This window comes from Pseudophryne corroboree, unplaced genomic scaffold (assembly GCF_028390025.1).
Source record: "Pseudophryne corroboree isolate aPseCor3 unplaced genomic scaffold, aPseCor3.hap2 scaffold_1655, whole genome shotgun sequence".
NCBI classification, from domain to species: Eukaryota; Metazoa; Chordata; class Amphibia; order Anura; family Myobatrachidae; genus Pseudophryne; species Pseudophryne corroboree.
Genome location: NW_026968291.1, coordinates 29,117 through 95,351, shown reverse-complemented (window position 1 = coordinate 95,351; position 66,235 = coordinate 29,117). Strand labels below are relative to the sequence as shown.

The following is a 66,235-nucleotide window of genomic DNA, read 5'->3' as shown; positions in this document are numbered from 1 at the left end:
ATCAGAGTTAGATTTGATTCAGTGATTTTATAAAAACAGCTAGGAAGCACAATTTAGCAGTGGGTTGCAGAGAAAAAGAAATATGCTGGCAGAAAAATCCAATTGAGTGATTAAACAGCTCTTCATTTTCTGGCTTTATTTTTATGCTAACTAATTTGTTCTCTGAAAAGTGTCCACAAAGCCAAGTATCTGATTAACATATTTGTAGGGATGGTTTTTCACCTATTACTAAATTAAACTTGCTTCATTGGAAAGGCAGCAAGATGCATCCTCATTTCAATATCTACTGAAATAATACAGGTTGACACCAGGAAACATTAACGCCACTGCATCCTTGCTGCTTTCTCATGTGGAAGTCTGTTTAATGTGAAAACAAGGTGATATCTAATTAGCACACAGGTAAGGAATTAAGAAAATCTTTATTTAAGGGTGAAGATGTTTCTCACAAAATCGTTGCCCCAATGCATCATTGAAATTCAAGCTGGAAAGATGATTTTAATATATCACTTGTACATTTTGTATTGCTCTTCTGGTGACAATGTAGTTTGTTTTTGTCAATTACCATTTTAATAATAGGGTAAAGAAAATTAAGTGGATTTTTGAAAGAAAACAATACTGTCAATATACTATTAAAACAAATTAAAATGGTAAAAGTTATTGTACTTTAAGTAAAAATAAAAGCTAAAATATCAATCCCAGTTTTGGATTACTTTAATGAACAAAAAAAAAATGCATATAGCAAAGGATAGTTTCAATCTGCCTACCTCTGGGTTATGGGCCCAGCATGCTTCCATTGCAGTACTCTGCTGCACATGTAAGTGCAAGAGATCCTGAAGCACTCACTCATCATGCGAAAGTACCAATGTGTTTCTTCATTGGTTGCTGGAAGAAACATCTTACAAAAACTCTCCAGATTATTGACTTTTTAAAGTTTTTCTAGGAAACGTTCTAGATGAATGCTTATTAGTCTTTGTCAGTATGGACTTTTTGCAAAGTGTCTCTGTGGCGCAATCGGTTAGTGTGTTCAGCTATTAGTCAAAAGGTTGGTGGTTCAATCCCACCCAGGGACGTAATTGACCTTGTGATCAGATTTTGGTGATATTTAAGTAGACAAGTCAAAATTGCAAACCCCCTCTTATGGTGTAGGGTACCTGGCCTTCTCTGATGTAATCAGAGTTAGATTTGATTAAGTGATTTTATAAAAAATCAGCTAGGAAGCACAATTTAGCAGTGGGTTGCAGAGAAAAAGAAAAATGCTGGCAGAAAAATCCAATTGAGTGATTAAACAGCTCTTCATTTTCTGGCTTTATTTTTATGATAACAAATTTGTTCTCTGAAAAGTGTCCACAAAGCCAAGTATCTGATTAACATCTTTGTAGGGATGGTTTTTCACCTATTACTAAATTAAACTTGCTTCATTGGAAAGGCAGCAAGATGCATCCTCATTTCAATATCTACGGAAATAATACAGGTTGACACCAGGAAACATTAACGCCGCTGCATCTTTGCTGTTTTCTCATGTGGAAGTCTGTTTAATGTGAAAACAAGGTGATATCTAATTAGCACACAGGTAAGGAATTAAGAAAATCTTTATTTAAGGGTGAAGATGTTTCTCACAAAATCGTTGCCCCAATGCATCATTGAAATTCAAGCTGGAAAGATGATTTTAATATATCACTTGTACATTTTGTATTGCTCTTCTGGTGACAATGTAGTTTGTTTTTGTCAATTACCATTTTAATAATCGGGTAAAGAAAATTAATTGGATTTTTGAAAGAAAACAATACTGTCAATATACTATTAAAACAAATTAAAATGGTAAAAGTTATTGTACTTTAAGTAAAAATAAAAGAGCAAAAATATCAATCCCAGTTTTGGATTACTTTAATTAACAAAAAAAATGCATATAGCAGAGGATAGTTTCAATCTGCCTACCTCTGGGTTATGGACCCAGCATGCTTCCATTACAGTACTCTGCTGCACATGTAAGTGCAAGAGATCCTGAAGCACTCACTCATCATGGGAAAGTACCAATGTGTTTCTTCATTGGTTGATGGAAGAAACATCTTACAAAAACTCTCCACATTATTGACTTTTTAAAATGTTTCTAGGAATCGTTCTAGATGAATGCTTATTAGCCTTTGTCAGTATATAGTTTTGCAAAGTGTCGCTGTGGCGCAATCAGTTAGTGTGTAAGGCTATTAACCAAAAGGTTGGTGGTTCAATCCCACCCAGGGACTTAATTGACCTTGTGATCAGATTTTGGTGATCTTTAAGTAGACAAGTCAAAATTTCAAACCCCCTGTTATGGTGTAGGGTACCTGGCCTTCTCTGATGTAATCAGAGTTAGATTTGATTCAGTGATTTTATAAAAACAGCTAGGAAGCACAATTTAGCAGTGGGTTGCAGAGAAAAAGAAATATGCTGGCAGAAAAATCCAATTGAGTGATTAAACAGCTCTTCATTTTCTGGCTTTATTTTTATGCTAACTAATTTGTTCTCTGAAAAGTGTCCACAAAGCCAAGTATCTGATTAACATATTTGTAGTGATGGTTTTTCACCTATTACTAAATTAAACTTGCTTCATTGGAAAGGCAGCAAGATGCATCCTCATTTCAATATCTACTGAAATAATACAGGTTGACACCAGGAAACATTAACGCCACTGCATCCTTGCTGCTTTCTCATGTGGAAGTCTGTTTAATGTGAAAACAAGGTGATATCTAATTAGCACACAGGTAAGGAATTAAGAAAATCTTTATTTAAGGGTGAAGATGTTTCTCACAAAATCGTTGCCCCAATGCATCATTGAAATTCAAGCTGGAAAGATGATTTTAATATATCACTTGTACATTTTGTATTGCTCTTCTGGTGACAATGTAGTTTGTTTTTGTCAATTACCATTTTAATAATCGGGTAAAGAAAATTAATTGGATTTTTGAAAGAAAACAATACTGTCAATATACTATTAAAACAAATTAAAATGGTAAAAGTTATTGTACTTTAAGTAAAAATAAAAGCTAAAATATCAATCCCAGTTTTGGATTACTTTAATGAACAAAAAAAAATGCATATAGCAAAGGATAGTTTCAATCTGCCTACCTCTGGGTTATGGGCCCAGCATGCTTCCAGTGCAGTACTCTGCTGCACATGTAAGTGCAAGAGATCCTGAAGCACTCACTCATCATGGGAAAGTACCAATGTGTTTCTTCATTGGTTGCTGGAAGAAACATCTTACAAAAACTCTCCAGATTATTGACTTTTTAAAGTTTTTCTAGGAAACGTTCTAGATGAATGCTTATTAGTCTTTGTCAGTATGTACTTTTTGCAAAGTGTCTCTGTGGCGCAATCGGTTAGTGTGTTCAGCTATTAATCAAAAGGTTGGTGGTTCAATCCCACCCAGGGACGTAATTGACCTTGTGATCAGATTTTGGTGATATTTAAGTAGACAAGTCAAAATTTCGAAAACCCCTGTTATGGTGTAGGGTACCTGGCCTTCTCTGATGTAATCAGAGTTAGATTTGATTCAGTGATTTTATAAAAACAGCTAGGAAGCACAATTTAGCAGTGGGTTGCAGAGAAAAAGAAATATGCTGGCAAAAAAATCCAATTGACTGATTAAACAGCTCTTCATTTTCTGGCTTTATTTTTACGCTAACAAATTTGTTCTCTGAAAAGTCTCCACAAAGCCAAGTATCTGATTAACATCTTTGTAGGGATGGTTTTTCACCTATTACTAAATTAAACTTGCTTCATTGGAAAGGCAGCAAGATGCATCCTCATTTCAATATCTACTGAAATAATACAGGTTGACACCAGGAAACATTAACGCCACTGCATCCTTGCTGCTTTCTCATGTGGAAGTCTGTTTAATGTGAAAACAAGGTGATATCTAATTAGCACACAGGTAAGGAATTAAGAAAATCTTTATTTAAGGGTGAAGATGTTTCTCACAAAATCGTTGCCCCAATGCATCATTGAAATTCAAGCTGGAAAGATGATTTTAATATATCACTTGTACATTTTGTATTGCTCTTCTGGTGACAATGTAGTTTGCTTTTGTCAATTACCATTTTAATAATCGGGTAAAGAAAATTAATTGGATTTTTGAAAGAAAACAATACTGTCAATATACTATTAAAACAAATTAAAATGGTAAAAGTTATTGTACTTTAAGTAAAAATAAAAGAGCAAAAATATCAATCCCAGTTTTGGATTACTTTAATTAACAAAAAAAAAATGCATATAGCAGAGGATAGTTTCAATCTGCCTACCTCTGGGTTATGGACCCAGCATGCTTCCATTACAGTACTCTGCTGCACATGTAAGTGCAAGAGATCCTGAAGCACTCACTCATCATGGGAAAGTACCAATGTGTTTCTTCATTGGTTGATGGAAGAAACATCATACAAAAACTCTCCACATTATTGACTTTTTAAAATGTTTCTAGGAATCGTTCTAGATGAATGCTTATTAGCCTTTGTCAGTATGTACTTTTGCAAAGTGTCGCGGTGGCGCAATCAGTTAGTGTGTAAGGCTATTAACCAAAAGGTTGGTGGTTCAATCCCACCCAGGGACTTAATTGACCTTGTTATCAGATTTTGGTGATCTTTAAGTAGACAAGTCAAAATTTCAAACCCCCTGTTATGGTGTAGGGTACCTGGCCTTCTCTGATGTAATCAGAGTTAGATTTGATTCAGTGATTTTATAAAAACAGCTAGGAAGCACAATTTAGCAGTGGGTTGCAGAGAAAAAGAAAAATGCTGGCAGAAAAATCCAATTGAGTGATTAAACAGCTCTTCATTTTCTGGCTTTATTTTTATGCTAACTAATTTGTTCTCTGAAAAGTGTCCACAAAGCCAAGTATCTGATTAACATATTTGTAGGGATGGTTTTTCACCTATTACTAAATTAAACTTGCTTCATTGGAAAGGCAGCAAGATGCATCCTCATTTCAATATCTACTGAAATAATACAGGTTGACACCAGGAAACATTAACGCCACTGCATCCTTGCTGCTTTCTCATGTGGAAGTCTGTTTAATGTGAAAACAAGGTGATATCTAATTAGCACACAGGTAAGGAATTAAGAAAATCTTTATTTAAGGGTGAAGATGTTTCTCACAAAATCGTTGCCCCAATGCATCATTGAAATTCAAGCTGGAAAGATGATTTTAATATATCACTTGTACATTTTGTATTGCTCTTCTGGTGACAATGTAGTTTGTTTTTGTCAATTACCATTTTAATAATAGGGTAAAGAAAATTAAGTGGATTTTTGAAAGAAAACAATACTGTCAATATACTATTAAAACAAATTAAAATGGTAAAAGTTATTGTACTTTAAGTAAAAATAAAAGCTAAAATATCAATCCCAGTTTTGGATTACTTTAATGAACAAAAAAAAATGCATATAGCAAAGGATAGTTTCAATCTGCCTACCTCTGGGTTATGGACCCAGCATGCTTCCATTGCAGTACTCTGCTGCACATGTAAGTGCAAGAGATCCTGAAGCACTCACTCATCATGCGAAAGTACCAATGTGTTTCTTCATTGGTTGCTGGAAGAAACATCTTACAAACACTCTCCAGATTATTGACTTTTTAAAGTTTTTCTAGGAAACGTTCTAGATGAATGCTTATTAGTCTTTGTCAGTATACACTTTTTGCAAAGTGTCTCTGTGGCGCAATCGGTTAGTGTGTTCAGCTATTAATCAAAAGGTTGGTGGTTCAATCCCACCCAGGGACGTAATTGACCTTGTGATCAGATTTTGGTGATATTTAAGTAGACAAGTCAAAATTGCAAACCCCCTCTTATGGTGTAGGGTACCTGGCCTTCTCTGATGTAATCAGAGTTAGATTTGATTCAGTGATTTTATAAAAACAGCTAGGAAGCACAATTTAGCAGTGGGTTGCAGAGAAAAAGAAATATGCTGGCAGAAAAATCCAATTGAGTGATTAAACAGCTCTTCATTTTCTGGCTTTATTTTTATGCTAACTAATTTGTTCTCTGAAAAGTGTCCACAAAGCCAAGTATCTGATTAACATATTTGTAGTGATGGTTTTTCACCTATTACTAAATTAAACTTGCTTCATTGGAAAGGCAGCAAGATGCATCCTCATTTCAATATCTACTGAAATAATACAGGTTGACACCAGGAAACATTAACGCCACTGCATCCTTGCTGCTTTCTCATGTGGAAGTCTGTTTAATGTGAAAACAAGGTGATATCTAATTAGCACACAGGTAAGGAATTAAGAAAATCTTTATTTAAGGGTGAAGATGTTTCTCACAAAATCGTTGCCCCAATGCATCATTGAAATTCAAGCTGGAAAGATGATTTTAATATATCACTTGTACATTTTGTATTGCTCTTCTGGTGACAATGTAGTTTGTTTTTGTCAATTACCATTTTAATAATCGGGTAAAGAAAATTAATTGGATTTTTGAAAGAAAACAATACTGTCAATATACTATTAAAAAAAATTAAAATGGTAAAAGTTATTGTACTTTAAGTAAAAATAAAAGCTAAAATATCAATCCCAGTTTTGGATTACTTTAATGAACAAAAAAAAATGCATATAGCAAAGGATAGTTTCAATCTGCCTACCTCTGGGTTATGGGCCCAGCATGCTTCCAGTGCAGTACTCTGCTGCACATGTAAGTGCAAGAGATCCTGAAGCACTCACTCATCATGCGAAAGTACCAATGTGTTTCTTCATTGGTTGCTGGAAGAAACATCTTACAAAAACTCTCCAGATTATTGACTTTTTAAAGTTTTTCTAGGAAACGTTCTAGATGAATGCTTATTAGTCTTTGTCAGTATGTACTTTTTGCAAAGTGTCTCTGTGGCGCAATCGGTTAGTGTGTTCAGCTATTAATCAAAAGGTTGGTGGTTCAATCCCACCCAGGGACGTAATTGACCTTGTGATCAGATTTTGGTGATATTTAAGTAGACAAGTCAAAATTTCGAAAACCCCTGTTATGGTGTAGGGTACCTGGCCTTCTCTGATGTAATCAGAGTTAGATTTGATTCAGTGATTTTATAAAAACAGCTAGGAAGCACAATTTAGCAGTGGGTTGCAGAGAAAAAGAAATATGCTGGCAAAAAAATCCAATTGACTGATTAAACAGCTCTTCATTTTCTGGCTTTATTTTTATGCTAACAAATTTGTTCTCTGAAAAGTGTCCACAAAGCCAAGTATCTGATTAACATCTTTGTAGGGATGGTTTTTCACCTATTACTAAATTAAACTTGCTTCATTGGAAAGGCAGCAAGATGCATCCTCATTTCAATATCTACTGAAATAATACAGGTTGACACCAGGAAACATTAACGCCACTGCATCCTTGCTGCTTTCTCATGTGGAAGTCTGTTTAATGTGAAAACAAGGTGATATCTAATTAGCACACAGGTAAGGAATTAAGAAAATCTTTATTTAAGGGTGAAGATGTTTCTCACAAAATCGTTGCCCCAATGCATCATTGAAATTCAAGCTGGAAAGATGATTTTAATATATCACTTGTACATTTTGTATTGCTCTTCTGGTGACAATGTAGTTTGCTTTTGTCAATTACCATTTTAATAATCGGGTAAAGAAAATTAATTGGATTTTTGAAAGAAAACAATACTGTCAATATACTATTAAAACAAATTAAAATGGTAAAAGTTATTGTACTTTAAGTAAAAATAAAAGAGCAAAAATATCAATCCCAGTTTTGGATTACTTTAATTAACAAAAAAAAAATGCATATAGCAGAGGATAGTTTCAATCTGCCTACCTCTGGGTTATGGACCCAGCATGCTTCCATTACAGTACTCTGCTGCACATGTAAGTGCAAGAGATCCTGGAAGCACTCACTCATCATGGGAAAGTACCAATGTGTTTCTTCATTGGTTGCTGGAAGAAACATCTTACAAAAACTCTCCAGATTATTGACTTTTTAAAGTTTTTCTAGGAAACGTTCTAGATGAATGCTTATTAGTCTTTGTCAGTATGGACTTTTTGCAAATGTCTCTGTGGCGCAATCGGTTAGTGTGTTCAGCTATTAGTCAAAAGGTTGGTGGTTCAATCCCACCCAGTGACGTAATTGACCTTGTGATCAGATTTTGGTGATATTTAAGTAGACAAGTCAAAATTTCGAAAACCCCTGTTATGGTGTAGGGTACCTGGCCTTCTCTGATGTAATCAGAGTTAGATTTGATTAAGTGATTTTATAAAAAATCAGCTAGGAAGCACAATTTAGCAGTGGGTTGCAGAGAAAAAGAAAAATGCTGGCAGAAAAATCCAATTGAGTGATTAAACAGCTCTTCATTTTCTGGCTTTATTTTTATGATAACAAATTTGTTCTCTGAAAAGTGTCCACAAAGCCAAGTATCTGATTAACATCTTTGTAGGGATGGTTTTTCACCTATTACTAAATTAAACTTGCTTCATTGGAAAGGCAGCAAGATGCATCCTCATTTCAATATGTACGGAAATAATACAGGTTGACACCAGGAAACATTAACGCCACTGCATCTTTGCTGTTTTCTCATGTGGAAGTCTGTTTAATGTGAAAACAAGGTGATATCTAATTAGCACACAGGTAAGGAATTAAGAAAATCTTTATTTAAGGGTGAAGATGTTTCTCACAAAATCGTTGCCCCAATGCATCATTGAAATTCAAGCTGGAAAGATGATTTTAATATATCACTTGTACATTTTGTATTGCTCTTCTGGTGACAATGTAGTTTGTTTTTGTCAATTACCATTTTAATAATCGGGTAAAGAAAATTAATTGGATTTTTGAAAGAAAACAATACTGTCAATATACTATTAAAACAAATTAAAATGGTAAAAGTTATTGTACTTTAAGTAAAAATAAAAGAGCAAAAATATCAATCCCAGTTTTGGATTACTTTAATTAACAAAAAAAATGCATATAGCAGAGGATAGTTTCAATCTGCCTACCTCTGGGTTATGGACCCAGCATGCTTCCATTACAGTACTCTGCTGCACATGTAAGTGCAAGAGATCCTGAAGCACTCACTCATCATGGGAAAGTACCAATGTGTTTCTTCATTGGTTGATGGAAGAAACATCTTACAAAAACTCTCCACATTATTGACTTTTTAAAATGTTTCTAGGAATCGTTCTAGATGAATGCTTATTAGCCTTTGTCAGTATATAGTTTTGCAAAGTGTCGCTGTGGCGCAATCAGTTAGTGTGTAAGGCTATTAACCAAAAGGTTGGTGGTTCAATCCCACCCAGGGACTTAATTGACCTTGTTATCAGATTTTGGTGATCTTTAAGTAGACAAGTCAAAATTTCAAACCCCCTGTTATGGTGTAGGGTACCTGGCCTTCTCTGATGTAATCAGAGTTAGATTTGATTCAGTGATTTTATAAAAACAGCTAGGAAGCACAATTTAGCAGTGGGTTGCAGAGAAAAAGAAATATGCTGGCAGAGAAATCCAATTGAGTGATTAAACAGCTCTTCATTTTCTGGCTTTATTTTTATGCTAACTAATTTGTTCTCTGAAAAGTGTCCACAAAGCCAAGTATCTGATTAACATATTTGTAGTGATGGTTTTTCACCTATTACTAAATTAAACTTGCTTCATTGGAAAGGCAGCAAGATGCATCCTCATTTCAATATCTACTGAAATAATACAGGTTGACACCAGGAAACATTAACGCCACTGCATCCTTGCTGCTTTCTCATGTGGAAGTCTGTTTAATGTGAAAACAAGGTGATATCTAATTAGCACACAGGTAAGGAATTAAGAAAATCTTTATTTAAGGGTGAAGATGTTTCTCACAAAATCGTTGCCCCAATGCATCATTGAAATTCAAGCTGGAAAGATGATTTTAATATATCACTTGTACATTTTGTATTGCTCTTCTGGTGACAATGTAGTTTGTTTTTGTCAATTACCATTTTAATAATCGGGTAAAGAAAATTAATTGGATTTTTGAAAGAAAACAATACTGTCAATATACTATTAAAACAAATTAAAATGGTAAAAGTTATTGTACTTTAAGTAAAAATAAAAGCTAAAATATCAATCCCAGTTTTGGATTACTTTAATGAACAAAAAAAAAATGCATATAGCAAAGGATAGTTTCAATCTGCCTACCTCTGGGTTATGGGCCCAGCATGCTTCCAGTGCAGTACTCTGCTGCACATGTAAGTGCAAGAGATCCTGAAGCACTCACTCATCATGCGAAAGTACCAATGTGTTTCTTCATTGGTTGCTGGAAGAAACATCTTACAAAAACTCTCCAGATTATTGACTTTTTAAAGTTTTTCTAGGAAACGTTCTAGATGAATGCTTATTAGTCTTTGTCAGTATGTACTTTTTGCAAAGTGTCTCTGTGGCGCAATCGGTTAGTGTGTTCAGCTATTAATCAAAAGGTTGGTGGTTCAATCCCACCCAGGGACGTAATTGACCTTGTGATCAGATTTTGGTGATATTTAAGTAGACAAGTCAAAATTTCGAAAACCCCTGTTATGGTGTAGGGTACCTGGCCTTCTCTGATGTAATCCGAGTTAGATTTGATTCAGTGATTTTATAAAAACAGCTAGGAAGCACAATTTAGCAGTGGGTTGCAGAGAAAAAGAAATATGCTGGCAAAAAAATCCAATTGACTGATTAAACAGCTCTTCATTTTCTGGCTTTATTTTTATGCTTTTATTTTATGCTAACAAATTTGGGGAGCAGCCACACAGGGAAGAAATTTCCAAGGTCTTTGGTCAAGTCAGGAGACTTGTCTTCACATCAACATCCTGGAGCTAAGGGCCATATACAACGCCCTATGTCAAGCGGAGACCTTACTTCGCGACCAACCAGTTCTGATCCAGTCAGACAACGTCACCGCAGTAGTTCATGTAAACCGCCAAGGCGGCACAAGGAGCAGAGTGGCGATGGCGGAAGCCACCAGAATTCTTCGCTGGACGGAGAATCATGTAAGCGCACTGTCAGCAGTGTTCATTCCGGGAGTGGACAACTGGGAAGCAGACTTCCTCAGCAGACACAACCTACATCCAGGAGAGTGGGGACTCCATCAGGAAGTCTTCGCACAGATTGCAAGTCGGTGGGGACTGTTCCAGATAGACATGATGGCGTCCCGCCTCAACAAAAAGCTACAGAGGTATTGCACCAGGTCAAGAGACCCTCAGGCAGTAGCTGTAGACGCCCTAGTGACACCGTGGGTGTTCCGGTCGGTCTATGTATTTCCTCCTCTACCTCTCATACCCAAGGTGTTGATAATAGTAAGAAAAAGAGGAGTAAGAACAATTCTCATTGTTTCAGATTGGCCGCGAAGGACCTGGTATCCAGATCTGCAGGAAATGCTCACAGAAGATCCGTGGCCACTTCCTCTAAGACAGGACCTGTTGCAACAGGGGCCCTGTCTGTTCCAAGACTTACCGCGGCTGCGTTTGACGGCATGGCGGTTGAACGCCGGATCCTAGCGGAAAAGGGTATTCCAGATGAGGTCATTCCTACGCTAATAAAGGCTAGGAAGGACGTGACATCTAAACATTATCACTGTATATGGCGAAAATATGTTTCTTGGTGTGAGGCCAGGAATGCTCATACGGAAGAAATCCACCTGGGCCACTTCCTTCACTTCCTACAAACTGGAGTGAATTTGGGCCTAAAATTAGGCTCTATTAAGGTTCAGATTTTGGCCTTATCCATTTTCTTTCAAAAGGAATTGGCCTCTCTTCCTGAAGTAAGTACAAACTTTTGTGAAGGGAGTACTGCATATTCAGCCTCCTTTTGTACCTCCGGTGGTCCCTTGGGACCTTAACGTGGTGTTAAGGTTATGGTTTGAACCACTTAAAATGGTGGAGTTTAAATATCTCACTTGGAAGGTGGTCATGTTATTAGCCTTGGCTTCCGCTAGGCGAGTGTCGGAATTAGCAGCTTTATCACATAAAATCCCCTATCTGGTTTTCCATATGGATAGAGCGGAATTGCAGACCCGTCCTCAATTCCTGCTAAAAGTGGACTCATCCTTTCATATGAACCAACCTATCGTGATGCCTGTGGCTACGCGTGACTTGGAGGATTCCGAGTCCCTTGATGTGGTCAGGGCTTTGAAAATTTACGTGGCCAGAACGGCTAGAGTCAGAAAAACAGAAGCACTGTTTGTCCTGTATGCAGCCAACAAGATTGGCACCCCTGCTTCAAAGCAGACTATTGCTCTCTGGATCTGTAACACGATTCAGCAGGCGCATTCTATGGCGGGATTGCCGTTGCCTAATTCAGTCAAGGCCCATTCCACTAGGAAGGTGGGCTCTTCTTGGGCAGCTGCCCGAGGGGTCTCGGCACTACAGCTGTGCCGAGCTGCTACTTGGTCGGGTTCAAACACCTTTGCAAAGTTCTATAAGTTTGATACCCTGGCTGAGGAGGACCTCCTGTTTGCTCAATCGGTGCTGCAGAGTCATCCGCAGGAGCCCGTTTGGGAGCTTTGGTATAATCCCCATGGTCCTTACGGAGTCCCCAGCATCCTCTAGGACGTAAGAGAAAATAAGATTTTAAACCTACCGGTAAATCTTTTTCTCGTAGTCCGTAGAGGATGCTGGGTGCCCGTCCCAAGTGCGGACTACTTCTGCAAGACTTGTATATAGTTATTGCTTACATAAGGGTTATATGTTAGTTTTCATCGGTCTTGGACTGATGCTATGTTGTTTTCATACTGTTAACTGGGTAGTATATCACAAGTTATACGGTGTGATTGGTGTGGCTGGTATGAATCTTGACCTTGGATTAACAAAAATCCTTTCCTCGTACTGTCCGTCTCCTCTGGGCACAGTTTCTCTAACTGAGGTATGGAGGAGGGGCATAGAGGGAGGAGCCAGTGCACACCCAGATCTAAAGTCTTTCTTAAAGTGCCCATGTCTGCTGCGGAGCCCGTCTATCCCCCATGGTCCTTACGGAGTCCCCATCATCCTCTACGGACTACGAGAAAAAAATTTTACCGGTAGGTTTAAAATGTTATTTTTTTCTCTGCAACCCACTGCTAAATTGTGCTTCCTAGCTGTTTTTTATAAAATCACTTAATTAAATCTAACTCTGATTATGTCAGAGAAGGCCAGGTACCCTACACCATAAGAGGGGGTTTGAAATTTTGACTTGTCTACTTAAAGATCACCAAAATCTGATCACAAGGTCAATTACATCCCTGGGTGGGATTGAACCACCAACCTTTTGGTTAATAGCCCATGTAAGTGAAAGAGATCCTGAAGCACTCACTCATCATGGGAAAGTACCAATGTGTTTCTTACAAAAATTCTCCAGATTATTGACTTTTTAAAGTTTTTCTAGGAAACGTTCTAGATGAATGCTTATTAGCCTTTGTCAGTATCTACTTTTGCAAGGTGTCTATGTGGCGCAATCGGTTAGCATGTTTGGCTTTTAACCAAAAGGTTGGTGGTTCAATCCCACCCAGGGATGTATTTGACCTTGTAATCAGATTTTGGTGATCTTTAAGTAGACAAGTCAAAATTTCAAACCCCCTCTTATGGTGTAGGGTACCTGGCCTTCTCTGATGTAATCAGAGTTAGATTTGATTAAGTGATTTTATAAAAAAACAGCTAGGAAGCACAATTTAGCAGTGGGTTGCAGAGAAAAAAAATTATGCTGGCAGAAAAGTCCAATTGAGTGACGAAACAGCTCTTCATTTTCTGATTTTATGTTTATGCTAACAAATTTGCTCTATGAAAAGTGTCCACAAAGCCAAGTCTCTGATTAACACCTTTGTAGGAATGGTTTTTCACCTATTACTGAATTAAACTTGCTTCATTGGAAAGGCAGCAAGATGCATCCTCATTTCAATGTCTACTGAAATAATACAGGTTGACACCAGGAAACATAAACGTCACTGCATCCTTGCTGCTTCCTCATGGGGAAGTCTGTTTAATGTGAAAACAAGGTGATATCTAATCAGCACACAGGTAAGGAATTAAGAAAATCTTTCTTTATGGGTGAAGATGTTTCTCACAAAATTGTTGTACCAAAGCATCATTGAATTTCAAGCTGGAAAGATGATTTTAATATATCACTTGTACATTTTGTACTGCTCTTCTGGTGACAATGTAGTTTGTTTTTGTCAATTACCATTTTAATAATAGGGTAAAGAAAATTAAGTGGATTTTTGAAAGAAAACAATACTGTCAATATACTATTAAAACAAATTAAAATGGTAAAAGTTATTGTACTTTAAGTAAAAATAAAAGAGCCAAAATATCAATCCCAGTTTTGGATTACTTTAATTAACAAAAAACAATGCATATAGCAGAGGATAGTTTCAATCTGCCTATCTCTGGGTTATGGGCCCAGCATGCTTCCGTTGCAGTACTTTGCTGCTCATGTAAGTGCAAGAGATCCTGAAGCACTCACTCATCATGGGAAAGTACCAATGTGTTTCTTACAAAAACTCTCCAGATTATTGACTTTTTAAAGTTTTTCTGGGAAACGTTCTAGATGAATGCTTATTAGCCTTTGTCAGTATATACTTTTACGAGGTGTCTCTGTGGTGCAATCGGTTAGCATGTTTGGCTATTAACCAAAAGGTTGGTGGTTCAATCCCACCCATGGATGTAATTGACCTTGTGATTAGATTTTGGTAATCTTTAAGTAGACAAGTCAAAATGTCAAACTCCCTCTTATGGTGTAGGGTACCTGGCCTTCTCTGATGTAATCAGAGTTAGATTTGATTAAGTGATTTTATAAAAAACAGCTAGGAAGCACAATTTAGCAGTGGGTTGCAGAGAAAAAAAATTATGCTGGCAGAAAAGTCCAATTGAGTGATTAAACAGCTCTTCATTTTCTGATTTTATGTTTATGCTAACAAATTTGCTCTCTGAAAAGTGTCCACAAAGCCAAGTCTCTGATTAACACCTTTGTAGGAATGGTTTTTCACCTATTACTGAATTAAACTTGCTTCATTGGAAAGGCAGCAAGATGCATCCTCATTTCAATGTCTACTGAAATAATACAGGTTGACACCAGGAAACATAAACGTCACTGCATCCTTGCTGCTTCCTCATGGGGAAGTCTGTTTAATGTGAAAACAAGGTGATATCTAATCAGCACACAGGTAAGGAATTAAGAAAATCTTTCTTTATGGGTGAAGATGTTTCTCAAAAAATTGTTGCACCAAAGCATCATTGAAATTCAAGTGGAAAGATGATTTTAATATATCACTTGTACATTTTGTACTGCTCTTCTGGTGACAATGTAGTTTGTTTTTGTCAATTACCATTTTAATAATAGGGTAAAGAAAATTAAGTGGATTTTTGAAAGAAAACAATACTGTCAATATACTATTAAAACAAATTAAAATGGTAAAAGTTATTGTACTTTAAGTAAAAATAAAAGAGCCAAAATATCAATCCCAGTTTTGGATTACTTTAATTAACAAAAAACAATGCATATAGCAGAAGATAGTTTCAATCTGCCTACCTCTGGGTTATGGGCCCAGCATGCTTCCGTTGCAGTACTCTGCTGCTTATGTAAGTGCAAGAGATCCTGAAGCACTCACTCATCATGGGAAAGTAGCAATGTGTTTCTTACAAAAACTCTCCAGATTATTGACTTTTTAAAGTTTTTCTAGGAAACGTTCTAGATTGATGCTTATTAGCCTTTGTCAGAATAAACTTTTACGAGGTGTCTCTGTGGTGCAATCGGTTAGCATGTTTGGCTATTAACCAAAAGGTTGGTGGTTCAATCCCACCCAGGGATGTAATTGACCTTGTGATCAGATTTTGGTGATCTTTAAGTAGACAAGTCAAAATTTCAAACCCCCTCTTATGATGTAGGGTACCTGGCCTTCTCTGATGTAATCAGAGTTAGATTTGATTAAGTGATTTTATAAAAAACAGCTAGGAAGCACAATTTAGCAGTGGGTTGCAGAGAAAAAAAAATTATGCTGGCAGAAAAGTCCAATTGAGTGATTAAACAGCTCTTCATTTTCTGACTTTATTTTTATGCTAACAAATTTGCTCTCTGAAAAGTGTCCACAAAGCCAAGTCTCTGATTAACACCTTTGTAGGAATGTTTTTTCACCTATTACTGAATTAAACTTGCTACATTGGAAAGGCAGCAAGATGCATCCTCATTTCAATGTCTACTGAAATAATACAGGTTGACACCAGGAAACATAAACGTTACTGCATCCTTGCTGCTTTCTCATGTGGAAGTCTGTTTAATGTGAAAACAAGGTAATATCTAATCAGCACACAGGTAAGGAATTAAGAAAATCTTTCTTTATGGGTGAAGATGTTTCTCACAAAATTGTTGTCCCAATGCATCATTGAAATTCAAGATGGAAGATGATTTTAATATATCACTTGTACATTTTGCATTGCTCTTCTGGTGACAATGTAGTTTGTTTTTGTCAATTACCATTTCAGTAATAGGGTAAAGAAAATTAAGTGCATTTTTTAAAGAAAACAATGCTGTCAATATACTATTAAAACAAATTAAAATGATAAAAGTTATTGTACTTTAAGTAAAAATAAAAGAGCCAAAATATCAATCCCAGTTTTTGATTACTTTAATTATAAAAAAAAAATGCACATAGCAGAGGATAGTTTCGATCAATCGACCTCTGGGTTATGGGCCTAGCATCCTTCCATTGCACTACTCTGCTGCTCATGGAAGTCCGAGAGATCCTGAAGACTAAATTGATTAAAGGCCTAAAAGTACTGGACTATAAGGAAAGACTTACTAGGCTGAATATGTATACACTAGAAAAGAGGTGCCTAAGAGGAGATATTATTAATATCTTCAAATATGTAAAGATACATAACAAAGAGTTATCAGAGGAATTATTTATTAAAAGAACACGTGGTCACTCGCTGCGACTGGAGGAAAGTTCAGAACGCAATGGAGGAAAGGGTTCTTAACTGTTAGGGCAATCAGGATGTGGAATTCCCTGCCAGGGAAGGTGGTAATGGCGGACTCTGTAATTGGATTTAAAAAAGGAATGGATACATTTCTGAATGAAAAAGCTATCCAAGGTTATAATACTTAAAATATCAACAAGGTTAATCCGGGGGTAACATGAGTTATAGTAGCTAACTAGTCATAAAACATTATTCAGCAAGTATGTAGAATCATCACAACTTAAAACAGGTTGAACACGATGGGCAATTTGCCTCTATTCAACCTCAAAAACTATGTTACTATATTACTGTAGTATACAGAACACCACAATGCAATGAGCAGTGATAGTGAGCACTGATGAGGATACTAGAACTGACACTGAGCAGCAAGATGCAGCACTGGACTATTAGTAATGTACTGTAGTATGCTGAGCACCACAATGCAGCACAAGACAATGAGCAGTGATACTGAGCACTGATGAGGATACTACTGAGAACTGACACTGAGCAGGAGAGACACACTACTAGTATTACTGAGCAGCAATAAGTAACCACTGATACTGAGCACTGATATTGAGATTTCCACTGAGAGAACATAGCCACGTCCTCTCCGCTCTCTCTTCAATGCACGAGTAAAAATGGCGGCAACGCGCAGCTCTATATATAATATCCGAATCTCGCGAGAATCCGACAGCGGGATGATGACATTTTCCCTTGTTCAGGTTTTCCGAGTCAGGCGGGAACAACCGAGCCTGCCTCAGACCAGTGTAAACAACGTGGAGTTCGTGGGGAATTCGGTTCTCGGAGAACCGAACCCGCTCCTCTCTACCTTATACCCATCAATTTTTTTTATTTTCAATCTAAGCCCCTGCAGTTTTCTGTAAGCATCTGCTTCGCTATCATGATCAACAAGTCACAAGGGCAAACACTCAGGGCTTGAGGCATAGATCTTTGGACCAGCTGCTACAAGCATGGCAGAGGTGTCACTATCACTGGTGACACCCAGAGAGGTGGCGAGGGAGATTGTAATGCAGTGCGTGCAAATAAGCAGCGCAATGGTAAAAAGGAGGCATGATTTCATAGGTAGGGGCGTGGCCTGGTGGCCTGAATCTACATTTTGTTGCTCCGGGTGTCCCGGGGGTTGGGGGCTGCACCCGGGGACTAGTGTGTAAGCGGTGCTGGCTCCTGCACAGTGACAGGGCATGGCCACCCAGTATGACACCTCCCTTCTTGACCATGCTGTAATTGCAGTCGCACTGCAGTTCAGCGTGATCATAAACAATGGTGTAGCCTCCTGCTGGTGCAGACTGTATGTGCGCGCAGGAAGCCGCCACCATTTTTGTGATCACAGCGGCTGAATGTGATGTCATACAGCCGCTGTGACCACACCCCCTGTGTCTCCTCCATTGCAGACCCCATTTTGAAGCCTTGCCCCCGCACTGCTCCATCCCTGACTTGGAAATGGAGTGTTGCTGACCCCACTCTCCCCCCCTGCCCCGATTGACAGGCAGAGGCGATCGCATGCAGGCACATGCATATGCTCTTAGCAATTTTTGCAGTTGGATCGCTTATTGTGATTGCAATCCAACCTGAATCAGGCCCTATTACCTATCACAATGCGCTGCGGGCAGTACAAAATTGGGTTAATATAGGAGAAAAACCCCCAGACCTGTGCTCCTTAACTGTACCTGGTGGCTAGTGGAGCGGCTGCCCAGTAATCAGTGTCCACCCCAGTGCGCACACGGCCCACCCCCTACGGCCACGCTCCCCTTTATCAGCGGCCTCGTGATCCGGAAGGGCGGTGTGTGTGTGTGACTGACCTTAGGAAGAAACCGGAGCCTCCGCTGCAGTGACCCAGCAACCAGGGCACGGGAGTATACAGCGCCGCTGGGAGTGATGAAGCTGCAGTAAAGATGTCTATTAGACCTAGCCTGCTGCAGCCCTTGTAGATTATCATAAAACAAGTTCTTCTTTTCTTGTCAAAATTAATAGCTAAGAATAGGCTGCCTGAGGCAGGCCCCTGTTAAGTGGCCTGCTACTGAAGGCACCAACTACAAACTGAGCTCCCTGTTCATGGAAGCGGGGTTATAGAGGAGGATGCGCTGAGCATCTTGGGAACAGTCAAAAGCTTTGAGCCGGTTGGTGCCTCAGATCAAGATCCTACTCTACACCCCAATGTGAATCCTTGTGGAGTCCAGTGTACCCCACAGAAGAAATTAATGTGTCACACCCATTGGCAGCAACCTAAGAATAGCTGCTGACGGGCACAATTGAGAAAGGAAGGGGGGGGGGGGGCATTTGAATCCAGCACATAGATGCAATTCAAATATGTAATTTGTACCTTCCTATTTTAAAATATAATGGATGAACCTCACCCTGTGAGAACAATCTTCATGATCAAGAGATCTAATATGTAAAATAAGTATGAGTTGGGATAGGGCTGGGGAGGGTGGCAGCTCGGGCAGCCCCTCCCCCGTCAAGTTAAGGAGATTCAACTGAGGAAGCACAAGGGAACTCTCGTCTGGGGACAACAACTGCAGGGAGACCACATCTTTTCAGATGAACATGGGAGGGCGGAAGGCTGCCTAATACTTAAGCACCATCAAATATCAAACCATATCCAACAACTAGTACAAGCATTCCTGGGGGAAGGTCTGCAGCAGACGGATTTGCATACGGTGATGTCATCCAAGCAGTGGGCCAAAGTTGGCTGGAACCCTCATCTGCATATAAAAAGAGAAAAGGGGCATGCAGGGCATGGCGGCCTTTTGCAGTGCTTGGATGACCCCTAGTTCGCATTAAACACCCCCACCCTCCTTTGGTGTGGGGCTCATGTTGGCCATGCCCCATCCCCTGAAGCATTCATGCTGATTTCTTGCAACAGCTGGGCACTGTAACAGCTCCAGAGCTGCTCTGTAAGGCAAGTAAAAGGGTGTGGGCCCTGCAGCACCACCTGTAGTTCGCATTGTGCGTTGGAAGGCACAAAGTAAGCAGACGGGAGGAGAAGTCAGGATAGTACACAAGGGCATCCTTTTTTCTTAGTCCATAGAGGATGCTGGGGTCACATTAAGAACCATGGGGTATAGACGGGATCCGCAAGAGACATGGGCACTTTAAGACTTTCAAAGGGTGTGAACTGGCTCCTCCCTCTTTGCCCCTCCTCCAGAATCCAGTTATAGGAACTGTGCCCAGGGAGACGGACATTTCGAGGAAAGGATTTATTGTTAAACTAAGGTGAGCATCTTACCAGCTCACACCTTAAGCATGCCGCAGAACGTGGCATTCAACAGAACACAAGCCAACGGCATGAACAATTGCAGCAAAAAGCTGACCAGAACCGTAACACAACATGTGTATAACCACAAGTAATAACTGCAGACACAGTATGGACTGGGACGGGTGCCCAGCATCCTCTACGTACTAAGAGAAAAGGATTTACCGGTAGGTATTAAAATCCTATTTTCTCATACGACCTAGAGGATGCTGGGGTCACATTAAGAACCATGGGGTTATACCAAAGCTCTTGAACGGGTGGGAGAGTGCGTACGACTCTGCAGCACCGAATGACCCAACTTGAGGTTATCATCAGCCAAGGTATCAAACTTGTAAAACTTAGCAAAAGTGTTTACTAAATAGCTGCTCTGCAAAGTTGCAATGCCGAGACTCCCCGACCAGCTGCCCAGGATGAACCCACCTTTCTAGTAGAATGGGTCTTCACCTAATTCAGTAACGGCAATCCTGCCGTGGAATGAGCATGCTGAATCTTACCACAGATCCAGCGCATAATGGTCTGCATGGAAGCAGGACACCCAATCCTGTTGGGAGCATACAGGACAAACATAGCCTCTGTTTTCCTAATCTGAACCGTTCTGGTGACATAAATTTTCAAAGTTCTGACCACAGCCAGAGACTTTGACTCAACGAAGGTGTCAGTGGCCAAAGACACCATGTGGAAAGATGAACCACCTTTGGCAGAAATTGTTGACGTGTCCTCAATTCTGCTCTATCTTCATGAAAGATCAAATAAAGGCTCTTGTGATACTGCATGGTTTGTACTGTTTTCCATGTGCTCCCAGATCTTTCAAGCAAGTAGCATGGTCATGAAAGTTCTGTTTGAAAAGAAACAAACATTTACTGTCATTGTTATGCAAATAAACTTACATTAAAGCTAACAAGAAAGCACACTCGTTCTGTCTTTAAACTGATAAAAGAAACCCCAATAATATGGGGCATGCAAAAATTGAGATAAAACTCAGTTTTGCTCCTCTCCACGGAAATCTTTAATAAAAGGCGAAATATTTGTTAGTTCTGAAGAGAAACCAGAGCATGACCAAGATTCCACCTGTCGCCTGAGTGCCATGCCAGCAGTTCTCATTCAGCTCAAAGTGAGCACCCAATTTGAATGAAAGAAAGCAGATTTCTCACCAGGCTTCCCCTTGCTATAAACATGGTTTGTACTCTTTTCCATGTGCTCCCAGATCTTTCAAACAATTAGTGTGGTCAAGAAAGTTCTGTTTGAAAAGAAACAAACATTTACTGTCATTTCTATGCAAATGAGCTTACATTAAAGCACACTCGTTCTATCTTTAAACCGATAAAATAAAACCCCAATAAGATGGGGCATGCAAAAATTGAGATAAAACTCAGTTTTGCTCCTCTCCACGGAAATCTTTAGTAAAAGGCGAAAGATTTGTTCGTTCTGAAGAGAAACCAGAGCATGACCGAGATTCTACCTGTCGCCTGAGTGCCATGCCAGCAGTCCTCATTCAGCTCAAAGTGAGCACCCAATTTGAAAGAAAGAAAGCAGATTTCTCACCAGGCTTCCCCTTGCTATAAACATGGTTTGTACTCTTTTCCATGTGCTCCCAGATCTTTCAAGCAATTAGTATAGTCAAGAAAGTTCTGTTTGAAAAGAAACAAACATTTACTGTCATTTCTATGCAAATGAGCTTACATTAAAGCACACTCGTTCTATCTTTAAACTGATAAAAGAAACCCCAATAAGACGGGGCATGCAAAAATTGAGATAAAACTCAGTTTTGCTCCTCTCCACGGAAATCTTTAATAAAAGGCGAAAGATTTGTTCGTTCTGAAGAGAAACCAGAGCATGACTAAGATTCCACCTGTCGCCTGAGTGCCATGCCAGCAGTCCTCATTCAGCTCAAAATGAGCACCCAATTTGAAAGAAAGAAAGCAGATTTCTCACCAGACTTCCCCTTGCTATAAGCATGGTTTGTACTCTTTTCCATGTGCTCCCAGATCTTTCAAGCAATTAGTATGGTCAAGAAAGTTCTGCTTGAAAAGAAACAGACATTTATTGTCATTGTTATGCAAATAAACTTACATTAAAGCTAACAAGAAAGCACACTCGTTCTGTCTTTAATCTGATAAAAGAAACCCCAATAATATGGGGCATGCAAAAATTGAGATAAAGCTCAGTTTTGCTCCTCTCCACAGAAATCTTTAGTAAAAGGCGAAAGATTTGTTCGTTCTGAAGAGAAACCAGAGCATGGTTTGTACTGTATTCCATGTGCTCCCAGATCTTTCAATCAAGTAGCATGGTCAAGAAAGTTCTGTTTGAAAAGAAACAAACATTTACTGTCATTTCTATGCAAATGAGCTTACATTAAAGCACACTCATTCTATCTTTAAACCGATAAAAGAAACCCCAAAAAGATGGGGCATGCAAAAATTGAGATAAAACTCGGTTTTGCTCCTCTCCACGGAAATCTTTAGTAAAAGGCGAAAGATTTGTTCGTTCTGAAGAGAAACCAGAGCATGACCAAGATTTTTATCTGAAAATATGTGTTCTCCCCAGATGAGAGTTCCTTTGTGCTGACTCAGTTGAATCTCCTTTACTTGACAGGGGGATGCTCGAGCAGCGACCCTCCCCAGCTCTAGCCCAACTCCTACTTACCTGCCAGGTGAGATACTATGATCATGAAGGTGCTTCTCCCAAGGCAACCCATTGCACTCTGGGTGTGCTGCTTCTGCGATTTCCCCAAATGTGGGAAACTTGACTGCATAATTTGTGTTTCCCCTGGTCGGCTCTCGTATAATTCAGATCTCTTTGTCTCAGGTCTCTCTCCAGCCTAGTTTGCTGTCTGTTTCCACTTCTCTTTTCTTGAGCCGCTCCCTTCTATGCCCTTGCGCACTATCCTGACTTCTCCCGTCTGCTTACTTCGTGCCTTCCAACGCACAATGCAAACTACAGGTAGTGCTGCAGGGCCCACACCCTTTTACTTGCCTTACAGAGCGTCTCTGGAGCAGTTACAGTGCCCAGCTGCTGCAAGAAATCAGCTTGAATGCTTCAGGGGCTGGGGCATAGCCAACATGAGCCCCACACCGAAGGAGGGTGGAGGTGTGTAATGCGAACTAGGGGTCATCCAAGCGCCGCAAAAGGCCGCCATGCCCTGCACGCCCCTTGTCTCTTTTCATATGCAGACGAGGGTTGAAGCCAACTTTGACCCACTGTTTGGATGACATCACCATATGCAAATCCATCTGCTGCAGGCCTTCCCCCAGGAATGCTTGCACTAGTTGTTGCATTTGGTTTGTTGTTTGGGGGTGCTTCAGTATTAGGCAGCCTTCTGCCCTCCCATGTTCATCTGAAAATATGTGTTCTCCCTGCAGTTGTTGTCCCCAGATGAGAGTTCCCTTGTGCTGCCTCAGTTGAATCTCCTTTACTTGACAGAGATGTGCCTGAGCAGCGGCCCTCCCCAGCCCTATCCCAAATCATACTTATTTTGCATAGGCGATACCATGGTCATGAAGATTGTTCTCCCAGTGTGAGGTTCATTCATTGCATTCTGGGTATGCTGACCCCTGTGATTTCCCCAAATGTGGGAAACTCGACTGCATTATTTGTGGTAGTGGGGGACTGTGTTTGTGCTTTCCTCTGGTCAGCTCTGGTAAAAATCAGATTTCTTTATCTCAGATCTTCCTCTAGCCTTGTTCTTCTTTCGAGAGTTCCCTTGTGCTGCCTCAGTTGGATCTCTTTCACTTGACAGGGGGGTACCCGAGCAGCGACCCTCCCCAGCTCTAGCCCAACTCCTACTTACCTGCCAGGTGAGATACTATGATCATGAAGGTGCTTCTCCCAGGGCAAGGCTCACCCATTGCACTCTGGTTGTGCTGCCCCTGCGATTTCCCCAAATGTGGGAAACTTGACTGCATAATTTGTGTTTCCCTTGGTCGGCTCTCGTATAATTCAGATCTCTTTGTCTCAGGTCTCTCTCCAGCCTAGTTTGCTGTCTGTTTCCACTTCTCTTTTCTTGAGCCGCTCCCTTCTATGCCCTTGCGCACTATCCTGACTTCTCCCGTCTGCTTACTTCGTGCCTTCCAACGCACAATGCAAACTACAGGTAGTGCTGCAGGGCCCACACCCTTTTACTTGCCGTACAGAGCAGCTCTGGAGCAGTTACAGTGCCCAGCTGCTGCAAGAAATCAGCTTGAATGCTTCAGGGGCTGGGGCATAGCCAACATGAGCCCCACACCGAAGGAGGGTGGAGGTGTGTAATGCAAACTAGGGGTCAGCCAAGCGCCGCAAAAGGCCGCCATGCCCTGCACGCCCCTTTTCTCTTTTCATATGCAGACGAGGGTTGAAGCCAACTTTGACCCACTGCTTGGATGGCATCACCATATGCAAATCCATCTGCTGCAGGCCTTCCCCCAGGAATGCTTGCACTAGTTGTTGCATTTGGTTTGTTGTTTGGGGGTGCTTCAGTATTAGGCAGCCTTCTGCCCTCCCATGTTCATCTGAAAATATGTGTTCTCCCTGCAGTTGTTGTCCCCAGATGAGAGTTCCCTTGTGCTGCCTCAGTTGAATCTCCTTTACTTGACAGAGATGCGCCTGAGCAGCGGCCCTCCCCAGCCCTATCCCAAATCATACTTATTTTGCATAGGAGAGACCATGGTCTTGAAGATTGTTCTCCCAGGGTAAGGTTCATTCATTGCATTCTGGGTATGCTGACCCCTGTGATTTCCCCAAATGTGGGAAACTCAACTGCATTATTTGTGGTAGTGGGGGACTGTGTTTGTGCTTTCCTCTGGTCAGCTCTGGTAAAAGTCAGATTTATTTGTTTCAGATCTTCCTCTAGCCTTGTTCTTCTTTCGAGAGTTCCCTTGTGCTGCCTCAGTTGGATCTCCTTCACTTGACAGGGGTGTGCCCGAGCAGCGACCCTCCCCAGCTCTAGCCCAACTTCTACTTACCTGCCAGGTGAGATACTATAATCATGAAGGTGCTTCTCCCAGGGCAAGGCTCACCCATTGCACTCTGGATGTGCTGCCCCTGCGATTTCCCCAAATGTGGGAAACTTGACTGCATAATTTGTGTTTCCCCTGGTCGGCTCTCGTATAATTCAGATCTCTTTGTCTCAGGTCTCTCTCCAGCCTAGTTTGCTGTCTGTTTCCACTTCTCTTTTCTTAAGCCGCTCCATTCTATGGCCTTGCGCACTATCCTTACTTCTCCCGTCTGCTTACTTTGTGCCTTCCAATACACAATGCAAACTACAGGTAGTGCTGCAGGGCCCACACCCTTTTACTTGCCGTACAGAGCAGCTCTGGAGCTGTTACAGTGCCCAGCTACTGCAAGAAACCAGCTTGAATGCTTCAGGGGCTGGGGCATAGCCAACATGAGCCCCACACCGAAGGAGAATGGAGGTGTTTAATGCGAACTAGGGGTCATCCAAGCGCCGCAAAAGGCCGCCATGCCCTGCACGCCCCTTTTCTCTTTTCATATGCAGACGAGGGTTGAAGCCAACTTTGACCCACTGCTTGGATGACATCACCATATGCAAATCCATCTGCTGCAGGCCTTCCCCCAGGAATGCTTGCACTAGTTGTTGCATTTGGTTTGTTGTTTGGGGGTGCTTCAGTATTAGGCAGCCTTCTGCCCTCCCATGTTCATCTGAAAATATGTGTTCTCCCTGCAGTTGTTGTCCCCAGATGAGAGTTCCCTTATGCTGCCTCAGTTGAATCTCCTTTACTTGACAGAGATGTGCCTGAGCAGCGGCCCTCCCCAGCCCTATCCCAAATCATACTTATTTTGCATAGGAGATACCATGGTCATGAAGATTATTCTCCCAGTGTGAGGTTCATTCATTGCATTCTGGGTATGCTGACCCCTGTGATTTCCCCAAATGTGGGAAACTCGACAGCATTATTTGTGGTAGTGGGGGACTGTGTTTGTGTTTTCCTCTGGTCAGCTCTGGTAAAAGTCAGATTTCTTTGTCTCAGATCTTCCTCTAGCCTTGTTCTCCTTTCGAGAATTCCCTTGTGCTGCCTCAGTTGGATCTCCTTCACTTGACAGGGGGGTACCCGAGCAGCGACCCTCCCCAGCTCTAGCCCAACTCCTACTTACCTGCCAGGTGAGATACTATGATCACGTAGGTGCTTCTCCCAGGGCAAGGCTCAGCCATTGAACTCTGGGTGTGCTGCTCCTGCGATTTCCCCAAATGTGGGAAACTTGACTGCATAATTTGTGTTTCCCCTGGTCGGCTCTCGTATAATTCAGATCTCTTTGTCTCAGGTCTCTCTCCAGCCTAGTTTGCTGTCTGTTTCCACTTCTCTTTTCTTAAGCCGCTCCATTCTATGGCCTTGCGCACTATCCTTACTTCTCCCGTCTGCTTACTTTGTGCCTTCCAATGCACAATGCAAACTACAGGTAGTGCTGCAGGGCCCACACCCTTTTACTTGCCGTACAGAGCAGCTCTGGAGCTGTTACAGTGCCCAGCTACTGCAAGAAATCAGCTTGAATGCTTCAGGGGCTGGGGCATAGCCAACATGAGCCCCACACCGAAGGAGGGTGGAGGTGTTTAATGCGAACTAGGGGTCATCCAAGCGCCGCAAAAGGCCGCCATGCCCTGCACGCCCCTTTTCTCTTTTCATATGCAGACAAGGGTTGAAGCCAACTTTGACCCACTGCTTGGATGACATCACCATATGCAAATCCATCTGCTGCAGGCCTTCCCCCAGGAATGCTTGCACTAGTTGTTGCATTTGGTTTGTTGTTTGGGGGTGCTTCAGTATTAGGCAGCCTTCTGCCCTCCCATGTTCATCTGAAAATATGTGTTCTCCCTGCAGTTGTTGTCCCCAGTGAGAGTTCCCTTATGCTGCCTCAGTTGAATCTCCTTTAATTGACAGAGATGTGCCTGAGCAGCGGCCCTCCCCAGCCCTATCCCAAATCATACTTATTTTGCATAGGAGATACCATGGTCATGAAGATTATTCTCCCAGTGTGAGGTTCATTCATTGCATTCTGGGTATGCTGACCCCTGTGATTTCCCCAAATGTGGGAAACTCGACAGCATTATTTGTGGTAGTGGGGGACTGTGTTTGTGTTTTCCTCTGGTCAGCTCTGGTAAAAGTCAGATTTCTTTGTCTCAGATCTTCCTCTAGCCTTGTTCTTCTTTCGAGAATTCCCTTGTGCTGCCTCAGTTGGATCTCCTTCACTTGACAGGGGGGTACCCGAGCAGCGACCCTCCCCAGTTCTAGCCCAACTCCTACTTACCTGCCAGGTGAGATACTATGATCACGTAGGTGCTTCTCCCAGGGCAAGGCTCACCCATTGCACTCTGGGTGTGCTGCTCCTGCGATTTCCCCAAATGTGGGAAACTTGACTGCATAATTTGTGTTTCCCCTGGTCGGCTCTCGTATACTTCAGATCTCTTTGTCTCAGGTCTCTCTCCAGCCTAGTTTGCTGTCTGTTTCCACTTCTCTTTTCTTAAGTGCCTTCCAATGCACAATGCAAACTACAGGTAGTGCTGCAGGGCCCACACCCTTTTACTTGCCGTACAGAGCAGCTCTGGAGCTGTTACAGTGCAAAGCTGCTGCAAGAAATCAGCTTGAATGCTTCAGGGGCTGGGGCATAGCCAACATGAGCCCCACACCGAAGGAGGGTGGGGGTGTTTAATGCGAACTAAGGGTCATCCAACGCCGCAAAAGGCCGCCATGCCCTGCATACCCCTTTTCTCTTTTCATATGCAGATGAGGGTTCCAGCCAACTTTGGCCCACTGCTTGGATGACATCACCGTATGCAAATCCGTCTTCTGCAGAACTTCCCTCAGGAATGCTTGTACTAGTTGTTGCATTTGGTTTGTTGTTTGGGGGTGCTTCAGTATTAGGCAGCCTTCTGCCCTCCCATGTTCATCTGAAAATATGTGTTCTCCCTGCAGTTGTTGTCCCCAGATGGGAGTTCCCTTGTGCTGCCTCAGTTGAATCTCCTTTACTTGACAGAGATGTGCCTGAGCAGCGGCCCTCCCCAGCCCTATCCCAAATCATACTTATTTTGCATAGGAGATACCATGGTCATGAAGATTGTTCTCCGAGGGTGAGGTTCATTCATTGCATTTTGGGTATGCTGACCCCTGTGATTTCCCCAAATGTGGGAAACTCGACTGCATTATTTGTGGAGGTGGGGGACTGTGTTTGTGCTTTCCTCTGGTCAGCTCTGGTAAAAGTCAGATTTCTTTGTCTCAGATTTTCCTCTAGCCTTGTTCTTCTTTCGAGAGTTCCCTTGTGCTGCCTCAGTTGGATCTCCTTCACTTGACAGGGGGGTACCCGAGCAGCAACCCTCCCCAGCTCTAGCCCAACTCCTACTTACCTGCCAGGTGAGATACTATGATCATGAAGGTGCTTCTCCCAGGGCAAGGCTCACCCATTGCACTCTGGGTGTGCTGCTCCTGCGATTTCCCCAAATGTGGGACACTTGACTGCATAATTTGTGTTTCCCCTGGTCGGCTCTCATATAATTTATATCTCTTTGTCTCAGGTCCCTCTCCAGCCTAGTTTGCTGCCTGTTTCCACTTCTCTTTTCTTGAGCCGCTCCCTTCTATGCCCTTGTGCACTATCCTGACTTCCCCGTCTGCTTACTTTGTGCCTTCCAACGCACAATGCAAAATACAGGTAGTGCTGCAGGGCCCACACCCTTTTACTTGCTTTACAGAGCAGCTCTGGAGCTGTTACAGTGCCCAGCTGCTGCAAGAAATCAGCTTGAATGCTTCAGGGGCTTGGGCATAGCCAACATGAGCCCCACACCGAAGGAGGGTGGAGGTGTTTAATGCGAACTAGGGGTCATCCAAGCGCCGCAAAAGGCCGCCATGCCCTGCACACCCCTTTTTTATTTTCATATGCAGACGAGGGTTGAAGCCAACTTTGACCCACTGCTTGGATGACATCACCATATGCAAATCCATCTGCTGCAGGCCTTCCCCAAGGAATGCTTGCACTAGTAGTTGCATTTGGTTTGTTTTTTGGGGGTGCTTCAGTATTAGGCAGCCTTCTGCCCTCCCATGTTCATCTGAAAATATGTGTTCTCCCTGCAGTTGTTGTCCCCAGATGAGAGTTCCCTTGTGCTGCCTCAGTTGAATCTCCTTTACTTGACAGAGATGTGCCTGAGCAGCGGCCCTCCCCAGCCCTATCCCAAATCATACTTATTTTGCATAGGAGATACCATGGTCATGAAGATTGTTCTCCCAGGGTGAGGTTCATTCATTGCATTCTGGGTATGCTGACCCCTGCGATTTCCCCAAATGTGGGAAACTCGACTGCATTATTTGTGGTAGTGGGGGACTGTGTTTGTGCTTTCCTCTGGTCAGCTCTGGTAAAAGTCAGATTTCTTTGTCTCAGATCTTCCTCTAGCCTTGTTCTTCTTTCGAGAGTTCCCTTGTGCTGCCTCAGTTGGATCTCCTTCACTTGACAGGGGGTGCCCGAGCAGCAATCCTCCACAGCTCTAGCCCAACTCCTACTTACCTGCCAGGTGAGATACTATGATCTTCACTGTTAGGGCAATCAGGATGTGGAATTCCCTGCCAGGGAAGGTGGTAATGGCGGACTCTGTAATTGGATTTAAAAAAGGAATGGATACATTTCTGAATGAAAAAGCTATCCAAGGTTATAATACTTAAAATATCAACATGGTTAATCCGGGGGTAACATGAGTTATAGTAGCTAACTAGTCATAAAACATTATTCAGCAAGTATGTAGAATCATCACAACTTAAAACAGGTTGAACACGATGGGCAATTTGCCTCTATTCAACCTCAAAAACTATGTTACTATATGTTACTATATTACTATGTTACTGTAGTATACAGAACACCACAATGTAATGAGCAGTGATAGTGAGCACTGATGAGGATACTAAAACTGACACTGAGCAGCAAGATGCAGCACTGGACTATTAGTAATGTACTGTAGTATGCTGAGCACCACAATGCAGCACAAGACAATGAGCAGTGATACTGAGCACTGATGAGGATACTACTGAGAACTGACACTGAGCAGGAGAGACACACTACTAGTATTACTGAGCAGCAATAAGTAACCACTGATACTGAGCACTGATATGGAGATTTCCACTGAGAGAACATAGCCACGTCCTCTCCGCTCTCTCTTCAAAGCACGAGTAAAAATGGCGGCAACGCGCAGCTCTTTATATGGAATCCGAATCTCGCGAGAATCCGACAGCGGGATGATGACATTTTCCCTTGTTCAGGTTTTCCGAGTCAGGCGGGAACAACCGAGCCTGCCTCGGACCAGTGTAAACCACGTGGAGTTCGTCGGGAATTCGGTTCTCGGAGAACCGAACCCGCTCCTCTATATATACTATATTACTATGTTACTGTAGTATACAGAACACCACAATGCAATGAGCAGTGATAGTGAGCACTGATGAGGATACTAGAACTGACACTGAGCAGCAAGATGCAGCACTGGACTATTAGTAATGTACTGTAGTATGCTGAGCACCACAATGCAGCACAAGACAATGAGCAGTGATACTGAGCACTGATGAGGATACTACTGAGAACTGACACTGAGCAGGAGAGACACACTACTAGTATTACTGAGCAGCAATAAGTAACCACTGATACTGAGCACTGATATTGAGATTTCCACTGAGAGAACATAGCCACGTCCTCTCCGCTCTCTCTTCAATGCACGAGTAAAAATGGCAGCAACGCGCAGCTCTTTATATGGAATCCGAATCTCGCGAGAATCCGACAGCGGGATGATGACATTTTCCCTTGTTCAGGTTTTCCGAGTCAGGCGGGAACAACCGAGCCTGCCTCGGACCAGTGTTAACCACGTGGAGTTCGTGGGGAATTCGGTTCTCGGAGAACCGAACCCGCTCCTCTCTACCTTATACCCATCAATTTTTTTATTTTCAGTCTAAGCCCCTGCAGTTTTCTGTAAGCATCTGCTTCGCTATGATGATCAACAAGTCACAAGGGCAAACACTCAGGGCTTGAGGCGTAGATCTTAGGACCAGCTGCTACAAGCATGGCAGAGGTGTCACTATCACTGGTGAGACCCAGAGAGGTGGCGAGGGAGATTGTAATGCAGTGCGCGCAGATAAACAGCGCAATGGTAAAAAGGAGGCATGGTTTCATAGGTAGGGGCGTGGCCTGGTGGCCTGAATCTACATTTTGTTGCTCCGGGAGTCCCGGGGGTTGGGGGCTGCACCCGGGGACTAGTGTGTGAGCGGTGCTGGCTCCTGCACAGTGACAGGGCATGGCCACCCAGCATGACGCCTCCCTTCTTGACCATGCTGTAATTGCAGTCGCACTGCAGTTCAGCGTGATCATAAAAAATGGTGTAGGCTCCTGCTGGTGCAGACTGTAGAGAAAAGCTGCTGTGACCACGCCCCCTGTGTCTCCTCCGTTGCAGACCCCATTTTGAAGCCTTGCCCCCTGACTAAGAGAAAAGAATGCCCTTGCGCACTATCCTGACTTCTCCTCCCGTCTGCTTAATTTGTGCCTTCCAACGCACAATGCGAACAACAGGTGGTGCTGCAGGGCCCACACTCTTTTACTTGCCTTACAGAACAGCTCTGGAGCTGTTACAGTGCCCAGCTGCTGCAAGAAATCAGCTTGAATGCTTCAGGGGATGGGGCATGGCCAACATGAGCCCCACACCAAAGGAGGGTGGGGGTGTTTAATGCGAACTAGGGGTCATCCAAGCACTGCAAAAGGCCGCCATGCCCTGCATGCCCCTTTTCTCTTTTCATATGCAGATGAGGGTTCCAGTCAACTTTGGCCCACTGCTTGGATAACATCACCATATGCAAATCCGTCTGCTGCAGACCTTCCCCCAAGAGTGCTTGTACTAGTTGTTGCATATGGTTTGATATTTGATGGTGCTTCAGTATTAGGCAGCCTTCCGCCCTCCCATGTTCATCTGAAAAGATGTGGTCTCCCTGCAGTTGTTGTCCCCAGATGAGAGTTCCCTTGTGCTGCCTCAGTTGAATCTCCTTTACTTGACAGAGATGTGCCTGAGCAGTGGCCCTCACCAGCCCTATCCCAAATCATACTTATTTTGCATAGGAGATACCATGGTCATGAAGATTGTTCTCCCAGGGTGAGGTTCATTCATTGCATTCTGGGTATGCTGACCCCTGTGATTTTCCCAAATGTGGGAAACTCGACTGCATTATTTGTGGTAGTGGGGGACTGTGTTTGTGCTTTCCTCTGGTCAGCTCTGGTAAAAGTCAGATTTCTTTGTCTCAGATCTTCCTCTAGCCTTGTTCTTCTTTCGAGAGTTCCCTGGTGCTGCCTCAGTTGGATCTCCTTCACTTCACAGGGGGGAACCCGAGCAGCGACCCTCCCCAGCTCTAGCCCAACTCCTACTTACCTGCCAGGTGAGATACTATGATCATGAAGGTGTTTCTCCCAGGGCAAGGCTCACCCATTGCACTCTGGGTGTGCTGCCCCTGCGATTTCCCCAAAAGTGGGAAACTTGACTGCATAATTTGTGTTTCCCCTGGTCGGCTCTCGTATAATTCAGATCTCTTTGTCTCAGGTCTATCTCCAGCCTAGTTTGCTGTCTGTTTCCACTTCTCTTTTCTTCAGCCGCTCCCTTCTATACCCTTGTGCACTATCCTGACTTCTCCTCCAGTCTGCTTACTTTGTGCCTTCCAATGCACAATGCAAACTACAGGAAGTGATGCAGGGCCCACACCCTTTTACTTGCCTTACAGAGCAGCTCTGGAGCTGTTACAGTGCCCAGCTGCTGCAAGAAATCAGCTTGAATGCTTCAGGGGATGGGGCATGGCCAACATGAGCCCCACACCAAAGGAGGGTGGAGGTGTTTAATGCGAACTAGGGGTCATCCAAGCACCGCAAAAGGCCGCCATGCCCTGCACGCCCATTTTCTCTTTTCATATGCAGATGAGGGTTGAAGCCAACTTTGACCCACTGCTTGGATGACATCACCGTATGCAAATCCGTCTTCTGCAGAACTTCCCCCAGGAATGCTTGCACTAGTTGTTGCATTTGGTTTGTTGTTTGGGGGTGCTTCAGTATTAGGCAGCCTTCTGCCCTCCCATGTTCATCTGAAAATATGTGTTCTCCCTGCAGTTGTTGTCCCCAGATGAGAGTTCCCTTGTGCTGCCTCAGTTGAATCTCCTTTACTTGACAGAGATGTGCATGAGCAGCGGCCCTCCCCAGCCCTATTCCAAATCATACTTATTTTGCATAGGAGATACCATGGTCATGAAGATTGTTCTCCCAGGGTGAGGTTCATTCATTGCATTTTGGGTATGCTGACCCCTGTGATTTCCCCAAATGTGGGAAACTTGACTGCATTATTTGTGGTAGTGGGGGACTGTGTTTGTGCTTTCCTCTGGTCAGCTCTGGTAAAAGTCAGATTTCTTTGTCTCAGATTTTCCTCTAGCCTTGTTCTTCTTTCGAGAGTTCCCTTGTGCTGCCTCAGTTGGATCTCCTTCACTTTACAGGGGGGTACCCGAGCAGCGACCCTCCCCAGCTCTAGCCCAACTCCTACTTACCTGCCAGGTGAGATACTATGATCATGAAGGTGCTTCTCCCAGGGAAAGGCTCACCCATTGCACTCTGGGTGTGCTGCCCCTGCGATTTCCCCAAATGTGGGAAACGTGACTGCATAATTTGTGTTTCCCTTGGTCGGCTCTCGTATAATTCAGATCTCTTTGTCTCAGGTCTCTCTCCAGCCTAGTTTGCTGTCTGTTTCCACTTCTCTTTTCTTCAGCCGCTCCCTTCTATACCCTTGTGCACTATCCTGACTTCTCCTCCCGTCTGCTTACTTTGTGCCTTCCAATGCACAATGCAAACTACAGGTAGTGCTTCAGGGCCCACACCCTTTTACTTGCCTTACAGAGCAGCTCTGGAGCTGTTACAGTGCCCAGCTGCTGCAAGAAATCAGCTTGAATGCTTCAGGGGATGGGGCATGGCCAACATGAGCCCCACACCAAAGGAGGGTGGGGGTGTTTAATGCGAACTAGGGGTCATCCAAGCACTGCAAAAGGCCGCCATGCCCTGCATGCTCCTTTTCTCTTTTCATATGCAGATGAGGGTTCCAGTCAACTTTGGCCCACTGCTTGGATAACATCACCATATGCAAATCCGTCTGCTGCAGACCTTCCCCCAGGAGTGCTTGTACTAGTTGTTGCATATGGTTTGATATTTGATGGTGCTTCAGTATTAGGCAGCCTTCCGCCCTCCCATGTTCATCTGAAAAGATGTGGTCTCCCTGCAGTTGTTGTCCCCAGATGAGAGTTCCCTTGTGCTGCCTCAGTTGAATCTCCTTTGCTTGACAGAGATGTGCCTGAGCAGCGGCCCTCACCAGCCCTATCCCAAATCATACTTATTTTGCATAGGAGATACCATGGTCATGAAGATTGTTCTCCCAGGGTGAGGTTCATTCATTGCATTCTGGGTATGCTGACCCCTGTGATTTTCCCAAATGTGGGAAACTCGACTGCATTATTTGTGGTAGTGGGGGACTGTGTTTGTGCTTTCCTCTGGTCAGCTCTGGTAAAAGTCAGATTTCTTTGTCTCAGATCTTCCTCTAGCCTTGTTCTTCTTTCGAGAGTTCCCTGGTGCTGCCTCAGTTGGATCTCCTTCACTTCACAGGGGGGAACCCGAGCAGCGACCCTCCCCAGCTCTAGCCCAACTCCTACTTACCTGCCAGGTGAGATACTATGATCATGAAGGTGCTTCTCCCAGGGCAAGGCTCACCCATTGCACTCTGGGTGTGCTGCCCCTGCGATTTCCCCAAATGTGGGAAACTTGACTGCATAATTTGTGTTTCCCCTGGTCGGCTCTCGTATAATTCAGATCTCTTTGTCTCAGGTCTCTCTCCAGCCTAGTTTGCTGTCTGTTTCCACTTCTCTTTTCTTCAGCCGCTCCCTTCTATACCCTTGTGCACTATCCTGACTTCTCCTCCCGTCTGCTTACTTTGTGCCTTCCAATGCACAATGCGAACTACAGGTAGTGCTGCAGGGCCCACACCCTTTTACTTGCCTTACAGAGCAGCTCTGGAGCTGTTACAGTGCCCAGCTGCTGCAAGAAATCAGCTTGAATGCTTCAGGGGCTGGGGCATAGCCAACATGAGCCCCACACCAAAGGAGGGTGGAGGTGTTTAATGCAAACTAGGGGTCAGCCAAGCGCCGCAAAAGGCCACCATGCCCTGCACGCCCCTTTTCTCTTTTCATATGCAGACGAGGGTTGAAGCCAACTTTGACCCACTGCTTGGATGACATCACCATATGCAAATCCATCTGCGGCAGGCCTTCCCCCAGGAATGCTTGCACTAGTTGTTGCATTTGGTTTGTTGTTTGGGGGTGCTTCAGTATTAGGCAGCCTTCTGCCCTCCCATGTTCATCTGAAAATATATGTTCTCCCTGCAGTTGTTGTCCCAAGATGAGAGTTCCCTTGTGCTGCCTCAGTTGAATCTCCTTTACTTGACAGAGATGTGCATGAGCAGCGGCCCTCCCCAGCCCTATTCCAAATCATACTTATTTTGCATAGGAGATACCATGGTCATGAAGATTTTTCTCCCAGGGTGAGGTTCATTCATTGCATTTTGGGTATGCTGACCCCTGTGATTTCCCCAAATGTCGGAAACTTGACTGCATTATTTGTGGTAGTGGGAGACTGTGTTTGTGCTTTCCTCTGGTCAGCTCTGGTAAAAGTCAGATTTCTTTGTCTCAGATTTTCCTTTAGCCTTGTTCTTCTTTCGAGAGTTCCCTTGTGCTGCCTCAGTTGGATCTCCTTCACTTTACAGGGGGGTACCCGAGCAGCGACCCTCCCCAGCTCTAGCCCAACTCCTACTTACCTGCCAGGTGAGATACTATGATCATGAAGGTGCTTCTCCCAGGGCAAGGCTCACCCATTGTACTCTGGGTGTGATGCTCCTGCGATTTCCCCAAATGTGGGAATCTTGACTGCATAATTTGTGTTTCCCCTGGTCGGCTCACGTATAATTCAGATCTCTTTGTCTCAGGTCTCTCTCCAGCCTAGTTTTCTGTCTGTTTCCACTTCTCTTTTCTTCAGCCGCTCCCTTCTATACCCTTGTGCACTATCCTGACTTCTCCTCCCATCTGCTTACTTTGTGCCTTCCAATGCACAATGCAAACTACAGGTAGTGCTGCAGGGCCCACACCCTTTTACTTGCCTTACAGAGCAGCTCTGGAGCTGTTACAGTGCCCAGCTGCTGCAAGAAATCAGCTTGAATGCTTCAGGGGCTGGGGCATAGCCAACATGAGCCCCACACCGAAGGAGGGTGGAGGTGTTTAATGCGAACTAGGGGTCATCCAAGCACCGCAAAAGGCCGCCATGCCCTGCACGCCCCTTTTCTCTTTTCATATGCAGATGAGGGTTGAAGCCAACTTTGACCCACTGCTTGGATGACATCACCGTATGCAAATCCATCTTCTGCAGAACTTCCCCCAGGAATGCTTGCACTAGTTGTTGCATTTGGTTTGTTGTTTGGGGGTGCTTCAGTATTAGGCAGCCTTCTGCCCTCCCATGTTCATCTGAAAATATGTGTTCTCCCTGCAGTTGTTGTCCCCAGATGAGAGTTCCCTTGTGCTGCCTCAGTTGAATCTCCTTTACTTGACAGAGATGTGCATGAGCAGCGGCCCTTCCCAGCCCTATTCCAAATCATACTTATTTTGCATAGGAGATACCATGGTCATGAAGATTGTTCTCCCAGGGTGAGGTTCATTCATTGCATTTTGGGTATGCTGACCTCTGTGATTTCCCCAAATGTGGGAAACTTGACTGCATTATTTGTGGTAGTGGGGGACTGTGTTTGTGCTTTCCTCTGGTCAGCTCTGGTAAAAGTCAGATTTCTTTGTCTCAGATTTTCCTCTAGCCTTGTTCTTCTTTCGAGAGTTCCCTTGTGCTGCCTCAGTTGGATCTCCTTCACTTTACAGGGGGGTACCCGAGCAGCGACCCTCCCCAGCTCTAGCCCAACTCCTACTTACCTGCCAGGTGAGATACTATGATCATGAAGGTGCTTCTCCCAGGGCAAGGCTCACCCATTGCACTCTGGGTGTGCTGCTCCTGCGATTTCCCCAAATGTGGGAAACTTGACTGCATAATTTGTGTTTCCCCTGGTCGGCTCTCGTATAATTCAGATCTCTTTGTCTCAGGTCTCTCTCCAGCCTAGTTTGCTGTCTGTTTCCACTTCTCTTTTCTTGAGCCGCTCCCTTCTATGCCCTTGCGCACTATCCTGACTTCTCCTCCTGTCTGCTTACTTTGTGCCTTCCAACGCACAATGCGAACTACAGGTAGTGCTGCAGGGCCCACACCCTTTTACTTGCCTTACAGAGCAGCTCTGGAGCTGTTACAGTGCCCAGCTGCTGCAAGAATTCAGCTTGAATGCTTCAGGGGCTGGGGCATAGCCAACATGAGCCCCACACCAAAGGAGGGTGGAGGTGTTTAATGCAAACTAGGGGTCAGCCAAGCGCCGCAAAAGGCCACCATGCCCTGCACGCCCCTTTTCTCTTTTCATATGCAGACGAGGGTTGAAGCCAACTTTGACCAACTGCTTGGATGACATCACCATATGCAAATCCATCTGCGGCAGGCCTTCCCCCAGGAATGCTTGCACTAGTTGTTGCATTTGGTTTGTTGTTTGGGGGTGCTTAGGTATTAGGCAGCCTTCTGCCCTCCCATGTTCATCTGAAAATATATGTTCTCCCTGCAGTTGTTGTCCCAAGATGAGAGTTCCCTTGTGCTGCCTCAGTTGAATCTCCTTTACTTGACAGAGATGTGCATGAGCAGCGGCCCTCCCCAGCCCTCTTCCAAATCATACTTATTTTGCATAGGAGATACCATGGTCATGAAGATTTTTCTCCCAGGGTGAGGTTCATTCATTGCATTTTGGGTATGCTGACCCCTGTGATTTCCCCAAATGTGGGAAACTCGACTGCATTATTTGTGGTAGTGGGAGGCTGTGTTTGTGATTTCTTCTGGTCAGCTCTGGTAAAAGTCAGATTTCTTTGTTTCAGATTTTCCTTTAGCCTTGTTCTTCTTTCGAGAGTTCCCTTGTGCTGCCTCAGTTGGATCTCCTTCACTTAACAGGGGGGTGCCCGAGCAGCGACCCTCCCTAGCTCTAGCCCAACTCCTACTTACCTGCCAGGTGAGATACTATGATCATGAAGGTGCTTCTCCCAGGGCAAGGCTCACCCATTGCACTCTGGGTGTGCTGCCCCTGCGATTTCCCCAAATGTGGGAAACTTGACTGCATAATTTGTGTTTCCCCTGGTCGGCTCTCGTATAATTCAGATCTCTTTGTCTCAGATCTCTCTCCAGCCTAGTTTGCTGTCTGTTTCCACTTCTCTTTTCTTCAGCCGCTCCCTTCTATACCCTTGTGCACTATCCTGACTTCTCCTCCCGTCTGCTTACTTTGTGCCTTCCAATGCACAATGCAAACTACAGGTAGTGCTGCAGGGCCCACACCCTTTTACTTGCCTTACAGAGCGTCTCTGGAGCTGTTACAGTGCCCAGCTGCTGCAAGAAATCTGCTTGAATGCTTCAGGGGATGGGACATGGCCAACATGAGCCCCACACCAAAGGAGGGTGGAGCAGAAGGCTGCCTAATACTGAAGCACCCCCAAACAACAAACCAAATGCAACAACTAGTGCAAGCATTCCTGGGGGAAGGCCTGCCGCAGATGGATTTGCATATGGTGATGTCATCCAAGCAGTGGGTCAAAGGTGGCTTCAACCCTCGTCTGCATATAAAAACAGAAAAGGGGCGTGCAGGGCATGGTGGCCTTTTGCGGCGCTTGACTGACCCCTAGTTTGCATTAAACACCTCCACCCTCCTTCGGTGTGGGGCTCATGTTGGCTATGCCCCAGCCCCTGAAGCATTCAAGCTGATTTCTTGCAGCAGCTGGCCACTGTAACAGCTCCAGAGCTGCTCTGTAAGGCAAGTAAAAGGGTGTGGGCCCTGCAGCACTACCTGTAGTTTGCATTGTGCATTGGAAGGCACAAAGTAAGCAGACGGGAGGAGAAGTCAGGATAGTGCACAAGGGTATAGAAGGGAGCGGCTGAAGAAAAGAGAAGTGGAAACAGACAGCAAACTAGGCTGGAGAGAGACCTGAGACAAAGAGATCTGAATTATACGAGAGCCGACCAGGGGAAACACAAATTATGCAGTCAAGTTTCCCACATTTGGGGAAATCGCAGGAGCAGCACACCCAGAGTACAATGGGTGAGCCTTGCCCTGGGAGAAGCACCTTCATGATCATAGTATCTCACCTGGCAGGTAAGTAGGAGTTGGGCTAGAGCTGGGGAGGGTCTCTGCTCGGGTACCCCCCTGTAAAGTGAAGGAGATCCAACTGAGGCAGCACAAGGGAACTCTCGAAAGAAGAACAAGGCTAAAGGAAAATCTGAGACAAAGAAATCTGACTTTTACCAGAGCTGACCAGAAGAAATCACAAACACAACCTCCCACTACCACAAATAATGCAGTCAAGTTTCCCACATTTGGGGAAATCACAGGGGTCAGTATACCCAAAATGCAATGAATAAACCTCACCCTGGGAGAAAAATCTTCATGACCATGGTATCTCCTATGCAAAATAAGTATGATTTGGAATAGGGCTGGGGAGGGCCGCTGCTCATGCACATCTCTGTCAAGTAAAGGAGATTTAACTGAGGCAACACAAGGGAACTCTCATCTGGGGACAACAACTGCAGGGAGAACATATATTTTCAGATGAACATGGGAGGGCAGAAGGCTGCCTAATACTGAAGCACCCCCAAACAACAAACCAAATGCAACAACTAGTGCAAGCATTCCTGGGGGAAGGCCTGCCGCAGATGGATTTGCATATGGTGATGTCATCCAAGCAGTGGGTCAAAGTTGGCTTCAACCCTCGTCTGCATATGAAAAGAGAAAAGGGGCGTGCAGGGCATGGCGGCCTTTTGCGGTGCTTGGATGACCCCTAGTTCGCATTAAACACCTCCACCCTCTTTTGGTGTGGGGCTCATGTTGGCCATGCCCCATCCCCTGAAGCATTCAAGCAGATTTCTTGCAGCAGCTGGGCACTGTAACAGCTCCAGAGCTGCTCTGTAAGGCAAGTAAAAGGGTGTGGGCCCTGCAGCACTACCTGTAGTTTGCATTGTGCATTGGAAGGCACAAAGTAAGCAGACGGGAGGAGAAGTCAGGATAGTGCACAAGGTTATAGAAGGGAGCGGCTGAAGAAAAGAGAAGTGGAAACAGACAGCAAACTAGGCTGGAGAGAGACCTGAGACAAAGAGATCTGAATTATACGAGAGCCGACCAGGGGAAACACAAATTATGCAGTCAAGTTTCCCACATTTGGGGAAATCGCAGGGGCAGCACACCCAGAGTGCAATGGGTGAGCCTTGCCCTGGGAGAAGCACCATCATGATCATAGTATCTCACCTGGCAGGTAAGTAGGAGTTGGGCTAGAGCTGGGGAGGGTCTCTGCTTGGGCACCCCCCTGTCAAGTGAAGGAGATCCAACTGAGGCAGCACAAGGGAACTCTCAAAAGAAGAACAAGGCTAGAGGAAGATCTGAAACAAAGAAATCTGACTTTTACCAGAGCTGACCAGAGGAAAACACAAACACAGTCCCCCACTACCACAAATAAAGCAGTCGAGTTTCCCACATTTGGGGAAATCACAGGGGTCAGCATACCCAGAATGCAATGAATGAACCTCACCCTGGGAGAATAATCTTCATGACCATGGTATGTCCTATGCAAAATAAGTATGATTTGGGATAGAGCTGGGGTGGGCCGCTGCTCAGGCACATCTCTGTCAAGTTAAGGAGATTCAACTGAGGCAGCACAAGGGAACTCTCATCTGGGGACAACAACTGCAGGGAGAACACATATTTTCAGATGAACATGGGAGGGCAGAAGGCTGCCTAATACTGAAGCACCCCCAAACAACAAACCAAATGCAACAACTAGTGCAAGCATTCCTGGGGGAAGTTCTGCAGAAGACGGATTTGCATACGGTGATGTCATCCAAGCAGTGGGTCAAAGTTGGCTTCAACCCTCATCTGCATATGAAAAGAGAAAAGGGGCGTGCAGGGCATGGCGGCTTTTTGCGGTGCTTGTGACAATACTAAATACTTTTGTCGTATAAACAACCCTTTATGAGGTCTAAGAACACTGTACGCTGTTTACTTAAGAAGTACCGTAAGGGTACACTAGTTGCGTAACGATCGCTCAGCCGTAGGCGAGACGCTCAAGCGTCACGTTCGCTCACGGCCCAGAGATCACAGGACACGTTATTGGCTGTTGACTAACGTAATGATTCGCTATGGCGTAGCAGACGCTCGAGACCACGAGGAGATCACCAGCAGCGCAGACGCTCACAACGCTATACCTTTATGTCTAAACCTTTTAACAATGAAATACACAGAATACCTTAATGTGGATACAGGGTGTAAGTGCAACCTTGTGTAACCTGACTAACTACAAAGCTGCTTGAGCGTCACCGACGCTCAAGTGAACACTTAACACTATAGAAAATACACAGATACTGGTTTAGGGTCCAAAGCCTATTAACTGTATTATATCTAATATACTGGTAAAAAGGGGATAACAGTACAAATGATACACTACAATATAACAAAGACTTCCTAACCAAAATAGCTACACTAGAAATACAATACAATACAATTACTATTTATGGGAAAATGGAAGGGGAAGAGAAGAAGAGAGAGATAGAGAGAAATGGCTCATGATAACATTAAATAAGAGACAACATGGTTGCAGATAAAACTACACATGTGAGAGACAATCGCTGCGCAGTTAGTCAATGCTGAATACAGCATGGGATGGAAGCTAGACTCCATTTTGAGAAACCTCCACTTGATTCCAAAGACAACACCACATGGCTGAAAGGGGGAGGGGAAGACATCCAGCAGCAGCCATTTTAGATTTGCAGGTCCAAACACATGGCACTTTATTCCAAAATGTCCAAGCCTCAAAACAATGCATATGTTCTGATTTTACAATTCCAAACCATCTAAATCACCTTTCACAATGTAATCCAACTTCCTAGAACCATCTCATAATTTCACATCCCAAACAACTTCAGTATCTCAATAACCAGAGCATATTCATCACAAGACCAGATCACAATGTAATTAACACAAACGTAACTGCATGGTGGTATTTATGATTAACAGGATATATATTATAACTAACCAGCACAATCTATTTTAAATCTCCATAGGCAAACAAATACCACAAATACTATGCTACAGATTGTATACTGTTCCAATTCATCACGGACTTCACAGAGTATCCACAAACACCCAACAATCACACAACCAAGTTACAATATCCTATTTAAAACCAGAAAGCAATCTGTCTGTTTCCTTATCTAGCCATGTGAAGTTCAATACTTAGCCTTTAGTTTGGAAGATGTCCTGGGGATTCAGCCGCCATGCTGCTTGGTGCCAGGTAGCTGTGTGTGTGTCTGTGAGTGTAGCTACATTACATCTGTTCTCTGAGGCCACACCTGACCACTACCTTCCTGTTTGACCAGTACCTGGGGGAGGGGTCTTTCTTTCTCCTTTGTATATGCTAATCAGGTTCAGCCCTGAAAACTTAGTAAAAGGTTGTCTTGAGCATCCATTGTTCTAACAATATGATCTTAGCTTTTATACATATAATCATATCTATCCGCTGCAATGTCCCACAACAACACAACAGGCCTCAAACTAACCCACACCTCATTCTGCTTGCTTCAATACCAAACATGATGTGTTTATCTGGTTCGGTTCGAATGATACACATCCATGACATTAATTCATTAGCCAATTCTAAATCTCCATGATGTCTGGTGCTGTTCATTATTATAACCATGTACTGTATGAAACAAGTGCCGAATCCATCTCTGTGCCATGTCCGAGCAAATGCGTGTGTTTCCATATATTGCTGTGCTCGCTGCGCATATTTGCAAGTATAGCGACTTATATGTGTGCAGTTTATATGGTCTCTCTATGTAATATTTTTGACTTTGACAGTCCACCCTTTGGCAGTCACCAATAACTGCCACTTCCTAAAACATTTCAAAAAGAGAAAAATATATGTCAGGGGTTAATACATTTCCATGGTTGGGTAAGGGAGGAGAGAGGAGAAGGTGTGAAGAGGGTATGACCTAGTGAGATAGCAGAAGCATGTGTGTATGAATCCATGTTTGGGGGGTCATGTATCATCGTGCCGTACGTGTTGTACATCAAGCTTCGAGGTATTGCGAAGTATACATTTGAATTCCTTCTTATCCCGTACTAAGGGTCTGTGGATGGGCTGTCAAACTTTACCGAGCTCATTTCGGCTGTGGTTGTAACAAAATGGGGGAGCACATTTTAGTTGATGATACATGAATGGGGGAGGTATGTGGTTGCTGATATCTGTGCCTGTATTCCCTATCGACTATGTGTGTCATTACCTGAGGGTTGTAGAGATGAAGATAAAGAACACTTATGGAAAATGCAATGATATTCTATGTCAGGGAAATGTACATCTGTTGTTGAAGTTTTGTTCGGTATCTGTTGAGAGTCGTCTTCTTTGCGCTGTATTGCTCTTTGGGCATGAGCAAATAGCTTTGTCAGTGCCATCAGATTTACAAAAAATGTTGGGCTAGCGTGAGTTTAAAATACTAGGGAAACTGGGGATCCATGGCAAAGTTCATCAAGTGTCCATATCATAGGTCGTCAAAACTTCATCTTTGGTTCTTGTCTGTTGTCTGTATAGCGTCTCGTTAACTTCCTCGTCCAAGGGGTCTTTGTATCTTGGAGAAAAGCAGAAAAACAGGTGAAAGAAACGGACCGTATAATCGCATTTTCATCACATCATGGTTTCTATCATTGGGTCATATACCAAATCCAGGTTAATTACAGTTTCCTCACTCCTTAGACTCATTACCTCAGGTAGTACTTTTCCAATACAACACAATCCTTCAGAGTTTGGGGCAAGCCGCTCATACGCCTTTCTCCCGCATATGAAATATGCATCATCGGGGAGAACATATGGGACGGAATATGTCATTACCATGTTACACATTTTCCATGTGAACTCTCCTAACCCTAACTCTCCCATCTGTTTAGTACACGTATCAGTTTGTACGATATGTGCACAGTATCCTGGTGATACTTCTCCAACTCTCGTAATCCTATTTCCTAAGGTATACCTATACCGGAAAGATTTTCCTCTACTGGCTATGTGGCGTACAAGCTCTGTATCTGTAGGCATTCTATCTGCTCTATGCGAAAAGGTCATGGTTTGGTTGCTCCATGACACTTCCCAATTTCCCGGCTTTCGGGGATTGGAGATGTTAAAACATAATAGGGACCTATCCACATGGTATTGGTGGAGCTTCAAACTAGGAGGGCTGGAGATATTAAACCTCCTGTCCACCGGTCTCCCACCCTTTAGCTCAAGTACCTCCCCTACCGTTAAAGGAAATGGTACTAGCCCTGATTTACTATGACCCTGAGGTACTTGAGAGCATACCCAACAATCTGTTTTATTTAACACACTACCCACTAAGGAGTGATAGTCACTCAATGGATGCCGGTCCATATGGATATTAAAACTGGATTGGCATTTCTTTATGCATCCATCCTCAACCATTGTCACAGAGCCTACAGATACAGTTTTCTTTTTGAACTAACAATCCTTCACAATTGTTTACAAATAACATGGTTGTTAGATCGTGCCCGGTACTCGCCTTTGCTTGGTGATTGGGTTGCTATTGGAAATTTACACCTCCGTCTCAGTCATCAGGACCTTTCTGGATCCTTTCTCGACCTCACTGGTACTCTCACCGAAACAGACTGCTCTGGTCAACATCATGGTCAACAGGAAAATCCATATCACAGTCTCTTGGGGCAAGTCCATCTTACAGGAGGAGAAAAGAAGAAATTTGTAAAGGGGGTATAAGAAATCAGTTTGAGGGGGAGAGAACTTGTTACGATAATAAGTTCTCTCGTCTTGTTGTTCTTCTTGTTCTGCTGTCCTCTCAAAGGTGCTATCTCTCAGTCTTCCAAACGAACATTCTGGTGATGCAATATTCCTTCCTAACCGGCGATCTTTCTGTAAGGAGAAAAAATCTGGCATTACCATTGGTCCAACTGAGGGGTGACATACCATCTTTAAACCATGAAAACATGAGTGAGAAGAGAGAGGAAAAAAAAAAAAAACAAAAACAAGAGATAGAGAACAATTCATATGCATATATATATTACATAACTCGACATTAACCATCAATAGGAAAAGAGAAACAAAGCATTTTTAAAACATTGTCAACATTAAGAAAACATTGTTAGCATTAGAAAAACATTGTCAGATTATCAGGCTGTCATATCTACGTGTCTAATGGTCTCCTTGAGCAGTCCCTCCCCACCAGCACCTGCATTACTCCACTGTCTGTATCTGGCCAGAAATACATTGTGGCGGAGGTCATGCTGGGGTTTGGTAGACTTCTGCAAGGACCAAGTGGATATGCAATGTGTGAATTCTTACCAATACTCGTCAGAGATGGGGATAGAGAGAGAGAGAAAAAAAAAAACATTTCACAGATACATTTACAACGTTTCACCTGGTCATTCCTGTGTCTTCAGTGAATGACCTCCCAATTTATTAACCGTTACCTCAGGCTTACCATCAGTCGTATGATCACCTTTCTTGACTACCTATCATGGGTGTGGCTCAAAATTCTTCCTATGTGATCCCTGCTTGTAATTTGGTGTGTCATAACTTTTGCTCATTTTCATGTCTAGGGGGTCTGATTTTATGTGGGCTGTTGCAGTTACTGGCATAATGCCCTTCTCTTTTGCACAGATCACAAATCCTTAAGTTCCTCCATGTGCCAATGGCCTGGGGTTTTGGTTGATTTGATGCCTCCTCAAACGCTTGGATGCTCATCACCATCAACCGCTTTCCCTGTACCTACCTGATTCCTTGGATACCATGATTATGTCGTTGTCTAGGGAGTTGGTATGCCTTCTGTGAATCTTTGATCATACAGTTAGATCTTTCCTAGGATCTGGGTAATCAGACATGATTGATCTCAATTCTGTCCGGGACCAGGGATGGCGCATTGCACTGTCCTTGACGGGAATGGTTCCCTGATCATCAGTCTTCCCATTGGGGACTGTGATCACCCTGACAGGACTAAACTCAATCACATCACCTTGTTTTGGTCTTACAATATGGGGTACATTTGTTTGTGCGTGATATAAAACATTGTACGTACCTGTGGACACGACCTCACCTGACCCTCCGTTAGGGGGTTTGATTATTGCCTTTACCAATTTGGTCGCGTCCACCTGGATGTCTTGTAGGATGGCTTCTTTAAGAGGTGCCGACATCGTTCTGGGCTCACTTTCTTGTTGGTAATCCTGAGGGAAGTTTAACATGGGGTGCGACTTGCACAGGTTAACATTTGTAATTTTTACACTTTAATTTTCATAAACATTATTACATTTAACACTTTCATTCTTAATACAGTTACTAAGTGCATTTTTATCGTACAACATTGTGCCATTTCTCTGCAACCATAATCCTCTTCAATGCCATGTCTCTCCTCTCAAGATGAAAGTTAGATATGTAAGTTACATTTCTTTGCATTTCACTTTCCTGTTGCCATAACTGCAAACAATCATCATGTTTAACTCGTTGTTTCCAGGATTTTATGAGACTGATCCTTTGCCTTAAATTATGCAACACCTCTAAGTCAAAACTACCTATCCCGGGAAATGGTGCCTTATCCCCCGCAGTCATTCGTGTCCATTCATCACAAAAGGTCTCAGTGTGGGGACCATATTTCCCCCACATTACTAACCGAGCAGACCCTCGGGGTCTGCAAGCCTCTGGAGTCTGAATCCTGACCTCCGACCATCTCTGTGTTGTGCACTTGGCTGCCATTGTGGACCTTTTTAAACACAGAAAAACTTCCTAAAATGCACCAAACACAGAACTTCGTTGGAAATCCTTAAAGCTCTTCCACTGAACTTCTTCTGCTCCGGGTATCCCCGTTCCGCCTTCTAGCAGACACGTGTAGCCGTTGCAGGCCCTATCTCTAGAGATTTTCCTGAGAAAATTCCCTTCCTTTTTCTTTACACAAATCACGCTTGCATGTGCTCCCTACAACACGTATGAGGGCAAGATTTACGCATGGATATACGACCTCATATCACGTTGCGTTATTGGTCACACATACAACCGTGCGGTCCAATCGTACCACTTATAGACACTTGTTGCCCATAAATGGTAGGATCATTGGAGTCTCCCTACTGTGCTCCAAAACAGCCAGAGCGTAATACAACGAAAACTTTATCACACTCTGTTGCACGTTTTCACTCAGATCGTGCTCATCACGTTCCACATAGATCACACAGATCACAAAGTCCACAAAGCGGAATTCAATACCGTTTTATCACATAGATCACAAAGTCCACAAAGCGGGATTCAATACACTCATACCGTTTTCAACCCACTATCATTCTTATAGTTTTCTGATCAGAAAAATCATTTCCCGTAGTCTGATAGCTCTCCCCAGAGGCGTTACAGTAAAGTAAGGTATTTAAACTAAATTTTGGAAACTGAACAAATGTGTGCTATTGTCTTGTGGCTTCTGTATCGCCTTACTATAAGCGATATTTCACTATATAAACGCTTACCAAACACCACACAGTATCTTCTATGCTGTGTGCTTGTTTTTTCTCAGCACGTTATCAATGCAAATGGCAAACAGGAAGGTGAGATGTGAAACTTACACAGATGAAAATGCAATTCTAAATTTAATCTAATAACATACATTGATGTAAGCACACGCATATAGATATTACATATAAGTACCAATCACTATTACCTATGATTGACTATGATATAGATTAAATAAATGCATTAAAAAAAAACTCATTAAATGATGATTTCTTTTTGACAGTGGATGGCTGATTGTTTCCTGAGTCAACTGAAAACCAGCCGCTCAGAAAAAAAAAAAAATTTGACCTTCCCAAAATGGCCGCTGCTCCTCCCCCTTCCACCTCCATGAGGGTCACACAAAATGGTGGACAGACCATGCGGCCTCTTGTCACAAAGAAAGTCATCATTCAAAACTCCTAAAGTTATTCTAGGCCTGAGTGTGTAGTTGGCACCAAATTGAAATAAAAACCAGATTTTCAAAGACAATAGCGTACTGTTCTTACCTCCGGTCCCGGATTCCCTCAGCACCCTTTACTAAGCGAAACAGACGCTTATCCAATCAGCACTGCAAGGAATATGATCCCGCCCTTTGCTGATGGATAATGTCTGCTGATCTACCTAGTGCAGATATGTGAAGGACTGGACGGCCCCCAATTGACAATACTAAATACTTTTGTCGTATAAACAACCCTTTATGAGGTCTAAGAACACTGTACGCTGTTTACTTAAGAAGTACCGTAAGGGTACACTAGTTGCGTAACGATCGCTCAGCCGTAGGCGAGACACTCAAGCGTCACGTTCGCTCACGGCCCAGAGATCACAGGACACGTTATTGGCTGTTGACTAACGTAATGATTCGCTATGGCGTAGCAGACGCTCGAGACCACGAGGAGATCACCAGCAGCGCAGACGCTCACAACGCTATACCTTTATGTCTAAACCTTTTAACAATGAAATACACAGAATACCTTAATGTGGATACAGGGTGTAAGTGCAACCTTGTGTAACCTGACTAACTACAAAGCTGCTTGAGCGTCACCGACGCTCAAGTGAACACTTAACACTATAGAAAATACACAGATACTGGTTTAGGGTCCAAAGCCTATTAACTGTATTATATCTAATATACTGGTAAAAAGGGGATAACAGTACAAATGATACACTACAATATAACAAAGACTTCCTAACCAAAATAGCTACACTAGAAATACAATACAATACAATTACTATTTATGGGAAAATGGAAGGGGAAGAGAAGAAGAGAGAGATAGAGAGAAATGGCTCATGATAACATTAAATAAGAGACAACATGGTTGCAGATAAAACTACACATGTGAGAGACAATCGCTGCGCAGTTAGTCAATGCTGAATACAGCATGGGATGGAAGCTAGACTCCATTTTGAGAAACCTCCACTTGATTCCAAAGACCACACCACATGGCTGAAAGGGGGAGGGGAAGACATCCAGCAGCAGCCATTTTAGATTTGCAGGTCCAAACACATGGCACTTTATTCCAAAATGTCCAAGCCTCAAAACAATGCATATGTTCTGATTTTACAATTCCAAACCATCTAAATCACCTTTCACAATGTAATCCAACTTCCTAGAACCATCTCATAATTTCACATCCCAAACAACTTCAGTATCTCAATAACCAGAGCATATTCATCACAAGACCAGATCACAATGTAATTAACACAAACGTAACTGCATGGTGGTATTTATGATTAACAGGATATATATTATAACTAACCAGCACAATCTATTTTAAATCTCCATAGGCAAACAAATACCACAAATACTATGCTACAGATTGTATACTGTTCCAATTCATCACGGACTTCACAGAGTATCCACGAACACCCAACAATCACACAACCAAGTTACAATAACCTATTTAAAACCAGAAAGCAATCTGTCTGTTTCCTTATCTAGCCATGTGAAGTTCAATACTTAGCCTTTAGTTTGGAAGATGTCCTGGGGATTCAGCCGCCATGCTGCTTGGTGCCAGGTAGCTGTGTGTGTGTCTGTGAGTGTAGCTACATTACATCTGTTCTCTGAGGCCACACCTGACCACTACCTTCCTGTTTGACCAGTACCTGGGGGAGGGGTCTTTCTTTCTCCTTTGTATATGCTAATCAGGTTCAGCCCTGAAAACTTAGTAAAAGGTTGTCTTGAGCATCCATTGTTCTAACAATATGATCTTAGCTTTTATACATATAATCATATCTATCCGCTGCAATGTCCCACAACAACACAACAGGCCTCAAACTAACCCACACCTCATTCTGCTTGCTTCAATACCAAACATGATGTGTTTATCTGGTTCGGTTCGAATGATACACATCCATGACATTAATTCATTAGCCAATTCTAAATCTCCATGATGTCTGGTGCTGTTCATTATTATAACCATGTACTGTATGAAACAAGTGCCGAATCCATCTCTGTGCCATGTCCGAGCAAATGCGTGTGTTTCCATATATTGCTGTGCTCGCTGCGCATATTTGCAAGTATAGCGACTTATATGTGTGCAGTTTATATGGTCTCTCTATGTAATATTTTTGACTTTGACACTTGGATGACCCCTAGTTCGCATTAAACACCTCCACCTTCCTTTGGTGTGGGGCTCATGTTGGCCATGCCCCATCCCCTGAAGCATTCAAGCTGATTTCTTGCAGCAGCTGGGCACTGTAACAGCTCCAGAGCTGCTCTGTAAGGCAAGTAAAAGGGTGTGGGCCCTGCAGCACTACCTGTAGTTTGCATTGTGCATTGGAAGGCACAAAGTAAGCAGACGGGAGGAGAAGTCAGGATAGTGCACAAGGGTATAGAAGGGAGCGGCTGAAGAAAAGAGAAGTGGAAACAGACAGCAAACTAGGCTGGAGAGAGACCTGAGACAAAGAGATCTGAATTATACGAGAGCCGACCAGGGGAAACACAAATTATGCAGTCAAGTTTCCCACATTTGGGGAAATCGCAGGAGCAGCACACCCAGAGTACAATGGGTGAGCCTTGCCCTGGGAGAAGCACCTTCATGATCATAGTATCTCACCTGGCAGGTAAGTAGGAGTTGGGCTAGAGCTGGGGAGGGTCGCTGCTCGGGTACCCCCCTGTAAAGTGAAGGAGATCCAACTGAGGCAGCACAAGGGAACTCTCGAAAGAAGAACAAGGCTAAAGGAAAATCTGAGACAAAGAAATTTGACTTTTACCAGAGCTGACCAGAGGAAAGCACAAACACAGTCTCCCACTACCACAAATAATGCAGTCAAGTTTCCCACATTTGGGGAAATCACAGGGGTCAGCATACCCAAAATGCAATGAATGAACCTCACCCTGGGAGAAAAATCTTCATGACCATGGTATCTCCTATGCAAAATAAGTATGATTTGGAATAGGGCTGGGGAGGGCCGCTGCTCATGCACATCTCTGTCAAGTAAAGGAGATTCAACTGAGGCAGCACAAGGGAACTCTCATCTTGGGACAACAACTGCAGGGAGAACACATATTTTCAGATGAACATGGGAGGGCAGAAGGCTGCCTAATACTGAAGCACCCCCAAACAACAAACCAAATGCAACAACTAGTGCAAGCATTCCTGGGGGAAGTTCTGCAGAAGACGGATTTGCATACGGTGATGTCATCCAAGCAGTGGGTCAAAGTTGGCTTCAACCCTCATCTGCATATGAAAAGAGAAAAGGGGCGTGCAGGGCATGGCGGCCTTTTGCGGTGCTTGGATGACCCCTAGTTCGCATTAAACACCTCCACCCTCCTTTGGTGTGGGGCTCATGTTGGCCATGCCCCATCCCCTGAAGCATTCAAGCTGATTTCTTGCAGCAGCTGGGCACTGTAACAGCTCCAGAGCTGCTCTGTAAGGCAAGTAAAAGGGTGTGGGCCCTGCAGCACTACCTGTAGTTTGCATTGTGCATTGGAAGGCACAAAGTAAGCAGACGGGAGGAGAAGTCAGGATAGTGCACAAGGGTATAGAAGGGAGTGGCTGAAGAAAAGAGAAGTGGAAACAGACAGCAAACTAGGCTGGAGAGAGACCTGAGACAAAGAGATCTGAATTATACGAGAGCCGACCAGGGGAAACACAAATTATGCAGTCAAGTTTCCCACATTTGGGGAAATCGCAGGAGCAGCACACCCAGAGTACAATGGGTGAGCCTTGCCCTGGGAGAAGCACCTTCATGATCATAGTATCTCACCTGGCAGGTAAGTAGGAGTTGGGCTAGAGCTGGGGAGGGTCGCTGCTCGGGTACCCCCCTGTAAAGTGAAGGAGATCCAACTGAGGCAGCACAAGGGAACTCTCGAAAGAAGAACAAGGCTAAAGGAAAATCTGAGACAAAGAAATCTGACTTTTACCAGAGCTGACCAGAGGAAAGCACAAACACAGTCTCCCACTACCACAAATAATGCAGTCAAGTTTCCCACATTTGGGGAAATCACAGGGGTCAGCATACCCAAAATGCAATGAATGAACCTCACCCTGGGAGAAAAATCTTCATGACCATGGTATCTCCTATGCAAAATAAGTATGATTTGGAATAGGGCTGGGGAGGGCCGCTGCTCATGCACATCTCTGTCAAGTAAAGGAGATTCAACTGAGGCAGCACAAGGGAACTCTCATCTTGGGACAACAACTGCAGGGAGAACACATATTTTCAGATGAACATAGGAGGGCAGAAGGCTGCCTAATACTGAAGCACCTCCAAACAACAAACCAAATGCAACAACTAGTGCAAGCATTCCTGGGGGAAGGCCTGCCGCAGATGGATTTGCATATGGTGATGTCATCCAAGCAGTGGGTCAAAGTTGGCTTCAACCCTCGTCTGCATATGAAAACAGAAAAGGGGCGTGCAGGGCATGGTGGCCTTTTGCGGCGCTTGTCTGACCCCTAGTTTGCATTAAACACCTCCACCCTCCTTCGGTGTGGGGCTCATGTTGGCTATGCCCCAGCCCCTGAAGCATTCAAGCTGATTTCTTGCAGCAGCTGGGCACTGTAACAGCTCCAGAGCTGCTCTGTAAGGCAAGTAAAAGGGTGTGGGCCCTGCAGCACTACCTGTAGTTTGCATTGTGCATTGGAAGGCACAAAGTAAGCAGACGGGAGGAGAAGTCAGGATAGTGCACAAGGGTATAGAAGGGAGCGGCTGAAGAAAAGAGAAGTGGAAACAGACAGCAAACTAGGCTGGAGAGAGACCTGAGACAAAGAGATCTGAATTATACGAGAGCCGACCAGGGGAAACACAAATTATGCAGTCAAGTTTCCCACATTTGGGGAAATCGCAGGAGCAGCACACCCAGAGTACAATGGGTGAGCCTTGCCCTGGGAGAAGCACCTTCATGATCATAGTATCTCACCTGGCAGGTAAGTAGGAGTTGGGCTAGAGCTGGGGAGGGTCGCTGCTCGGGTACCCCCCTGTAAAGTGAAGGAGATCCAACTGAGGCAGCACAAGGGAACTCTCGAAAGAAGAACAAGGCTAAAGGAAAATCTGAGACAAAGAAATCTGACTTTTACCAGAGCTGACCAGAGGAAAGCACAAACACAGTCTCCCACTACCACAAATAATGCAGTCAAGTTTCCCACATTTGGGGAAATCACAGGGGTCAGCATACCCAAAATGCAATGAATGAACCTCACCCTGGGAGAAAAATCTTCATGACCATGGTATCTCCTATGCAAAATAAGTATGATTTGGAATAGGGCTGGGGAGGGCCGCTGCTCATGCACATCTCTGTCAAGTAAAGGAGATTCAACTGAGGCAGCACAAGGGAACTCTCATCTTGGGACAACAACTGCAGGGAGAACACATATTTTCAGATGAACATGGGAGGGCAAAAGGCTGCCTAATACTGAAGCACCCCCAAACAACAAACCAAATGCAACAACTAGTGCAAGCATTCCTGGGGGAAGTTCTGCAGAAGACGGATTTGCATACGGTGATGTCATCCAAGCAGTGGGTCAAAGTTGGCTTCAACCCTCATCTGCATATGAAAAGAGAAAAGGGGCGTGCAGGGCATGGCGGCCTTTTGCGGTGCTTGGATGACCCCTAGTTCGCATTAAACACCCCCACCCTCCTTTGGTGTGGGGCTCATGTTGGCCATGCCCCATCCCCTGAAGCATTCAAGCTGATTTATTGCAGCAGCTGGGCACTGTAACAGCTCCAGAGCTGCTCTGAACGGCAAGTAAAAGGGTGTGGGCCCTGCAGCACTACCTGTAGTTTGCATTGTGCATTGGAAGGCACAAAGTAAGCAGACGGGAGAAGTCAGGATAGTGCGCAAGGGCATAGAAGGGAGCGGCTCAAGAAAAGAGAAGTTGAAACAGACAGCAAACTAGGCTGGAGAGAGACCTGAGACAAAGAGATCTGAATTATACGAGAGCCGACCAGGGGAAACACAAATTATGCAGTCAAGTTTCCCACATTTGGGGAAATCGCAGGAGCAGCACACCCAGAGTGCAATGGGTGAGCCTTGCCCTGGGAGAAGCACCTTCCTGATTATAGTATCTCACCTGGCAGGTAAGTAGGAGTTGGGCTAGAGCTTGGGAGGGTCGCTGCTCGGGCACCCCCCTGTCAAGTGAAGGAGATCCAACTGAGGCAGCACAAGGAAACTCTCGAAAGAAGAACAAGGCTAGAGGAAGATCTGAGACAAAGAAATCTGACTTTTACCAGAGCTGACCAGAGGAAAGCACAAACACAGTCCCCCACTACCACAAATAATGCAGTCGAGTTTCCCAAATTTGGGAAAATCACAGGGGTCAGCATACCCAGAATGCAATGAATGAACCTCACCCTGGGAGAACAATCTTCATGACCATGGTATCTCCTATGCAAAATAAGTATGATTTGGGATAGGGCTGGGGAGGGCCGCTGCTCAGGCACATCTCTGTCAAGTAAAGGAGATTCAACTGAGGCAGCACAAGGGAACTCTCATCTGGGGACAACAACTGCAGGGAGAACACATATTTTCAGATGAACATGGGAGGGCAGAAGGCTGCCTAATACTGAAGCACCCCCAAACAACAAACCAAATGCAACAACTAGTGCAAGCATTCCTGGGGAAAGGCCTGCAGCAGATGGATTTGCATACGGTGATGTCATCCAAGCAGTGGGTCAAAGTTGGCTTCAACCCTCGTCTGCATATGAAAAGAGAAAAGGGGCGTGCAGGGCATGGCGGCCTTTTGCGGCGCTTGGATGACCCCTAGTTCGCATTAAACACCTCCACCCTCCTTCGGTGTGGGGCTCATGTTGGCTATGCCCCAGCCCCTGAAGCATTCAAGCTGATTTCTTGCAGCAGCTGGGCACTGTAACAGCTCCAGAGCTGCTCTGTACGGCAAGTAAAAGGGTGTGGGCCCTGCAGCACTACCTGTAGTTTGCATTGTGCATTGGAAGGCACAAAGTAAGCAGACAGGAGGAGAAGTCAGGATAGTGCACAAGGGTATAAAAGGGAGGGGCTCATGAAAAAAGAAGTGGAAACAGACAGCAAACTAGGCTGGAGAGAGACCTGAGACAAAGAGATCTGAATTATACGAGAGCCGACCAGGGGAAACACAAATTATGCAGTCAAGCTTCCCACATTTGGGGAAATCAGAGTGCAATGGGTGAGCCTTGCCCTGGGAGAAGCACCTTCATGATCATAGTATCTCACCTGGCAGGTAAGTAGGAGTTGGGCTAGAGCTGGGGAGGGTCGCTGCTCGGGCACCCCCCTGTCAAGTGAAAGAGATCCAACTGAGGCAGCACAAGGGAACTCTCGAAAGAAGAACAAGGCTAGAGGAAGATCTGAGACAAATAAATCTGACTTTTACCAGAGCTGACCAGAGGAAAGCACAAACACAGTCCCCCACTACCACAAATAATGCAGTCGAGTTTCCCACATTTGGGGAAATCACAGGGGTCAGCATACCCAGAATACAATGAATGAACCTCACCCTGGGAGAACAATCTTCATGACCATGGTATCTCCTATGCAAAATAAGTATGATTTGGGATAGGGCTGGGGAGGGCCGCTGCTCAGGCACATCTCTGTCAAGTAAAGGAGATTCAACTGAGGCAGCACAAGGGAACTCTCATCTGGGGACAACAACTGCAGGGAGAACACATATTTTCAGATGAACATGGGAGGGCAGAAGGCTGCCTAATACTGAAGCACCCCCAAACAACAAACCAAATGCAACAACTAGTGCAAGCATTCCTGGGGGAAGGCCTGCAGCAGATGGATTTGCATATGGTGATGTCATCCAAGCAGTGGGTCAAAGTTGGCTTCAACCCTCGTCTGCATATGAAAAGAGAAAAGGGGCGTGCAGGGCATGGCGGCCTTTTGCGGCACTTGGATGACCCCTAGTTCACATTAAACACCTCCACCCTCCTTCGGTGTGGGGCTCATGTTGGCTATGCCCCAGCCCCTGAAGCATTCAAGCTGATTTCTTGCAGCAGCTGGGCACTGTAACAGCTCCAGAGCTGCTCTGTACGGCAAGTAAAAGGGTGTGGGCCCTGCAGCACTACCTGTAGTTTGCATTGTGCATTGGAAGGCACAAAGTAAGCAGACAGGAGGAGAAGTCAGGATAGTGCACAAGGGTATAAAAGGGAGGGGCTCATGAAAAAAGAAGTGGAAACAGACAGCAAACTAGGCTGGAGAGAGACCTGAGACAAAGAGATCTGAATTATACGAGAGCTGACCAGGGGAAACACAAATTATGCAGTCAAGCTTCCCACATTTGGGAAAATCGCAGGGGCACCACACCCAGAGTGCAATGGGTGAGCCTTGCCCTGGGAGAAGCACCTTCATGATCAAAGTATCTCACCTGGCAGGTAAGTAGGAGTTGGGCTAGAGCTGGGGAGGGTCGCTGCTCTGGCACCCCCCTGTCAAGTGAAAGAGATCCAACTGAGGCAGCACAAGGGAACTCTCGAAAGAAGAACAAGGCTAGAGGAAGATCTGAGACAAATAAATCTGACTTTTACCAGAGCTGTCCAGAGGAAAGCACAAACACAGTCCCCCACTACCACAAATAATGCAGTCGTGTTTCCCACATTTGGGGAAATCACAGGGGTCAGCATACCCAGAATGCAATGAATGAACCTCACCCTGGGAGAACAATCTTCATGACCATGGTATCGCCTATGCAAAATAAGTATGATTTGGGATAGGGCTGGGGAGGGCCGCTGCTCAGGCACATCTCTGTCAAGTAAAGGAGATTCAACTGAGGCAGCACAAGGGAACTCTCATCTGGGGACAACAACTGCAGGGAGAACACATATTTCCAGATAAACATGGGAGGGCAGAAGGCTGCCTAATACTGAAGCACCCCCAAACAACAAACCAAATGCAACAACTAGTACAAGCATTCCTGGGGGAAGGCCAGCAGCAGATGGATTTGCTTATGGTGATGTCATCCAAGCAGTGGGTCAAAGTTGGCTTCAACCCTCGTCTGCATATGAAAAGAGAAAAGGGGCGTGCAGGGCATGGCGGCCTTTTGCGGCGCTTGGATGACCCCTAGTTCGCATTAAACACCTCCACCCTCCTTCGGTGTGGGGCTCATGTTGGCTATGCCCCAGCCCCTGAAGCATTCAAGCTGTTTTCTTGCAGCAGCTGGGCACTGTAACAGCTCCAGAGCTGCTCTGAACGGCAAGCAAAAGGGTGTGGGCCCTGCAGCACTACCTGTAGTTTGCATTGTGCATTGGAAGGCACAAAGTAAGCAGACGGGAGAAGTCAGGATAGTGCGCAAGGGCATAGAAGGGAGCGGCTCAAGAAAAGAGAAGTTGAAACAGACAGCAAACTAGGCTGGAGAGAGACCTGAGACAAAGAGATCTGAATTATATGAGAGCCGACCAGGGGAAACACAAATTATGCAGTCAAGTTTCCCACATTTGGGGAAATCGCAGGAGCAGCACACCCAGAGTGCAATGGGTGAGCCTTGCCCTGGGAGAAGCACCTACATGATCATAGTATCTCACCTGCCAGGTAAGTAGAAGTTGGGCTAGAGCTGGGGAGGGTCGCTGCTCGGGTACCCCCCTGTCAAGTGAAGGAGATCCAACTGAGGCAGCACAAGGGAACTCTCGAAAGAAGAACAAGGCTAGAGGAAGATCTGAGACAAATAAATCTGACTTTTACCAGAGCTGACCAGAGGAAAGCACAAACACAGTCCCCCACTACCACAAATAATGCAGTCGAGTTTCCCACATTTGGGGAAATCACAGGGGTCAGCATACCCAGAATGCAATGAATGAACCTCACCCTGGGAGAACAATCTTCATGACCATGGTATCTCCTATGCAAAATAAGTATGATTTGGGATAGGGCTGGGGAGGGCCGCTGCTCAGGCACATCTCTGTCAAGTAAAGGAGATTCAACTGAGGCAGCACAAGGGAACTCTCATCTGGGGACAACAACTGCAGGGAGAACACAAATTTTCAGATGAACATGGGAGGGCAGAAGGCTGCCTAATAATGAAGCACCCCCAGACAACAAACCAAATGCAACAACTAGTGCAAGCATTCCTGGGGGAAGGCCTGCAGCAGATGGATTTGCATACGGTGATGTCATCCAAGCAGTGGGTCAAAGTTGGCTTCAACCCTCGTCTGCATATGAAAAGAGAAAAGGGGCGTGCAGGGCATGGCGGCCTTTTGCGGCGCTTGGATGACCCCTAGTTCGCATTAAACACCTCCACCCTCCTTCGGTGTGGGGCTCATGTTGGCTATGCCCCAGCCCCTGAAGCATTCAAGCTGATTTCTTGCAGCAGCTGGGCACTGTAACAGCTCCAGAGCTGCTCTGTACGGCAAGTAAAAGGGTGTGGGCCCTGCAGCACTACCTGTAGTTTGCATTGTGCATTGGAAGGCACAAAGTAAGCAGGCAAGGTCCAGAGAACAGTTAGAGGTCGGAGTAGCACTATCTCAAGTAGTACTACGACAGCACGGATGGATTCTAAATATTCCAAAATCGCAGCTGATTCCGACGACACGTCTGCTGTTCCTAGGGATGATTCTGGACACAGTACAGAAAAAGGTGTTTCTCCCGGAGGAGAAAGCCAAGGAGTTATCCGACATAGTCAGGAACCTCCTAAGACCAGGCCAAGTGTCAGTACATCAATGCACAATGGTCCTGGGAAAGATGGTGGCTTCTTACGAAGCGATTCCATTCGGCAGATTCCACGCAAGAACTTTTCAGTGGGATCTGCTGGACAAATGGTCCGGATCGCATCTTCAAATGCATCAGCGGATAACCCTGTCTCCAAGGACAAGGGTGTCTCTCCTGTGGTGGTTACAGAGTGCTCATCTCCTAGAGGGCCGCAGATTCGGCATTCAGGATTGGGTCCTGGTGACCACGGATGCCAGCCTGAGAGGCTGGGGAGCAGTCACACAGGGAAGAAATTTCCAGGGCTTGTGGTCAAGCATGGAAACGTCACTTCACATAAATATCCTGGAACTAAGGGCCATTTACAATGCCCTAAGTCAGGCAAGACCTCTGCTTCAGGGTCAGCCGGTGTTGATCCAGTCGGACAACATCACGGCAGTCGCCCACGTAAACAGACAGGGCGGCACAAGAAGCAGGAGGGCAATGATGGAAGTGGCAAGGATTCTTCGCTGGGCGGAGAATCATGTGATAGCACTGTCAGCAGTGTTCATTCCGGGAGTGGACAACTGGGAAGCAGACTTCCTCAGCAGACACGATCTTCACCCGGGGGAGTGGGGACTTCACCCAGAAGTCTTCCACATGATTGTGAACCGTTGGGAAAAACCAAAGGGTGGACATGATGGCGTCCCGCCTCAACAAAAAACTGGACAGATATTGCGCCAGGTCAAGGGACCCTCAGGCAATAGCTGTGGACTCTCTGGTAACACCGTGGGTGTACCAGTCAGTGTATGTGTTCCCTCCTCTTCCTCTCATACCAAAAGTACTGAGAATCATAAGAAGGAGAGGAGTAAAGACTATACTCGTGGCTCCGGATTGGCCAAGAAGGACTTGGTACCCGGAAATTCAAGAGATGCTCACGGAAGACCCGTGGCCTCTACCTCTAAGAAAGGACCTGCTCCAGCAGGGACCATGTCTGTTCCAAGACTTACCGCGGCTGCGTTTGACGGCATGGCGGTTGAACGCCGGATCCTGAAGGAAAAAGGCATACCGGATGAAGTCATCCCTACCCTGATCAAAGCCAGGAAGGATGTAACCATACAACATTATCACCGTATTTGGCGTAAATATGTTGCGTGGTGCGAGGCCAGGAAGGCCCCTACAGAGGAATTTCAACTGGGTCGTTTCCCGCATTTCCTGCAAACAGGACTGTCTATGGGCTTCAAATTAGGGTCCATTAAGGTTCAAATTTCGGCCCTGTCAATATTCTTCCAAAAAGAACTGGCTTCTGTTCCTGAAGTTCAGACGTTTGTCAAGGGAGTACTGCATATACAGCCTCCTTTTGTGCCTCCAGTGGCACCTTGGGATCTCAATGTAGTTTTGGGATTCCTAAAATCACATTGGTTTGAACCACTCACCACTGTGGACTTAAAATATCTCACATGGAAAGTGGTAATGCTGTTAGCCCTGGCAGGCTAGCCAGGCGTGTCTCAGAATTGACCAAAACAAAAAACTGCAACAAACGAGTGCCTAATCATCAAAATAAAAAGTGAAAACCAATACGTGTTTCATAGAATTAAATAATCACAATTTTATGTTCCTGATAGTCTGCGCTTGCCGGAATACTATGTGTAGTATTGTGGTGATAGCATAGAAAAAGAACAAACGGCTGCGCTGAATATCAGGAACGAAACATGATGTACAGAGAGCCAACGTAAAAAATAACAATGTTTATTAATAAAACATATAAAAAGATTAATTGTCAAATAACCGGTGAAAAATATATACAAATATATATAAGAACAGTCACTAGACGTGAACTAGTGGTATATTGTAATGACTCAGCTTATTGGGGTGAAAAGTTCCGTGATTCACTTGTTAGATAGTTGATAAATACCAGGTGTGTTGGTAGGATCCTAATGAATAAAAAAGTCCCTCAGTTGAAATTGATATTCAATACCTTTCCAAAATGGGCTGGTAAGAGCCGAGCGTCCTCGGCTTCAATGTCCTGCAATGCCCATATACGCTGTGCAGCGGAAAGGAATGGATCGTCTCTCTCACAACCCGGTCGTGGCGGCGTGTGCGCTGAAGCCGCTGATGTCGGATGCTGTAGAAGGAGGGTGCAGCGGGGACCAAGGAACACCTGGAAGATTTCACCTGAGCTGAGTGTGGATAGGGGCGGGTCCTGACGCGTTTCGTCACGTTCACGTGACTTTCTCAAAGGTAGAATGTTCTTATATATATTTATATATATTTTTCACCGGTTATTTGACAATTAATCTTTTTATATGTTTTATTAATAAACATTGTTATTTTTTACGTTGGCTCTCTGTACATCGTGTCTCAGAATTGGCGGCTTTATCCTATAAAAGCCCTTACCTAATTTTTCATATGTGGTGCCTGCGGCTACTAGGGACTTGGAGGATTCCAAGTTGCTGGACGTAGTCAGGGCCCTGAAAATATATGTTTCCAGGACGGCTGGAGTCAGAAAATCTGATTCGCTGTTTATCCTGTATGCACCCAGCAAGCTGGGTGCTCCTGCTTCTAAGCAGACGATTGCTCGTTGGATTTGTAGTACAATTCAGCTTGCACATTCTGTGGCAGGCCTGCCACAGCCAAAATCTGTAAAAGCCCATTCCACACGGAAAGTGGGCTCATCTTGGGCGGCTGCCCGAGGGGTCTCGGCTTTACAACTTTGCCGAGCAGCTACTTGGTCAGGGGAAAACATGTTTGCTAAATTCTACAAATTTGATACCCTGGCTGAGGAGGACCTGGAGTTCTCTCATTCGGTGCTGCAGAGTCATCCGCACTCTCCCACCCGGTTGGGAGCTTTGGTATAATCCCCATGGTCCTTTCGGAGTCCCCAGCATCCACTAGGACGTTAGAGAAAATAAGAATTTACTTACCGATAATTCTATTTCTCATAGTCTGTAGTGGATGCTGGGCGCCCATCCCAAGTGCGGATTGTCTGCATTACTTGTACATAGTTATTGTTACAAAAATCGGGTTATTGTTGTTGTGAGCCATCTTTTCAGAGGCTCCTTCTGTTATCATGCTGTTAACTGGGTTCAGATCACAAGTTGTACGGTGTGATTGGTGTGGCTGGTATGAGTCTTACCCGGGATTCAAAATCCTTCCTTATTGTGTACGCTCGTCCGGGCACAGTATCCTAACTGAGGCTTGGAGGAGGGTCATAGGGGGAGGAGCCAGTGCACACCAGCTAGTCCTAAAGCTTTTACTTTGTGCCCAGTCTCCTGCGGAGCCGCTATTCCCCATGGTCCTTTCGGAGTCCCCAGCATCCACTACGGACTATGAGAAATAGAATTATCGGTAAGTAAATTCTTATTTTCTGGACTGTGTCCAGGATCATCCTTAGGAATAGAAGACGTGTCGTCGGAATCAGCTGCGATTTTGGAATATTAAGAATCCAACCGTGCTGCCGCAACACTACCTGAGATAGTGCTACCCCGACTACCAACTGTTCCCTGGATCTTGCCCTTATCCGGAGATCGTCCAAGTAAGGGATAATTAAAACTCCCTTCCTTCGAAGGAGTATCATCATTTCGGCCATTACTTTGGTAAAGACCCGGGGTGCCGTGGACAAACCAAACGGCAGCGTCTGAAACTGATAGTGACAGTTCTGTACCACAAACCTGAGGTACCCTTGGTGAGAAGGGTAATTTGGGACATGGAGATAAGCATCCTTGATGTCCAGAGACACCATATAATCCCCTTCTTCCCGGTTTGCCATCACCGCTCTGAGTGACTCCATCTTGAATTTGAACCTTTGTATGTAAGTGTTCAAGGATTTCAGATTTAAATTAGGTCTCACCGAGCCGTCCGGCTTCGGTACCACAAACAGCGTGGAATAATACCCCTTTCCCTGTTGTAGGAGGGGTACCTTGATTATCACCTGCTGGGAATACAGCTTGTGAATGGCTTCCCATACCGCCTCCCTGTCGGAGGGAGACGTCGGTAAAGCAGACTTTAGGAAAACGGCGAAGGGGAGACGTCTCAAATTCCAATTTGTACCCCTGAGATACCACCTGAAGGATCCAGGGGTCCACCTGTGAGTGAGCCCACTGCACGCTGAAATTTATGAGACGGGCCCCCACCGTTTCTGTTCCTGGGAACTGGCTGTTTGCTGCAGCCTTTTTCCTCTCCCTCTGCCACGGGGCAGAAATGAGGAGCCTTTTGCCCGCTTGCCCTTATGGGGCCCAAAGGACTGCGCCTGATAATACGGCGTCTTCTTATGTTGAGAGGCTACCTGGGGTAAAAATGTGGATTTCCCAGCCGTTGCCGTGGCCACCAGGTCTGTTAGACCTACCCCAAATAACTCCTCCCTTTTATAAGGCGATACTTCCATATGCCTTTTGGAATCAGCATCACCTGACCACTGTCTTGTCCATAACCCTCTTCTGGCAGAAATGGACAGCGCACTTACTCTTGATGCCAGTCGGCAAATATCCCTCTGTGCACAACGCATATATAGAAAGCATCTTTTAAATGCTCTATAGTCAGTAATATACTGTCCCTATCTAGGGTATCAATATTGTCAGTCAGGGAATCCGACCAAGCCACCCCAGCACTGCACATCCAGGCTGAGGCGATTGCTGGTCGCAGTATCACACCCGTGTGAGTGTATATACATTTTAGGATATTTTACTGCTTTCTGTCAGCAGGTTCCTTAAGGGCGGCCGTATCCGGGGACGGTAGTGCCACCTGTTTAGACAAGCGTGTGAGCGCTTTATTCACCCTAGGGGGTGTTTCCCAATGTGCCCTATCCTCTGGCGGGAAGGGGTATGATGCTAATAACTTTTTAGGAATTAACAGTTTTTATCGGGGGAAACCCACGCATCATCACACACTTCATTTAATTCCTCAGATGCAGGAAAAACTACAGGCAGTTTTTTCTCACCCAACATAATACCCTTTTTAGTGGTACTGGTATTATCAGAAATGTGTAAAAACATTTTCCATAGCCTCAATCATGTAACGTGTGGCCCTACTGGAAGTCACATTCGTCTCTTAATCGTCGACACTGGAATCAGTATCCGTGTCGGCGTCTGTATCTGCCATCTGCGGTAACGGGCGTTTTAGAGCCCCTGATGGCTTTTGAGACACCTGGACAGGCACAGGCTGAGTAGCCGGCTGTCTCATGTCATCAATCTTTTGTAAAGAGCTGACACTGTCACGTAATTCCTTCCATAAGCTCAGCCACTCAGGTGTCGACTCCCTACGGGGTGACAACTCCATTACAGGCAATTGCTCCGCCTCCACACCATTTTCCTCCTCATACATGTCGACACAATCGTACCGACACACAGCACACACACAGGGAATGCTCTGATAGAGGACAGGACCCCACTAGCCCTTTGGGGAGACAGAGGGAGAGTATGCCAGCACACACCAGAGCGCTATATATATATATATATATATACAGGGATAACCTTATATAAGTGTTTTTCCCCTTATAGCTGCTGTATTGTTATACTACGCCTAATTAGTGCCCCCCTCTCTTTTTTAACCCCTTTCTGTAGTGTAGTAACTGCAGGGGAGAGCCAGGGAGTTTCCCTCCAACGGCGCTGTGAGAGAAAATGGCGCCAGTGTGCTGAGGAGATAGGCTCCGCCCCCTTCTCGGCGGCCTTTTCTCACGTTTTTCTGTGGAATCTGCCAGGGGTTAAAATTCATCCATATAGCCCTGGGGGCTATATGTGATGTATTTTCGCCAGCCAAGGTGTTTCTATTGCTGCTCAGGGCGCCCCCCCCTAGCGCCCTGCACCCTCAGTGACCGAAGTGTGAAGTGTGCTGAGGAGCAATGGCGCACAGCTGCAGTGCTGTGCGCTACCTTGGTGAAGACAGGATGTCTTCTGCCGCCGATTTTCCGGACCTCTTCTTGCTTCTGGCTCTGTAAGGGGGCCGGCGGCGCGGCTCTGGGACCGAGCTCCGAGGCTGGGCCTGTGTTCGGTCCCTCTGGAGCTAATGGTGTCCAGTAGCCTAAGAAGCCCAATCCACTCTGCACGCAGGTGAGTTCGCTTCTTCTCCCCTTAGTCCCTCGATGCAGTGAGCCTGTTGCCAGCAGGTCTCACTGAAAATAAAAAACCTAAAACAAAACTTTCACTAAGAAGCTCAGGAGAGCCCCTAGTGTGCACCCTTCTCGGCCGGGCACAAAAATCTAACTGAGGCTTGGAGGATTGTCATAGGGGGAGGAGCCAGTGCACACCAGGTAGTCCTAAAGCTTTACTTTTGTGCCCAGTATCCTGCGGAGCCGCTAATCCCCATGGTCCTTACGGAGTTCCCAGCATCCACTAGGACGTCAGAGAAACACTGATAGAGTATATTATATTTATGAATTAATTGCTTCCAGATTCTGCAGCAGCATCATCAGCACCACCAGTGTTACTCACAGTCACTTCACACTGACTGCTGCACAACACATCACTTAATTTCCGGGCCGCCCGCCACCTGGTGAAGAGACATGGGAGATGAAGGACCAGCAGTGCCACGTTGAGCGGAAGTATTGTTAATTAGTTACCCACACACTCCTTGTGACACCTGCTCCCCGTCTGCCCTCCCACCCGCCGCCTGCCGTCCGGAACCCGCACTGACAAGTAAGTCTCAGCAGAATGTGTCTGCCAGCAGCTCCCAGTCCCTCCTAGAGGAACACTGCCAGTGGTGTGGCGGCCGCGGCACACTAGGACTGAGAGACCGCAGCAGGAGGAAAGCACAGGTGGGCGGGAGGAGAGCATGGGCGGACATCACCACGTCACATTGCAAGGTGACGCCAGTCCCCCCAGTGAGGCCGCCGACGAATGCACTCAGCATAGTATTAGCAGCAGGCAGAGGGGGGTCGGGTGCAGCGGTGGTGGGAGGTACGGAAATGAGCTGCAGGCTAGGCTCCACCGATCACACACTCAGCGATCACTGTGCTACTCAAGCGTGGCGTGCAGCGGTGCTGGACATTAGGGAGTGCCTGTGCGCACCAGGCACCCCCTGTACGCACGCCTATGCGCTACCAACCCCCATATGCCACACTACATCACTATGCTACAGCCCTCCCATATGCTGCACTTCATAATTACACTATACCCCCCATACAACATACTACATCACCACACTACACTACTCACAATAAAATTAAAACATCCCAGTTCCTCATTCTTAATGAGCTCACGTGAGTTCTCTCCCCAACGGAGCTCCAGACCAAGTAACAATGAAGACACCAGCAGCGTGTAGGGGGCAGGCCTGGTCCACTTGTCAGGAGAGAGCAGTCACAGGAGGGTAAGAAGGGGGCGGGGCCTAGTCCTACAGACGGGAGA

The 66,235-nt window shown here is 44.8% G+C and overlaps 44 non-coding genes and 3 pseudogenes across 44 annotated transcripts; 25 read left to right on the top strand and 22 right to left on the bottom strand.

Annotated features, from left to right (window-relative positions):
- Positions 1 to 15,664: 15,664 nt before the first annotated feature.
- TRNAN-AUU (transfer RNA asparagine (anticodon AUU)) lies at positions 15,665 to 15,738 on the top strand. Its single transcript has one exon. It is a non-coding gene; the product is annotated as a tRNA-Asn (tRNA).
- A 5,356-nt stretch (positions 15,739 to 21,094) lies between these two features.
- LOC135001542 (U5 spliceosomal RNA) lies at positions 21,095 to 21,210 on the bottom strand. The gene has a single exon (XR_010202944.1). It is a non-coding gene; the product is annotated as a U5 spliceosomal RNA (small nuclear RNA).
- Positions 21,211 to 21,485: 275 nt separating this feature from the next.
- LOC135001592 (U5 spliceosomal RNA) lies at positions 21,486 to 21,601 on the bottom strand. Its single transcript, XR_010202986.1, has one exon. It is a non-coding gene; the product is annotated as a U5 spliceosomal RNA (small nuclear RNA).
- A 274-nt stretch (positions 21,602 to 21,875) lies between these two features.
- On the bottom strand, positions 21,876 to 21,991 carry LOC135001595 (U5 spliceosomal RNA). The gene has a single exon (XR_010202989.1). It is a non-coding gene; the product is annotated as a U5 spliceosomal RNA (small nuclear RNA).
- Positions 21,992 to 22,277: 286 nt separating this feature from the next.
- On the bottom strand, positions 22,278 to 22,393 carry LOC135001594 (U5 spliceosomal RNA). Its single transcript, XR_010202988.1, has one exon. It is a non-coding gene; the product is annotated as a U5 spliceosomal RNA (small nuclear RNA).
- Positions 22,394 to 22,546: 153 nt separating this feature from the next.
- LOC135001593 (U5 spliceosomal RNA) lies at positions 22,547 to 22,662 on the bottom strand. Its single transcript, XR_010202987.1, has one exon. It is a non-coding gene; the product is annotated as a U5 spliceosomal RNA (small nuclear RNA).
- A 129-nt stretch (positions 22,663 to 22,791) lies between these two features.
- LOC135001591 (U1 spliceosomal RNA) lies at positions 22,792 to 22,948 on the top strand. The gene has a single exon (XR_010202985.1). It is a non-coding gene; the product is annotated as a U1 spliceosomal RNA (small nuclear RNA).
- Positions 22,949 to 23,619: 671 nt separating this feature from the next.
- Positions 23,620 to 23,783, top strand: LOC135001553 (U1 spliceosomal RNA). Its single transcript, XR_010202953.1, has one exon. It is a non-coding gene; the product is annotated as a U1 spliceosomal RNA (small nuclear RNA).
- Positions 23,784 to 23,935: 152 nt separating this feature from the next.
- Positions 23,936 to 24,098, top strand: LOC135001579 (U1 spliceosomal RNA). Its single transcript, XR_010202977.1, has one exon. It is a non-coding gene; the product is annotated as a U1 spliceosomal RNA (small nuclear RNA).
- Positions 24,099 to 24,769: 671 nt separating this feature from the next.
- LOC135001548 (U1 spliceosomal RNA) lies at positions 24,770 to 24,933 on the top strand. Its single transcript, XR_010202949.1, has one exon. It is a non-coding gene; the product is annotated as a U1 spliceosomal RNA (small nuclear RNA).
- Positions 24,934 to 25,085: 152 nt separating this feature from the next.
- On the top strand, positions 25,086 to 25,248 carry LOC135001583 (U1 spliceosomal RNA). The gene has a single exon (XR_010202980.1). It is a non-coding gene; the product is annotated as a U1 spliceosomal RNA (small nuclear RNA).
- Positions 25,249 to 25,919: 671 nt separating this feature from the next.
- Positions 25,920 to 26,083, top strand: LOC135001564 (U1 spliceosomal RNA). The gene has a single exon (XR_010202963.1). It is a non-coding gene; the product is annotated as a U1 spliceosomal RNA (small nuclear RNA).
- A 152-nt stretch (positions 26,084 to 26,235) lies between these two features.
- LOC135001585 (U1 spliceosomal RNA) lies at positions 26,236 to 26,398 on the top strand. Its single transcript, XR_010202982.1, has one exon. It is a non-coding gene; the product is annotated as a U1 spliceosomal RNA (small nuclear RNA).
- A 670-nt stretch (positions 26,399 to 27,068) lies between these two features.
- On the top strand, positions 27,069 to 27,232 carry LOC135001563 (U1 spliceosomal RNA). Its single transcript, XR_010202962.1, has one exon. It is a non-coding gene; the product is annotated as a U1 spliceosomal RNA (small nuclear RNA).
- A 152-nt stretch (positions 27,233 to 27,384) lies between these two features.
- Positions 27,385 to 27,547, top strand: LOC135001577 (U1 spliceosomal RNA). Its single transcript, XR_010202975.1, has one exon. It is a non-coding gene; the product is annotated as a U1 spliceosomal RNA (small nuclear RNA).
- Positions 27,548 to 28,161: 614 nt separating this feature from the next.
- LOC135001551 (U1 spliceosomal RNA) lies at positions 28,162 to 28,325 on the top strand. The gene has a single exon (XR_010202951.1). It is a non-coding gene; the product is annotated as a U1 spliceosomal RNA (small nuclear RNA).
- A 152-nt stretch (positions 28,326 to 28,477) lies between these two features.
- On the top strand, positions 28,478 to 28,619 carry LOC135001582 (U1 spliceosomal RNA; annotated as a pseudogene).
- Positions 28,620 to 29,310: 691 nt separating this feature from the next.
- Positions 29,311 to 29,474, top strand: LOC135001541 (U1 spliceosomal RNA). The gene has a single exon (XR_010202943.1). It is a non-coding gene; the product is annotated as a U1 spliceosomal RNA (small nuclear RNA).
- Positions 29,475 to 32,193: 2,719 nt separating this feature from the next.
- On the top strand, positions 32,194 to 32,357 carry LOC135001578 (U1 spliceosomal RNA). Its single transcript, XR_010202976.1, has one exon. It is a non-coding gene; the product is annotated as a U1 spliceosomal RNA (small nuclear RNA).
- A 152-nt stretch (positions 32,358 to 32,509) lies between these two features.
- On the top strand, positions 32,510 to 32,672 carry LOC135001568 (U1 spliceosomal RNA). Its single transcript, XR_010202966.1, has one exon. It is a non-coding gene; the product is annotated as a U1 spliceosomal RNA (small nuclear RNA).
- Positions 32,673 to 33,346: 674 nt separating this feature from the next.
- Positions 33,347 to 33,510, top strand: LOC135001546 (U1 spliceosomal RNA). Its single transcript, XR_010202947.1, has one exon. It is a non-coding gene; the product is annotated as a U1 spliceosomal RNA (small nuclear RNA).
- Positions 33,511 to 33,662: 152 nt separating this feature from the next.
- Positions 33,663 to 33,825, top strand: LOC135001584 (U1 spliceosomal RNA). Its single transcript, XR_010202981.1, has one exon. It is a non-coding gene; the product is annotated as a U1 spliceosomal RNA (small nuclear RNA).
- A 674-nt stretch (positions 33,826 to 34,499) lies between these two features.
- On the top strand, positions 34,500 to 34,663 carry LOC135001567 (U1 spliceosomal RNA). Its single transcript, XR_010202965.1, has one exon. It is a non-coding gene; the product is annotated as a U1 spliceosomal RNA (small nuclear RNA).
- A 152-nt stretch (positions 34,664 to 34,815) lies between these two features.
- On the top strand, positions 34,816 to 34,978 carry LOC135001570 (U1 spliceosomal RNA). Its single transcript, XR_010202968.1, has one exon. It is a non-coding gene; the product is annotated as a U1 spliceosomal RNA (small nuclear RNA).
- A 674-nt stretch (positions 34,979 to 35,652) lies between these two features.
- Positions 35,653 to 35,816, top strand: LOC135001565 (U1 spliceosomal RNA). Its single transcript, XR_010202964.1, has one exon. It is a non-coding gene; the product is annotated as a U1 spliceosomal RNA (small nuclear RNA).
- A 152-nt stretch (positions 35,817 to 35,968) lies between these two features.
- Positions 35,969 to 36,120, top strand: LOC135001588 (U1 spliceosomal RNA; annotated as a pseudogene).
- A 685-nt stretch (positions 36,121 to 36,805) lies between these two features.
- Positions 36,806 to 36,969, top strand: LOC135001549 (U1 spliceosomal RNA). The gene has a single exon (XR_010202950.1). It is a non-coding gene; the product is annotated as a U1 spliceosomal RNA (small nuclear RNA).
- A 152-nt stretch (positions 36,970 to 37,121) lies between these two features.
- Positions 37,122 to 37,284, top strand: LOC135001571 (U1 spliceosomal RNA). Its single transcript, XR_010202969.1, has one exon. It is a non-coding gene; the product is annotated as a U1 spliceosomal RNA (small nuclear RNA).
- Positions 37,285 to 37,958: 674 nt separating this feature from the next.
- LOC135001559 (U1 spliceosomal RNA) lies at positions 37,959 to 38,122 on the top strand. Its single transcript, XR_010202959.1, has one exon. It is a non-coding gene; the product is annotated as a U1 spliceosomal RNA (small nuclear RNA).
- A 152-nt stretch (positions 38,123 to 38,274) lies between these two features.
- LOC135001569 (U1 spliceosomal RNA) lies at positions 38,275 to 38,437 on the top strand. The gene has a single exon (XR_010202967.1). It is a non-coding gene; the product is annotated as a U1 spliceosomal RNA (small nuclear RNA).
- An 828-nt stretch (positions 38,438 to 39,265) lies between these two features.
- Positions 39,266 to 39,428, bottom strand: LOC135001576 (U1 spliceosomal RNA). Its single transcript, XR_010202974.1, has one exon. It is a non-coding gene; the product is annotated as a U1 spliceosomal RNA (small nuclear RNA).
- Positions 39,429 to 39,580: 152 nt separating this feature from the next.
- Positions 39,581 to 39,744, bottom strand: LOC135001558 (U1 spliceosomal RNA). Its single transcript, XR_010202958.1, has one exon. It is a non-coding gene; the product is annotated as a U1 spliceosomal RNA (small nuclear RNA).
- Positions 39,745 to 40,418: 674 nt separating this feature from the next.
- LOC135001572 (U1 spliceosomal RNA) lies at positions 40,419 to 40,581 on the bottom strand. The gene has a single exon (XR_010202970.1). It is a non-coding gene; the product is annotated as a U1 spliceosomal RNA (small nuclear RNA).
- Positions 40,582 to 40,733: 152 nt separating this feature from the next.
- Positions 40,734 to 40,897, bottom strand: LOC135001562 (U1 spliceosomal RNA). Its single transcript, XR_010202961.1, has one exon. It is a non-coding gene; the product is annotated as a U1 spliceosomal RNA (small nuclear RNA).
- Positions 40,898 to 50,759: 9,862 nt separating this feature from the next.
- LOC135001575 (U1 spliceosomal RNA) lies at positions 50,760 to 50,922 on the bottom strand. Its single transcript, XR_010202973.1, has one exon. It is a non-coding gene; the product is annotated as a U1 spliceosomal RNA (small nuclear RNA).
- Positions 50,923 to 51,074: 152 nt separating this feature from the next.
- LOC135001557 (U1 spliceosomal RNA) lies at positions 51,075 to 51,238 on the bottom strand. The gene has a single exon (XR_010202957.1). It is a non-coding gene; the product is annotated as a U1 spliceosomal RNA (small nuclear RNA).
- Positions 51,239 to 51,912: 674 nt separating this feature from the next.
- Positions 51,913 to 52,075, bottom strand: LOC135001574 (U1 spliceosomal RNA). Its single transcript, XR_010202972.1, has one exon. It is a non-coding gene; the product is annotated as a U1 spliceosomal RNA (small nuclear RNA).
- A 152-nt stretch (positions 52,076 to 52,227) lies between these two features.
- Positions 52,228 to 52,391, bottom strand: LOC135001556 (U1 spliceosomal RNA). Its single transcript, XR_010202956.1, has one exon. It is a non-coding gene; the product is annotated as a U1 spliceosomal RNA (small nuclear RNA).
- A 674-nt stretch (positions 52,392 to 53,065) lies between these two features.
- LOC135001573 (U1 spliceosomal RNA) lies at positions 53,066 to 53,228 on the bottom strand. The gene has a single exon (XR_010202971.1). It is a non-coding gene; the product is annotated as a U1 spliceosomal RNA (small nuclear RNA).
- Positions 53,229 to 53,380: 152 nt separating this feature from the next.
- LOC135001554 (U1 spliceosomal RNA) lies at positions 53,381 to 53,544 on the bottom strand. The gene has a single exon (XR_010202954.1). It is a non-coding gene; the product is annotated as a U1 spliceosomal RNA (small nuclear RNA).
- Positions 53,545 to 54,215: 671 nt separating this feature from the next.
- Positions 54,216 to 54,378, bottom strand: LOC135001580 (U1 spliceosomal RNA). Its single transcript, XR_010202978.1, has one exon. It is a non-coding gene; the product is annotated as a U1 spliceosomal RNA (small nuclear RNA).
- A 152-nt stretch (positions 54,379 to 54,530) lies between these two features.
- LOC135001543 (U1 spliceosomal RNA) lies at positions 54,531 to 54,694 on the bottom strand. Its single transcript, XR_010202945.1, has one exon. It is a non-coding gene; the product is annotated as a U1 spliceosomal RNA (small nuclear RNA).
- Positions 54,695 to 55,666: 972 nt separating this feature from the next.
- On the bottom strand, positions 55,667 to 55,830 carry LOC135001545 (U1 spliceosomal RNA). Its single transcript, XR_010202946.1, has one exon. It is a non-coding gene; the product is annotated as a U1 spliceosomal RNA (small nuclear RNA).
- A 674-nt stretch (positions 55,831 to 56,504) lies between these two features.
- On the bottom strand, positions 56,505 to 56,667 carry LOC135001586 (U1 spliceosomal RNA). Its single transcript, XR_010202983.1, has one exon. It is a non-coding gene; the product is annotated as a U1 spliceosomal RNA (small nuclear RNA).
- Positions 56,668 to 56,819: 152 nt separating this feature from the next.
- On the bottom strand, positions 56,820 to 56,983 carry LOC135001552 (U1 spliceosomal RNA). The gene has a single exon (XR_010202952.1). It is a non-coding gene; the product is annotated as a U1 spliceosomal RNA (small nuclear RNA).
- Positions 56,984 to 57,675: 692 nt separating this feature from the next.
- On the bottom strand, positions 57,676 to 57,817 carry LOC135001566 (U1 spliceosomal RNA; annotated as a pseudogene).
- Positions 57,818 to 57,969: 152 nt separating this feature from the next.
- Positions 57,970 to 58,133, bottom strand: LOC135001555 (U1 spliceosomal RNA). Its single transcript, XR_010202955.1, has one exon. It is a non-coding gene; the product is annotated as a U1 spliceosomal RNA (small nuclear RNA).
- Positions 58,134 to 66,235: the final 8,102 nt, after the last annotated feature.